The 72,089-nt window shown below is 33.6% G+C and overlaps 2 protein-coding genes and 2 non-coding genes across 6 annotated transcripts; 2 read left to right on the forward strand and 2 right to left on the reverse strand.

Annotated features, from left to right (window-relative positions):
* The first annotated feature begins 8,691 nt into the window (after positions 1 to 8,691).
* LOC105785383 (protein S-acyltransferase 8) lies at positions 8,692 to 13,969 on the forward strand. 3 transcript variants are annotated; one of them, XM_012611458.2, is made up of 5 exons: positions 8,692 to 8,902; positions 11,089 to 11,274; positions 11,845 to 12,147; positions 12,455 to 12,685; positions 13,412 to 13,969. In XM_012611458.2, exons 1-5 carry the CDS (start codon positions 8,864 to 8,866, stop codon positions 13,694 to 13,696), a joined length of 1,044 nt encoding a protein of 347 aa, XP_012466912.1. In that variant the 5' UTR covers positions 8,692 to 8,863; the 3' UTR covers positions 13,697 to 13,969. The 3 variants fall into 3 exon arrangements, with proteins under 3 accessions (XP_012466912.1, XP_052479300.1, XP_052479301.1); XM_052623340.1 differs by having other exon boundaries at positions 11,089 to 11,250; XM_052623341.1 differs by lacking the exon at positions 8,692 to 8,902 and adding an exon at positions 8,987 to 9,064.
* A 2,259-nt stretch (positions 13,970 to 16,228) lies between these two features.
* LOC105785382 (exosome complex component RRP4 homolog) lies at positions 16,229 to 18,740 on the forward strand. Its single transcript, XM_012611456.2, has 7 exons — positions 16,229 to 16,726; positions 16,815 to 16,916; positions 17,007 to 17,052; positions 17,190 to 17,279; positions 17,794 to 17,859; positions 17,988 to 18,056; positions 18,152 to 18,740. Exons 1-7 carry the CDS (start codon positions 16,572 to 16,574, stop codon positions 18,587 to 18,589), a joined length of 966 nt encoding a protein of 321 aa, XP_012466910.1. The 5' UTR covers positions 16,229 to 16,571; the 3' UTR covers positions 18,590 to 18,740.
* Positions 18,741 to 25,301: 6,561 nt separating this feature from the next.
* On the reverse strand, positions 25,302 to 25,407 carry LOC128035062 (small nucleolar RNA R71). Its single transcript, XR_008191466.1, has one exon. It is a non-coding gene; the product is annotated as a small nucleolar RNA R71 (small nucleolar RNA).
* Positions 25,408 to 35,641: 10,234 nt separating this feature from the next.
* LOC128035052 (small nucleolar RNA R71) lies at positions 35,642 to 35,748 on the reverse strand. Its single transcript, XR_008191456.1, has one exon. It is a non-coding gene; the product is annotated as a small nucleolar RNA R71 (small nucleolar RNA).
* Positions 35,749 to 72,089: the final 36,341 nt, after the last annotated feature.

Raw genomic sequence — 72,089 nt, forward strand, 5'->3', positions numbered from 1 at the left:
TTTAGCTGTTGGAACAATCCTGCTCCATTATCCTTAGCAAAAGGGCAATCCCGAATGGCATGCAAAATGTCCTCATTGTCATTACCACAAATAGTACAAGAACCATCTAGCCCGATCCCTCTTCTTGCACGCTTCGAATTAGTGAGAAGACGTTTGAGAATAAGCCAAATAAAATATCTAACCCTCTAGGGGCCTTGATACTTCCGAAGGAGGTGCCAAATGTCATTTTTTGGATTTCATGACCCTTCCTTGATTTTCCAATAAGCACTCTTGATTAAAAAGATTCCATTAGAGGATCCAACCCAAATAATCCTATCTGGATCGGCTTTCAGCTAAGGTTGAAGAATGCCCATAATAAGCCTAAACACCTCTTCCATCATCCATAAGCAAAATAAATCAATATTCCAAACCTCATCTTTCGTAACCATTTCGCTAAGTTTAGTCCCTATCTCCATATTTGAAAGCATAGGAATATGATTAATCAAAGGTCTAAAATTTGGGATCCAAAGGTCCCGCCAACAGTTGACAAAATTGCCATCCCCTACAGACCATAAAAGAATTTCTCTAACAAGTGGCCAAGCTTTAGATTTGTCCCTTTTGTATGGGTTTAGGTAATCCAGTGGATACTTTTTATTTTTATTTGAGAACTTGAACCCATAAAGCCTCTGAATTGGATACTAAATTGAACCCAAGTTTTATCAAGAAAGACGTATTTTGGACTTCCAAGCATTTAAAACCAAAACCCCCGCGATGTCTCAGTTGACAAATGGTCTCTCAACTGACAAGAGCCATCTTTATTTCCCTTCCTGATACCCCCAAATGAACTGTTACCACTTCATACCTCCTTCAAGGAAGTTTCAGTAAGAACTAGCACTAGACTTCTTCCCCCCTTTCTACTTTTCTTCTCTCTTTTTGTTTGTGTTTTCACCCGGGTTTTTCATTCTGTTTTATAGAGACCTGAGGAAAGGAAATATTAATAATAATTAATGTAGAAAGGTGAGGCACTTTCCCCGGCATACGAAAAAAAAGAAATCCAGGATGACGGCTTTCAAAAGACGAGTAAGAGACGGGGAGGGGGAGGCTCTCGAAACCAAGCGAGACTAAAAAGAACATGGGAATTCGCACCATTCCTATGAGTGCTTTTTTTCGAAAAGCCAACAAAGGGACAGCCCTCTTTCTCTATCTCGGTCTCGGTTTAGCATCATCATATATCGATCCGGAGATAATTTGGATTGGTTGTAGTGCGGATTAAGGAGCTGCTCCTCCATGCTGTGGCTGTGGAGGTGGGGGCTGCCGCCGCCTGATAGAGGCAGAAGCCGGGGCCACCGGAGCTATCTGCGTCGAGTGTGTCGATTGAAAGAGGAGGGGAGACAAAATGAATTCCAGCGAAAAAATAGAAAGAGTCGTGCCGTTCAAAGTGGAATTCTTCTAAGATCCATCCATTGCTCGATCGATTTTGCATGCTCTGCTCCCAAAATGCAGAGAGACTTGCGAGGGCAGATCTGGGTTGGTTGGTCCGGAAAGTCATGGGGGAGGCAGGCTAAGTGAAATAAAATTAAGTGAAATAAAATAATATACTGGTGCTACTATAGAATCTTTTGAATCACGCACGGCACACTTTCTATATCTCCTCCGTCTACAAGGTGAACAGCTTGGCTTACAGCACAGCGTGTTCGCCACCACACCGGCTGGCTGGTGCATTGGCCCTTTGAATGAATAAGAGAAGGGCTTTGTATAGACACCCTTGAGCCATATTCGTCGCCCTAGGCTCACCATTATTTCATTCTATTTATGGGTTCTAGCTCCAAAGAACATATACATGGAGCTATGTCGACTTACGTACGTCTCGTTGACCAAACGATTAGGTATACCACGCCACGTATCATCCCCTCTTTCCATAAAAAAAAAAAAAAAAAGAAAAGATATAGTGATCGATCGTGCCGTAAGACCTTGTTCGTTTCTACTTGACGTTATTTTCCTCGGTTTTTTTTACATTACATAAGGTAGCTTGCTTACTTAGCGCTTGCGCTAAGGATCTAATCAGAGTCAAACTTCAATTTAAAATGAAAAAATACCTTTCCTTTATTAGCCGGAGTACAAGTATACTCCTTGATCTTTAGTAAAGGCGGATTAAGAAAACATTTTTTTTTTAAGTCTTAATGTCCTCGTTGAGAGTCGCTCTGCGAAAGGTCCAGTAATCTCTGACTTGGTCTTCGAATCGTAAGTTTCAGCCCGTTCCCAGCTCGCCTCGCTCTCAGGTTGGCCCTTCTACTTGACTAAGTAGTATTTCACTCGTGCAGTGGGTGTATGGGCTAGCCCATGGTGCGGTCAGCTATGATATACTCAACCTTCTTCTTTAGTAGGTTCATCTACAACATCTGGTGGTGCCCTCGCGGGCACGTTCCTCTCTGGGTCGGTCTGGTCTAATCGAAGTCAACTGACTCACATGGAATACGGGGTGAGTTTTCATCGAGCTGATCGCTTGAGTCTATAGGTAACCTCTCCTATCCGCTTCTCTACAAACAAGGTCTACTTTCTTCTTCCTTCAAACCCGGCCAAGCCTTTAGTTTAAGTAGGTTTGGGCTAGGTCGTTGCGATCCTGTCACCTCTTGGCAAAGTAGGCTGATGGGCAAGCCCCCTCTTTTCACAATGGTGTGGGGCGTCAGAGGCTGTTGCCCCGGGGCCAACTCGAAGGGGCTGAAGTTCGACGCAGAGCTTTTTGGTTGTTAAGTTATAGCAGCACTGAGCAACATCCAACAGCTCCAGTCCTTCTGGTTTGCACTAAAGTGCCTTAAGTAGCCCTCGAGGAGTCCGTTTATTCTCTCCGTCTGAGCTTTCAAAGATATACCGACCGTAGGTATCTTACCATCGCCTTAAAGCAATTAGCAATAACCTTCACAACCAATTTATACAAAAATGAACATAAGCTAATGGGTCTAGACTGAGAAAAAATTTCTAGAGCATGGACTTTTGGCTATAGAACCACTAAAGTATTATTTAAGCTTGGGTCAATATAATCCCCATAAAAAATCTTTTTAACCTAGCCACAAACAGAGCTTCCAACTTGTTCTCATTGGTTCTAGAAAAATAAAGCGTGAAAATCGTCACTTTCAAGAGCTTTTAAAAGGGCGATATAAAAAAAGAGTTGCATTTATCTCCTCATCAGTAACTACCTTACCCAGAAACTGAACGTCTTCTGGAGATAGCTTAGGAAAAGAAGTAGAAGGTAAACTCATCAGAGGTTCCGGATAATCACCATAAAGCTGCTGAAAAAAATTAATCACCTCTGACTGTAGGACATCATCATCATAAACCCACTCACCTTTGCCATTCTTCAGGGTAGAGATCCTATTATGTTTTCTTCGCTGGAGGGTATGCCTATGAAAGAATTTAGTATTACGGCCTCCCAAGTAAAGCCAATTGCACGTAGCCTTATTCTTTCATAATAGTTCCTCGTGACGAAGTACACTTTCTAATTCCTCCCTAATCTTCATCTCAGTGTTGTACAAATCTTCTGAATCCAATCTTTACATCGCTTTCTAAATACCAGTTAATCTTTGTAAGAAGGCTTTTTTAATGAGTACCGATATGCCAATATATATTCCTATTCCAATGCTTCAGGTTATTCAAAAATTGCTTAATAGAGGCCCCTATATTAGCATTGAAATTCCAAGAATCCAGCACAAAATCAAAGAAACCCGAATGCTCGACCCAACCAGTAATGAATCCGAAAGGCCTATTTCTAGTAAAATTTGGCTCAACCCCTTGAGACAAGAAAAGAAGTCAATGCTCCAATTTGAGCCTCGGAATATGGGATATTGAACAGCCCTAGAAATCTGAAAACGACGCATCATTACAAATGGCCCTGTTTAACCTTTCAAAGACTTCACCTCTCTGTTAAGTAAAAGTTGGACCTTTAAAACCAAGATCATGGAGCTTAATGGAGTCGATAAAATTGCCGAAGGTGGAACACACTTTCCCTTCTTTCTGCCCTCCCGTCTTCTCACTAGTAGAAAGAATAGCATTGAAATCCCCTATTGTCATCCAATGTATGTTTGAATCAGGCACCACCGAGTGTAAACCCTCCCATAAAAGCCTCCTATTTTTGTTATCCGGACTACCGTAAACAAAAAAAACCAGAATTGACCTCTATAGAGAATTGTCGAGAATCTGAATTAGCATAAACTGGGGTGATTGAAGACCACTTCAACTTTAATAGAATCCTTCCATCCGAACCAAATGCCACTTGAAAAACCTACAACCTCAACCCGATGAGAATATTGAAAGCCAAGGTTAACAATAATTGTATCAGCCTTACTTCCACCAACTCTTGTCCCACAATGTCTGGTTTAAATTCTCGGTTGTATTCTTGAAAAATTTGAGGAAACTTACTACTAGCACATTCCTAAAAATTCCAATAATATTTATAAATTCATAAAATAAAATAAAAAAGGAAAACTAACCTCTGCTGATTAAAATCAGTCCCTGCACTTTGTTGCTTGTTATCTGGAACCACTATAGCCTTGTTCGACTTGGGTTTAATCTGAGAAGATATAAGATCCACCATAGAGTTCATCGAATCTTAAAAAAAAATTTGGTAAGAACGAGCGAAACTCCTTAACGTGACCGTACTACCCGCAAGAATAACAGATAGAAGGTAGATTCATATTCAATTTTTTTAGTTTGTCATTGATTAGAATCTGGGCGATTAAAAGTTTGTCTAAATTCACAAAAATTTCCATCCTTGTAAAATGTCTCCTTAGTCTATTGTTTGTGTTAAAATCAAGTTTTTCAACCTTATCTATTAAACCGTTGATCTCTTCAAGGATCTTTTTGTTGTACAGATAACTGAAAAGGCTTGACAATCAAATCCATGCCATGACTATCGACGAGAAAGGTTGAAAATAATTAAATTCTAGTGTCTATGGTTGAACCGTAAGATACTAACCTAAGACAATCTAGAGACCTTGGGTAAGAACTTTTTCATAATCTTCCTTACACTGTAGTATTACAAGAAAATACCCATTCTCCACATTCATAACTTGAAACAATTTTCTGAGTTGCCACAGACTCGAAATCATGTTATGCAGAGTAACAAAACCAATGTTTCACCCCAAAAGCTTAACCACTATAGTGGTTTCCAAATCCTTTAGTAGATTATTTTAAACCGGATTTGAGAAAGGAATTACAGGTATTCCATTTATTGATGATTTAGTAAAATCACCTTCAAAAAAATCAAAAGTTTCCCTACCGCCTTCTCCTTATTCCCCCTTGAAATTAACAAAGTTACCTAGGAGCATATATTTCCAAGAAACAATAGTGGTTGGAACCGAATCAATTGACATTTCAACGCTATCCATTCCTTTATCCTTAAATCGAACTTTTTTGGTGATGTTGCTATCTGTTGGCAACCATCGTTGTTTTCAACGTTACCATCGTTCACAAGGTTACTGCCGTGTTCTATCGGTAGAGAGAATCTTGGAGATTTCAAGTATTCATTTGAAACACTAAAAGAGTGTCCACTTCAATTGAGATCTTGCTAAGTATTTTGGGCCCATAATATACTGATTCAAAAGGAACTAAAAGATCTAGCTAAGATTTTTTCATGGATCAAGCCCAAAAACGTCAAGAAGACATCCAAAAATGGCTAGTAAGTTTGACATGAAAATTATCGAGAAGCCTAGAAAAAAATTATGCATTATTTAATTAAAGAAACTTTTGTATTTTCTCCATTATATTATTTTTAACCCAATAAATAGACGTTATTAGGTTAAGATTAAAAGAGAAACGGATACATAAGCGTTCTTAGTTTTATTTTGTTTTCTTTATTTTATGGGTTTCTAAACTCACTTTTTCCAATAAAAGGTTTTATCAAAGTTTGATTTAATAAATTTTTGAGATTTATTCGTGCTTTATTTCTTATTTGTTATTTAGTATCCATGCATTTTTTGTTTTAGTTACAACTGCTCAGGTTTACTGAATCTCCGACTGGTATTCTATAGCTTAGATTGGTTGCCGAGTCAATTAGGATAATTAAATCTATAATTTTTAATTCATTCTGATACTAGTGAGAAGTTACATAACTCGTTTTTTGTAGTTTACTATTATGTGGTCTGGATGTGTAATCTATCTTAAGTGAACCCATTAAAATGAGTTTGTTGTTTAGAATAGATCTCTCTAGTTCTTAATGCTACTGGTAAGTTAAATCTTGGGCATTGAATTGCGAGGTTATTTATCGGTCAGGGAAGTAATTTTAAATGAGTTGGCTTTATTGGATCTAATGCCCTAAGTGTAATAATTTCGTCTATTTACATTTGTATTTTTTTGAACAAATTATTTTAATAAAATTATCCATGAATTACATTAATACTCTTTGTATATTGTCCTCGATGGTTTTTGCATGCAAAGAAAAATTGAAACAAATATTAGCTTACTGGTTATCTAATGTTTAACTAATACTAATGTAACACCCCTCTCTCGACCCGATCGACGGGTCTGAGCTACATGATGCTACATTCGTTGCCGGAGAAACTACCTTTAATTATACATTAAAAATTCATTCAAGCATGTAATTAAGTGTTAAGCACATTTACATTAAGTTACACAATCAAATCCGATCCTTAATCGAGCTTACAAAAGCTCTTTTATTGACCCAAGTTTGAAAGAGGACCAAATTGTAAAGTTTTAAAATCTCAGGACCGACGTCATGGCATCATTTCTTCCAGGTCGTGACGTTGTCAAATAGCTTACCACGTCGTGACCTCAAGCCACTCGACATCACGACCTCAATCTTCTAATGTTGCGACTTTGAAATACCACGTTACGACATCGGATCTATCACGTCGCGATGTCACCTGTTGCAATTCATGTTTTAATGCTTCTATCTCTTCACTCCACCTTATTAACTTAATTAAAAGTAAATAAACCCGATTTATTATTGTAAAAGGCTCAAGACAGTTGAAAATAATATATATACATACAGTAATAAGATTTGAAAAATAATTGTAAAAGTTTTCCAAAAAAATAATTGTAAAAGATCATTTTAATCTAAAAGGTTAAATTTTTAAAATTAATATTGGATATAAGTAAAAATTAAGCTTAGAATTAAAATAAAATCCATAAAATAAAATTTATTTAATTAAATACATAATAATAGAATATATATATATATATATATAAAAGGTAAAAATACTTAGTTATATTAAGGAAAAGTAAAAGGTGAATTTTTTTATTTAGTTCCTTTAGTATGGGTGTAGCATTACGATTTCTAGTTTTTGTTTTTAATACAAGGCTTAGAATTAGTTATAATCCCTCCTCAACTCTTAAAAATTAATTCTAATGTCTTCTTAGAAGTTGGAAATATATATACACTTTAAATAAAATAATTAAATATAATAATAATTAATGTTTATAAATAAATTAATTATTTTTATAAAACACTTAAATTGCTTTTGTTAACTTTTAATGTCTAAATTATCCCTAGTAATTTTTATCCTTACAATACATTTATTGATTTTGTATACAATTTAAAATATCCTTTTAACTCCTGGTTTTATATAATATATAGATTTATATCTATTTGTATATTAAAATATATACTATGGACTATAATATTTTTGCAGTATTAAATTTAAAATAATAAAAAGTTAAGTAGAGCTGAATGTAATATTTGTGAGGAAAAAAAGGTGAAAGTGAAAAAAAAAATTGTCATCTTGCCCTGCTCTATTGCCATATTGTGAGAGGGCGTGCCCTAACCTTTTTCTTAGAAAATAATTTTTGAGTCAAAGAAAATATTTAGGAAAAAATTATTTAGTCTTAGCCATGAAAGTAAGAAAACTTAGACCAACCTTTTTGGTACCAATGAAATTCAATTTGTCCCTTTGCCGATCCAACAAGAAACAACAGCCCCTTTTGCTTTACCTTCCATTATTTTACTGACAAATCCTACCCTTACTTTGGTGTCTCATTTCCCACAACTACCCTTACAAACCTTATAAAATTAACCTCAAGGCTAGGTTATTTCAGTCATTCAAACAAAACCCCATGAACATTTTCTTGAAATAATAAATATTCCTTGCTCTAAATCTTCATAGCATTTGATTCCAACTTACCCCATTTATCATTATCAAGGGAGATCCTTTTTCCCTATGCATAACCAATCAACCATTACTTTTTGATTCCAGGGATAGATTTGTATAACTATAATTAAAATTAAATGGTACGTTGTATAAATAAAATTATATTTACAATTAATATACTTGTATAACTATTATCATATCCAATCATACCATGCAAATACATTGACAAGTAATCAAAATATATGTAAATTTAAACCACCTGTAACAATCCATACATGATACTTACTAAGGTTTCGACTTGAGATTGCTAGATGTACACACGCAAAAAGGTTGCGATTGAGAGCATAATATTTCGGTATGCTGAAACTTCCAACTTAAAATGACAAAGATTCTGAAACACCCAACTTGCCACAAAACCAAAAGCCTTTATCTTTAATAATATGCCATAAATAAAACATAAATTATTAAATATATGAAACTAATCAATCAAATAATAAACACATATTGTTGAAAATGACTGAAAATTGTATTAAAAACTGAAAAAGAAATAAAGGGGTTAAGTATAAAAAGAAAAGTGGACAACCAAAAGCAAATCTTAAAAATCCCACAAAACCCATCATTCTTTCCAGCTCATTTTGAACCCCCGAACCGCCTGTTTTTCTTTTTTCTTTTCTTTTCTTCCTCTCATTTATACAAAAGAAATGGCCGGAACCAAGTTTCAAATATTCTTCTCTTTTGTCATCTCAACTTGGTGACGACTGTTCATCTCAACACATTATTCCTTAATGGCTAAGCGTCTGTATGAAGTTTGGAAGGGCAAAAATGTATGCTTTCTCTCTATGCTTCCTAATGCTTAATTCTTAATTTTGCATTTCATTTTGATGTATGGTTTGGTTTATTTTCTCACTACATGTTAGTTTCTACCATCTTTATTTTCATGTCAGCTTCTTGCCATGGTTCGGCTCTTTAAAAGAAACCCAGGATAGGTAGGTTGTTCATTGGCATGTAATCAATGCATATGTATATACTACCATTATGAATTCATTGGCATTTGAATCTTATGATGAAATGCATCAACCAACTACCTCCACCAGTACTCTTGGTAAATATTATGAAATAGAGCCTAAATAAATGAAAACAGTCATGCTTAATGTGAAATAGTTACTACTTTCATGAAAGTTCAACCAATTCCTATGTTTGTTTAGCTTCATAAGAGCAACTTGCAATATGAAACACAGTACAAAACATCCCAAGTCGAGTTTTTGGCCTTCTAAATGGATTAGGCCGGCTTACCACCTTACTATTATTCTTGAGACATGATTTTGTGACCGTGCATTAGGGGATTAGTTGTTGCACCCTACCCACTTCACTGCCGCTTTGAAAGAGGGTAAACAATTAGGTGGACCATAAAATTTTTTCTACTAGACAACTTTTGGTTGTTGATTAGCACTCTTAGAAGTCAGTAAAGTTGATGGTACTCACAAACTTGGGGAGAACCTACTTTCATGCTACCAAATTGTATAGGCTTTTTCTTTGGGGTTGGAAACATATTAAGTAGTATAGGACTTTGGAGTTCCCAGGTTCAGGACTTACGGCACTTGCGAAGCTCAGAAATTTTATGTTAGAGGGAACAAGATTAAATTATAAATTTTCGGGGCCTCAAAGATAGAAGTTTAAGTTATGAGGGTCTAAATAAATTATTAGTTTTTGGGGAGTCAAAATACATTTTCACCATATGAACCAAAGAGGGTCGGAAAGGTCTCCCTTGGGATCCATACCTGACTTCCTTTGCTGGTAAAACTAAACCCTACCTCAAAAAGTTAGCTTGTAAGGTGGAGACTCTAATAGGGGACTTAGGTACAAGAGGTATATATGCAATGTGAAACTTTTTTATTCCTCTTTTGACAACTAAAGAGGTAGGCAATGTATTAACAAGGGTTGGGTGTAGTGGTAAAGTACATTACACTCTCATGGGAGAACTCAGATGCTAATCTTAGAAAGGATATTGTTGGGAGGGGCAATCACAAATCCTAATAGGTTTATTCTCTATGGACCGTAAACGGACATGGAAGATACCTTGATTTAAATGAAAGAAGAAAAAAAGTTTTAGGGAATGTGAAACCTTTTTTATTGCTCTTTTGACAACTACTGGTGAAATCGGTGTAGAACAGGCAACCCAATGAAATAAGCTAGGAATGTAGCTCTTCCACCAGGCTAAGGAAACTAAAATTTGACATCTAAAGTTGCTTGTAATGTGGAGAGTTTGAGAAGGTATACAAGTCAAACTCAAATACAAGAAGTGATGTGAGACTTTTGATATAAGCAACTAAGTGCTTCAAACAAGGAAAAACTCACATTTAGTTTGTGTGAGATTATATTCTACAATACTACAACAAACTAATGATATCGAAGTTTGCAGAGGTAGGAGCTATATATGTAAGATTCTACTACCGTAGCTTGTGGAACTTTTATTATCCTATTAAAAGGGCACACTTTGCTTTTCAAAAAGAGATCATATTTGCACGAGTGAGGAAAAATCATTGGCATTTGGAGCAATCTGAAGTATCAAAGTTGAATTTACATCAAGATGGGCTTCAAAATATCTACAGAATATCTCTACTATGATGGAAAATTTCAAAAGAAAACTTGAATGACTCGATCTTGAAAGGAAACTTTCCCTTTGGAGAGAGGTGAACATGGAAATGCAGCTCTTAGCTGTCCTATACTGGAATACTGAGCTTTATGCTGACCATTATATTTTGAACTTATGATTACTAATGATATTTCTCTAGTTTGTTCAGATACATTAGTGTTATCCTCATTCAGCAAAATGACCATATATGAATGCATATTTCTCTATGTGGCATATTTAGATACATATACATAGGTGCTTATGCATACATGTTTATAAGTTCGTATGTTCTAATATCTAGAAACCTTTCATTATATTTATTAGTCTAATTTGTGGACTTTTTCTGCATATATATCTTATATTGGCTTCATCTTGCAGAAATTTATTTTCAGGGGGAGGTTGATATTTGGTCCAGATGCAAAGTCGCTGATTATTACCTTACTACTTATCATTGTTCCCGTTATTATCTTCTGTACAAATGTTGCACGGAACCTTTTTGATGAAACTTCAGGAAATATCGCTGGCTATGCAATTCTAATGGTGACAGTAGTTTTCACAATCTATGTTAGTTCCTTTGATAAAACCCTCTTCTCTGTAAACATCACCTTGTAATTCAATTCTTTTCTAGATTCCTGCCTGAAAAAACATCACCTTGTAATATAGGGTAAATTCCACTAACAGTCACCCCTCAACTTTGGGGTAGCTAACAAAACAGTCACTTAAGTTTTATTTCAGTCACTCAATTTTTGAAAAATAACAAAACAGTCGCTAACATTATAAAAAAGTTACAAACAGACACTAATTAACAGTTTCCGTTAGTGTCTTAATGGGACAGCTGATGTGGTCGGTTAACTTGCCACATTGGATCTCCACAGTAGAAAACCACCCAATTTAAGAAGAAATTGAAAAAAAAAAAACCTTAATAAAATAGAAGAAGAAGAAGCAAAATTATTAATGATAACTCTTGAATCACATTTTTGTTGAATAATAATAATTTAATATTTATTTATTATTTTACTTAAAATAATAAATCTTCTTCATATTATTCATATGATCATGTAGGATTATTATCATTATTTATTTTTTACTGAAACCACAAATTTTCAAATGTAATTCCTTAATTGATTATGACAGGTATTACTACTGCTTCTTCTTACCTCTGCCAGAGACCCTGGAATTGTTCCTCGCAATTTACATCCACCAACAGAAGAGATATGTTATGATTCCTCAGCTTCAATTGATGTTGGGAGACAAACACCAACCCCACGACTACCACCCACAAAAGAAGTTATTGTCAATGGTGTGCCTGTTAGGGTGAAGTATTGTATCACATGCCAGTTGTATCGTCCACCTCGTTGCTCACATTGCTCTGTATGTGATAATTGTGTGGAGCGATTTGATCACCATTGTCCTTGGGTAGGCCAGTGCATCGGAATGGTAAGTGTATCAGGCTTTCTCTAGTTTTTTAAATAGTTGTCTATTTACTTGCTGAAATCTGTATGTTTTTAAAATTGCCAAAAAAAATGAGAAACCAAATCTAAATTATGCACTACAAACAATCGAAAGATTCACATGTGCAAAAATATATTTCTAGACTTTATTATCTTCAGATCCTTTGCCAACAAAACAGGAAACTGAAGTACCATCTTTAGTGTAATTGATGTTTTGATGTTGATAAACGTCATCATTGTAAGAAAGATTTGCTCAATGACAAAAGAGTAACTTACCTTCTATGTATATGCAGCGCAACTACCGGTCATTCTTTTTGTTCATTTCGTCTTCAACCATCCTCTGCATCTTTATCTTTGGAATGTCTGCCTTGAACATAAAATTCCTTACGAATGACTATGGAACGGTCTGGAAGGCAATAAAAGAGTCACCACTTTCGGTGGTACTAATGGTTTATTGCTTCATTTTCCTTTGGTTTGTTGGAGGACTTACCTGCTTCCACTTATATCTTATTGGCACAAACCAGGTGAGTATCCTTCTAAATTTTTGGGAGGTTTGGGGAGGAAGTATTACCTGTATTTTGTTCTTCATGTAAGTGGTTGCAGCCTAGTACTCTGATATGCTGCTTTTAGCTTCCTGTTATCTGTATATGATACCAGCCAAGCATGTCTAGAAAGCCAAACTACAAATTTCTTTTGAAGAAAAATATAGACCTTGGGAATGGGAACATACACAAAATGGACTAGGATCTTTCTACTATTTACTTTCTCTATTTTCGTTCTTCTCTCTTTCAAAAGCTGAAACCTGAAGTGCAGGTTGTGAATTATTTATGGAAGAATGTTCAGGTGCTAAAAGTAATGGATGTAAGATGGGATGGGATATGTGAATAATGATAGCTTTGATGTATTTGGAGAATGTAGGTTTGGCATGATGCCAAAACAGTTTCAACAAGGAGAACGGACAATAAAAAGGTGAGGGGATGGGGGAGGGGGAGGGAGATGAGAGTATGTTGACTTTTATGTTATTTAGACTTAACTTGGGAGTGAATGTCAAATATGGATATATGTCTAATTCGAATTTTCTCATATATTTAAAGGACCATATTTTATACCTGTGTCTAAAATATTCAACATAAGTATCAAATAAGAATATAATAAGAAAAATAAAGAGTTGGTATAACATAGATGTGAGCTACTTACTATACATCTCTTTCTGTTATCAAGAGTTTCTTATACTGTATTTATTTCTTTAGACCACATATGAGACATTTCGTTACCGAGGAGTAGAAAGGCCTCAAGTATATGACCGTGGCTGCTTGAACAACTTTCGAGAAGTATTCTGCTCCAAGATAAAGCCTTCAAGAAACAATTTTCACGCTTATGTACAAGAAAATGAAAGAGGGTTTACCCGGGGCATGAATTCAGAAGGTTACATAGGTAATTTAGATGGAAACCGAAGAGAAAAAGTAGAAGACGACCGAGAAATCGGTGGCGACCTTCTCAAGATATCCCAACGCCGTGAAGCTGAAGATGCTTAAGAGCAACCTCAACAAGCAGCAGCAGGCCTTTACCAAATCTCTTCTAAGGCTAGCTGAGTTCCTTTGGGATGAAAAATACCTTAAATGGGTAACTTTATCTTTGCCTAGAAATCTTGAGGGCATGGATAGCTAAAGAATTTTGAAAGAAAGAAAGAAAGAAAGAAAGAAACAGCAGCATAGACTAGCACTGATTGTTTTATCAGAGTCCATATTTGTTTATAGACAGTGCAAATCCAATTTAGTTTTATAAATATCCATCACTGAGTTATTCAATTCTCCCTTCTCAACATTGCATTATTATTATTTTTCCTATATTATGGTAGCATAATTTCCATCATAGATACATTTGTGAAGAGATTTTTGATTCGTTTAAGAGAAAGTTGTATAATGCTCACTCAGAACTCTGTAAAGAAAAAAAACAATTTTGAGCAAACTGAGTATGTGGATTGACAACTAGATATTCTAATTCTCATAAAATGATATATTTTCATCAACCATCAATATTATCTCTTCAATCAATATAAGATATTTAGAGAGAGCTAATTAGAAGTCTAATTATTTAGAATTGTCAATAAATAAAGAGTCTTCAAGGCATAATAAATCTTATGGACGGCAAATCAAGCCCAATAAATACTCTTAATGCCACCTCCTTGCTTGCTTGGGTGGCAAGGTTTCTCCATACATGTGTTTGTCACCTTTTAATATTAAGGCTTACATATATTTTGGATTGTTAATTAATTTCAAGTAAAAAAATTAAAATTAATTATCTAATTAAATATCGTACGCAAACCCTATTTTAATCTCGTTGGAAGTCACCACGTTTTTATTGTATTAAAATGCATACACAATTTTATTTACTTAATTTTATTTCAAGCAATTAAATATTATAATCACTTAATTTAAATCCACTTGAATCCATCATTTGATCTAATTAAATAAATATCCAAAGTGACTAAATTAATCCCAGATCAATCTAATCATTAAACAAAAAAACTTATTATTTCAATGAGTAAATCTAGTGAACTAATTCTACTTGTTCAATGTGTACGGTCCCATGCAAGTGTTCATGTTAAACGTAATCTGTTAAAAAGTTTTTTTGAGTTAATAGATGGACCGATTGGACATATATAATTATGACTTAAATAAATTGCAATTAAGTTTTGGCTCTTTGTCTATTAATTATAAAGTTATTTTGTCACACAGTCATTCCACTAAAGTATTATAATTGATCTCCTATTATATACTATTCTTTATAACGCCCAAATTTTCTATACAACATCTGGTAGTGTTCGAGATCATGTTTAGTGAACTTTGAGAAAATATAGAAATGAGTTAGAAAAAGAGATCATAAGGAATTAATTTGATATTGGTGATGGAAATCAATGAAGAGTTGTGAATGTGAAAATGTGATAAAATGATCAAATCATAAAATTTAAAAAGTATGAACACTAAAATGTAATTTTACTAATTTGAGAAAATGTTAGTTAATAATGATTATTTGGAAAAAAATGACATGAAATGTATATTGCTAGGATGAAGATCACATTTAGTCTAAATTGGATAAGATTAAAAAGCATAGGATTAATTTATGAATTTTCACTTTCACCATAAAAGATAATTTATGACATAAGTAAACTAATATTGGAGTATAATTGTGAACTATACTATTTAGATATGTTAATGTGTCATCTTTATGAGAAGGGAAAATGGACTTGAGATGGCTAGTAACAAGTTACAAGCACAAAGAAAACTAGGGGAGAATCGAAGTTTATGTTCTTAAATACTATCTGATGTTTAAATCAGCAGGTATCTAAAAGAGATAAAGGGTTTGAAATATATTAAAGAATAATGATAGTGAAAGATATTCCTTAATAATTGCTAGATCTTCCTTTTTTATCAAAACTTGCGGTCATTCCTTTTGTTACTCATGAGTTGCTTTCTTGCATAAGAGTGTGTGGTCGTATTGATTGGTTGGGATATTCTTAGTTGCTAAGATCATGTTCTAAAATCATGTGCTTACTCATTAAGGTATCCTTATTTGGCAAGATTGTGACCATGAACTTTGTGGTGTTACCCTATTCTTTTATTTAGGTGTTTATTGGATAGTAATGTTTATCTTAAAGCGCAAAGTGTAACATTGAAGTTGTAATTGAGTTAATATCGATTCTGTTCGCTCTAATACATATTTCTTGGATTGGGGTAACAACTTTATATTAAATTTTCTAGAGTTGAATTATTTGTTTAATTTAAATTTCTCAATTATTACAAGTATTTTAAATTTAGATTAATTTAATTAGATATGAATAACTATTTAATCAAAAAAATGTTTACATTAATTATAAAAATAGCCTTCTAAAATGTTTTAAATGTTTTAATATATTTTAAATAATAAAAACAGCTTTTGACTTCTAACAATTGAGTTAAGCCTTCGCTTCTGAACAAATTTATTTAAGTTAGGTTTTTTTTAATTATAAGATATTTAGGCAAAAGAAATATCATTGTGCAGAAAATCTAACTTCTTCAACCCACGTAACTTTTCCCCTGTTTCTTATGCATCTCTCTCTCTCTCTCTCTCTCTCTCTCTCTCTCTCTCTTTTCTTTAAGCTTGAGCTGCGAGATATTTTTTTTGGGTACTTTGGTCACGTAAACAAAATTACAGAAACCTTACAAAAGTACGAACAAATCAACCGGGTGGCCCAATTAAATAGCCCGTTAACAGCCCAATTAGTAATCAAAGAATGGGGGGAAATTCAATCGAGGCATTAGGGTTTAGGGTTTCTTCTTCTCCTTCTTCTCTCCCCTTTTTTTGTTTTGCAGGAAGAGTTTGAGTACCCCGAAATCAAGCTTATGCCGAGTAGCCGATAACAAAGATAAAATGAGAGGATTGAAGTTACCGTTGAGCCAAACCCAAAGGGTAAGACTTCAAAGGGCATTCGAAAAGCTTCAGTCTCTATCTGCTATGGCCAATTCCGACGCTTCCGTTACCGTCGCCGATACTATTCCTGTCAACTACGAAGACGCTTTTCTCAAGTGCTCCCCAAACACTACAATTAAATTAATTATATAGCATGGCTAAACACTTGTTTTATGTTCTTCACTTTTTTTTTTTTTTCTGAAGGGGACATGGAACAACGGACCTCAACGGCGAATTGGTGGCAACTGTGTGCGGCGTTGTGGAGCGCGTCAACAAACTGGTCTACGTACGCTCCTTACGCGCTAGGTATTCTCAAACAAAAATCTCTCTTCAATCCTATTACTCTTCTTTTGTTGTTTTGGAATTTAATTATTTTCGAATTATTAAATCTTTTAGGTACAAGCCAGAGGTTGGGGATGTCGTAGTGGGACGTGTAGTCGAGGTAAGGCCTAAAGTGGCTGAATAACACTTACCTTCAAAATGTGGCATTGACCCAGTATTTCCCTTTGTACCAAAAATAATTATTCTTCTTTTCTGGAACACATAAGGGACTTTGCATTTTCATTTATTCATATTCAGGTTGCTCAAAAGCGGTGGAGATTAGAAATTAATTTTAGCCAAGATGCGGTTTTAATGCTTTCTTCAATGAACATGCCTGATGGTATTCAGGTAACTTGTATATTCCTTGCAGAAATTATGTAGAATTTATAATGAAATTCGATTGAGGTTGGATGCTTGATGTGAGAGTGCAGTTCTCCTTGTATATTTTTAGACTAGCAAAGTCTTTTTAGTTGAACTTCCACCATTGGTCTGATACTGCATAGTATCCCTTGAAGCTATCCATTGAATTTTATATGAGCAACATTTATAAGTTCCTCATTCCTTGTTTGTCTTGCTTCAAAACTGCCTCATATTTATGCTAGCTGCGTTTTGATGCCATATGGGGAAAATATTTATGTTTTTTCCCTATGTTATACTGACTCATTTTTCTTGAAGAACCTGTTTTTGACATATATTTGGTCATTGATATGTAGATATGATCCTCCTAATAGATGGAAAATTTAGAAAATTGAATATACCCATGTTGGACATTTAAGTCCGATACTCATCCCTAAGTAACATACAATTTTGCTTTTGCTCCCTTATAAATTTTCCTAATTTAAATTTCACTTTGTATTATTAGAGACGGCGAACTGCTTTGGATGAACTCAACATGCGAAGTATATTTGAAGAGAATGATATTGTCTGTGTAAGTCCAGTGACGCACTTGTTTGTGTTCTCTTTTGTAGTATTTTTATATGAACATGAACATGCTATATGACAAATAGAAGAAAACGATGAACACTTGTGTTGGAAATGACATTCTTTTTTCTTCAGGCTGAGGTTCGTAATTTCCAGCATGATGGCAGCTTACAACTCCAAGCAAGAAGCCAAAAGTATGGAAAGGTATCTATCTCGAAAGAATTTGTATATCCCTTCTGATTTGGCATAGTTTGTCGATCTTAATAATGCTATTGCTGATTGAATCGACATGTACACAGCTTGAGAAAGGCCAGTTGCTCATAATTGATCCTTACCTGGTGAAGAAAAGCAAACAGCATTTCCATCACCTTGAAGAGTTTGGAATTGGCTTGATACTTGGACGTAACGGATATATATGGATTGGCGAACATGTTGAAGCTAGAGACAGTATGGTAATCGATCAAGCTAAAAGTATTGAACAATCTACAGTTGTTGAAGGAATAAACCAAGCTTATACCCCGCTAGAGATGAGGCAAAACATATGCAGAATTGGAAATGCTATCCGAGTATTGACGAGTTTAGGTTTCAATGTAGATTTAAATTTGATCATGGAGACAGTTGAGTTGAGTAGCTCACTTAAGATTGACATACATGACATGCTTGGTTCAGAGTTTCATGTTCTGGTTGCAGAAATGGAGGCTGAACGAAGAAGCTTGACTACAAAGCGGAAAAGATGATCCGACATTCATCTAGAAATCGTTTGTGAGTTCTCTTCCAAGAAAAGATTGCTAATTTGTTGCAATGGAATGGAGAATGTTGTACCTTAATGCAAAATTCTTCCTGTTCAGAAATCATTATTATTTTTAATAGAATGTTATTGGGTTTTCATATGCTTTATTTATTAAGCATAATTCTCTAATAAGATTGAGTTTTGAACTTTACTAAAAATAAAAGTAAATCTTTGATGTTTTATTGCACGAAAATAAGATTAAGAACTTTTATTTCATTGTAGTTTTACTCAATTAATTTTGGTAATTGATAAATAGAGCTTAATTATCAAAATCATTGGAGTACCGTTTCTCTTTATCAATTATTGGAGCACTGTTAAATTATTATTTAGTTTATTTAAATAAACATTTTTATAGATTACATCAGTCAATGAAGAATATTTTAACAAAATATGATTATAACAAAATAAATGTTCTCGGCTCCTATTTCATACAATATATATTTTATTATATCCCTTTATCATTTGGGCACGTGTCAGCGCTAGAAGTAGTGTTGACCTCCTTGTTGACTCCATCTGAAATTTTCTTGCTTGACCACCCGCTCTCAGCACCTTTTAGTAAGATTGACCGTTCTCTTCACAAAAGATCTAACCACTCAACTTTTTAAGTGTGAATGCTCTTCAAGTGTAAACATGCCTTCAAGGCTATGAGGGGTGCAGCTGAGCGTAACAGCGTTGTACTGGTTGAATAAATAAATGAATGGGCCCTACTATGCATAGTTTTTTACACATTGGCTTTTTCATGGCAATCTACCACATCACACTAATGGACAAGGGGACCTCTCCTATAAATAGATTGACTAGCGATGAAGAAGGGATTAATTTCCAACACCCTAAAGTTACTTTGAGCAATTATCTTCTCAATCAGTTTGTCCTCTTGTCCTTGTTCCAGCTCTTGGCTTCTTTAGGTGAACTAGCCTCCACAACACCACCTTGATCTCCTCTTTATTCCTCTTTGTCCTCTTCCCTTATTGTACATTGTATCAACAATTGGTACGGCGAGCATGGACTGAGCAATGTCTTAGAATCAGAATGATATTATTCCCAATCCCTTCAACAAAAGCAATATCACCAACCCTACCAACTAATGACGACGTCAACACTAAACTCCCCTCACCCCAAACCTAGAATCCTAGCACTAAAATGACAACTCGCCCAACATTACCCCCATGGAGGCCCTTTCCTAGCTCATGAACATCCTCAATATTCTCGTTTCTACTCCCTTGGCTAACCCTGCCACTATGGTATCACCTTCAGTCCCCTAACACCCCATCTTCCTCTGCTAATCCACAAGCCCTTAGAGATGACCTTCTAAAGAAACTACTCTCTTGTTTTCCTTGCCAACCTCAACCCATTACTATGACTATTCCACCAAATCAAGCCTCCTAGTAGCAACAACTCCCTAGTTCCCAATGCCATGTTACTAAGATGCAAGAGAAAATGCGTCTAATGAAGGAGTAGTTTCTAGCTCAACACCGTCAGTTCCAAGAACAGGAGGAGCGCCAACACCTATTGGAACTGGAGAATACTTGTGATGAGCGTCTGATTGCAGAGTTGCGCGCAGCCAAGGATGTTGCCAAAGATCATGAATTACCCCTTCCGCTTGAACGGAAAGGTATGACCCAATCCACTATTCATAAAAATTGGAGAGAGCACGATGATGATGACGAAGTTATGCAAGATCCTTAACCCCCTAACCATCCAAATTGAAAGGTCCAAAAGAAAGTTGCTTCTGTGGAGGAGCAAATTGCAACTTTCATGCTAGAGTAGAGTTGGCAAAACAAGCTCAAGCCTGAAAGCCCACCCATGCCGATTTGAGATCAAAAAAGCCCGAGCCCGAGAAAATCAAAGCTCGACAAAACTTGAGCCTAAGAAACCCTAAGACTGATCTGACCCGAGCCCAAGATAAATCCGACTTAAAGCCTGATTTTATAACTAAACAACCATAATAAAGATTAATAATTAATATAATTTTATGATATTACTTAAAATATAAATAAATGATAATCTTTTTTTTTTTGAAAATGTATTCATAAGCATTGAATATTTATATTAAAATTTTATTAATAGGAAAATTAATTAATAATATTTTTATGTTAAATTATAAAGTGAAATACATTTTAAAAACTTTAAATTTAATATAAAATATTTTAATACTATAATTATATATGTATAATAATTATTAAAATCTATAAAATTAAACTTTATTGATCGTATAATAATATATTATACAACTATTACGAAACTAATTACCTAATCTAACATTAAACATATATACTAAATTAGTATATTACTAATACATAAAATAATAATATAATATATAACTATTACTAAAAATATTAATACATATATAAATATTATTATAATATAGATTATAATAAAAGATAAAATATTACATGTGATATTATAATGTTTAATCATCGATGCATATATATAAACTATTAATATATGATATGATATGATATGATATGATATGATATGATATAATCAAGAAGAGAGCTAACTTTTAAATGTAAGAAAATATAGACTTAGAGCATATTTCAACTAGTATAATAATAAACGGTAATATATATAATAAGTAATATATAATGTATTGCTATTATATATAACTATTATTATAATATAGATTACAATAAAAGATATAGTATTACATGATATTATAATGCTTAATCATTGATGCATATATATATATATAAACTATTAACATATTATATACTATATGATATGATAAAACATTATAGTAGGAGGGCTAACTTTCAAATGTAAGAAAAATATAGGGACTTAGAGCATATTTTAACCAGTATAATAATAAACAATAATATATTATAATAATTAACATATAGAGGTGCTCATGCATGCAAGGTATCTAGACCAATTTTTCAAGCTCGAGCACAGCCTGGCCTAAAAAATGGACTACTTTTTTGCCAAAGCTTAGCCCAATTTAAGAAAGGTAAACCTGAGCCTGACCTTACCTGCCCATATTTGATTTTTTAGATTAGTTTTTTATTTAAAAATAATTTTTTTTAAAATATAATACACTAAATGCACTAAAAAATACTAAAATAAAAATTTTCTTGTAACGACCTGGTTTCTAATGGTGTCAAAAATGCGATTTTGGAATCTTATTTCCGTAAAACGATTCCATAAATATTAAATAGGAAAATTTACAGAGTTAGTATAAAATATATTGGAATTGAATTGAGTAATTTAGCTAGAAATGTGATTAATTATGGTGTAGGGACTAAATTGTAAAATTCAATCGCTATAGATTTTAATTAAGAAAATACTTGAGAACTTAGATAGCAATCATTCAAGAGACTAAAATGGTTAATAAACCAATTTAGAATAAATTTTAGTGGATGATATGGTGGATGCCATTAGAATTAACAAATTGAGGATTAACGAATAATTAACAAAGATTAAACTAATTAATTAAACTTAATTACAAATTAACCTAAGTATATAAGCTAAATTTTAGTGGAGAAAGATTAAAAAGTTTTCATCTTCATCCTTTAGCATCGTCCACCATTAAAACCAAAAGAAGAAAAACCTTCAAGCTTTATTCATCATTCAATCACCATTATAAGTAAGTCTCTAAGTCATTTTGTTTGATTTTTATAGATTTGTTACCATGAGAGCTTGATAGCTATCTCATGTATTAATTTCTCCAACTATTAAAATTTTGATAAGTTTCCATTGTTGAGAAATTGTAAAACTTAATAAGATTGGTTGTTAGCTTTGCTACATTAGGGACAAAATTGAATAAAATAAAAATTGTTATGAAATAATGTTAGGAATAGAAAGTATAGGGTCCCTAATGAATAAGTGCGAAACCATATTTTAATTCGAAGCTATATATTGGAAGTTATGCAAATCCCGGGTTTAGGGACTAAATTGAATAAAATGCAAAATATTCTTGACTTTGTATTTGAATGTGAATTGGATGAAATTTTATATTGTTTAGTTTTTGAATTATCATTCATAGCCAAAGAAGACGTCGAGCCATCGAGAGGGAAAGGAAAAACCAAAGTTGACGACGAGTGACACGAGATTTTGGTTTATATTTCTATGATTTGAGATCAATCTAATTATTACATATTCATGATATTTTGCATAATGTGGTATTGAGGTGAGTTGATAATGGTCGTTTGAATTGAATTGCTATGATTAAGATCGAATGTTGAGATAATGGACCGAATTCAATAGAATAGAAAGTAGCATGATTTAATTGATATATAATACTTGGTATGGAATTGAATTGAAACATGTTATATGATATGATGAAATGGTGATGGATTTAGAATGATGGAACATGAATAAAACTATTTAATGAAATTGGGAAATTGGTTACCTTATTAATTGTTCAAGCAAAGCTAGATATAGTTGGCATGCCATAGGATAGATTGGGTACGAGTTACTTCGACTATATGTCGATGACTACTAAATGCATTTTCCTTCAGACGTTCCAATGAGTGTTGAACACAACTTTTACTTCGGTTATACCAATGTGTGTTGGCCATAATCTATATACTTTAAACATTCCAATGAGGCAATGGGTGTCAAATTGGTGTGTTGGTTGGAATCCATGTATCCATTTGAGTATGAGTCATGCTAATAGGGACTATAAATGTAAATTGGTGACCTACCGCCAAACGTGGTGGCAGTTTTAGTACATTTTGACACTTAGGAGGCTTGTTTTCTAGTTGTTTTATAATTAATCATCGCATTTTCAGCTTTTGTTGTTTAGGTTTAATTATTGACAAAATAAACATTTTTACACAATACTTGATGTTAGTTGATCTATTAGGCCAATTCAGGCCTTAGGTAGTTTTAATCTGTTTAATTGAGTGTGAAGGATGTGTATTTAGTAGCTCGATAGCCTTAAGGATCACACTCAAGTGTAGCAAGAGCTTTTCAAGACGCTACACGAGAAGCCGAAACTGCTAGTTTGGGAAATTGATGTTGTGTCATGACACAATCAAGGTGTGTTGGGACATAGGGTTGAACGTGGGACACAAGTACTGCAAAGGCTAAAATCGTCTGTGCAATCAATTATTTTCGATATTAGAGTTTGTAATAGACCTAATTAGGGTTTCTAAACATTAGTATAAATAGAAAGGTTATGGCCAACATGTGGGCAAGCCTTTAGAAGCTGTAGTTAGTAGACTTAGGTTTTAAGTTTATTTTCTTTTCCGTTTCAAGATACTTTGTTGTTTTTTACTAGGTTCGTTAATGATTACGAGATTATGTCATTACGATCACATGCGATTCAATTGATTGAGAAATTTTTTACCTTTCTCTTATTTAATTTATTTGTGTTCTTTTGTATGTTTAAATTAAATCTAAGAGTTATGACATCTAGATCCATGAGAGGCTAAGTCTCTAGGAAGATTAACGAGTGGATGTGGGATTAGTTAACGGAAGAATATGCGTTTCCTGAAGGAATTAATTGGTTTTAAACCATGTATGCTTAAACCCTAGGATTGACAGCCCTAGGAAGTCAACTAGGTTAAACGAGGTCGAGAGATAAGTTTGCTAAGTAAATCATGATTTGTCTCGGTAGGGAAAGTGGGGTCGGGAGATAAGCGAGTACTTGTTGATTAGTTAATTAGTAGAGGTCGGGAGGTAATATTGGTTAATTAATAGTTAATTCCATTTAAACCCAAATTATGATGTTAATTGCAACCACTGAAACGAGTTAATCTTCTACATGTTAATTTGATTTAGTTGTTTGTTTATTTTCTGTTATTTAATTTAGTTGAATTTAGTTTATGATTTTTTTTATTTCTTTTGTTGAGTGTCGTAATATAAATTTTAATTATTACTATTTAGACTTATTATTGTAGAAGTAGATTTAGGATTTAATTCGTCCTCCCTTGGGTACGATCCTTGGAATACTTCTCTATGTTTCGTTGTAACATTTACTATATTATAATTTAACCTGTGTACTTGCGAACATCACTGTATTATTTTCATATATTTTATTGCAATATTTCTGTCCAAACGTTCGCACGTTTGGCAACAGTCAAGTTACCGTGGAGGTTTCAACATTTAATCTAAATTTTATTTTTTGCAATTAATAAGATAAATAGGAAAAAATAAAATTTATAAATACGATTTCTTTTATTTTTTAATTTAATTGCTAATTTTTATTTTTCTGTATTAAATTTTGGTGTATGACTTAAAGCGAAAACATCCCTATCGAGTCGTACCTTGATTCAAAACAACTCCTAAGGTGTCACCGACAAGTAAAAAACGATGATCCAGCCGCGATAATTGATTTACCCTAAGAGAACCCGTGGAGAGCTACTAATGGCTCAACGAATGTTGCGTGAGTTTGCACTACCTACGCTAGATGCCATGGAAGGCAGTATTGAAAGGCCGACTATGAATGGAAATAAATTCTAGATAAATATGGCCACAATCTAGATGATCCAGAACACATTATAGTTCAAAGGAAATATAGAGGATCCTTCAACTGTGCGACACTTTCAAATATAACAGAGTAACCGATGATGATGTTCGTCTTCAATTATTTCCATTTTTATTATGTGACAACACCGTCGAATTATTAGATCCCCTCGAACTAGGATCCATCACAGCATGGGATGAATTAGTAAAAAAAATTCTTCATAAATTTTTCCCGATTAGTCGCACCATTCAGCTCAGACGTGACATCGTAAATTTTAAACAATTTAAAGGAGAAACATTGTACGAAGCAAAGGAGCGATTCAAATCAATGATACATAAGTGCCCCCATCATGGATTGCAAGAATGGCTCCAGATTCAAATATTTTATAATGGGGTACACGGTGATATCAAAGCTAGTATAGACGGAGCGGCCAAAGGATCTCTTATGCACCACATTCATGAGAGAGCTTATCAAATTATAAATGGTATGACAATGAATTCATTCATGTGGCCAAGTGAGAGATTTGCGTACAAGCCAAAACCTCCAACCATGAAAATAATCAGTGAGGAATATAAATATCAACAAATTTTGGAGAAGCTGAATCGGTTGGAGACAACTATCAAACCTGTAACAGGTCATTTTTTAGTGGTGTCGAAAATAGTGGTTTTAGTACCACAATTCTGAAGAGGGAGCCTGTAAATATTATTATTTATATTTATGAGTTAACTATTATGATATAGTGAATTTTGATTTGATAATTTTATTTAACTGGATAATTAGTTAAGTACAAGTGGTTCGATCATAAAGTCAAGTGGTTTTGGAAAATGAGATAGACCTCATTTTCATAAATTGATTCCATAATATTTTTATTAAATATTTACGGAGTTTCTATATAGGTGTATTTAATTTTGGTACGAAAATTTTAATGATTGGATGATTAATTAGGGTATAAGGACTAAATCATAAAAATTGTAAAAGTTAATTGCTATAGAATTTTAATTAATTGAAGGATCGATTAGATAACTAGACCATTATTAAATGGTCAAACGCCGGTGATAGCCAACTATCACCCACCAAAAGTTGTTACGTAGAGTTATTGTTTATTAATTAAGTGTTAATTAGGATTAATCATAATAATTATATATTAATCTTAATATAAATAATAAAATGAAAATTTAAATAGACGCTTCTTCATTCTATTGTCTTCTCCACCGAACCTAGGGGGGAGAAAATGAGTTTCAAGTTTATTTACATTCAACCATTGCATGATATGAAATTCTAAGCTTGTTTTTGTAATTTTTATGTTTTTGATGTTATTGTAATTAAGTCTAGCAAACTCATATCTCCGTTTCCAAAACTGTTAAAGATTTTAAAACTTACCATTGATTAATTTTTAGATGTTTTTGATAGAAAAAGGTAGATTTGGAAGCTATGAAATGTTTAAGGATTATTTGATAAAGTAAAATATGGATTTAAGGACTAAATTATGACTATGTCAAAAGTGACATTAGATTTATGTAAATTTATATTTTTGAGGGCTGTAGAAGGACATAATTGAAATTTGAATGAAAAAAGAAGCTCAATTGTGAAAGTTATACTTGTTTCGTTTTAGGGACTAAATTGAATAAAATGTAAAAGTTAAAGAAATATCATATAAAATGAAATTACAAGATTATAAGAATGAATTTTAGTGTTATTATAAGATTGGTATTGATATTTTGAATCTTAACTATTATATAGATTAAGTTGTTGACTTAGGCGAAAAAGGGAAAACTGTCGAAGTCTCTGGTATCTAAAGTGTTACCCTTTTGTCAGGTAAGTTCATACAATATAAATATGTGTTTACTCTGCTATTGATTTTCATTTGTATTTTAACACCCTATACCCATTTCAGTCACCTGACCTGAGTTATAAGGTATTACAATAGTAAAACATCAACATTATTCACTATCTTAACATAAATGATCAAACTATTCATAACATTATAAGTTACAATCATTCAATGATAATCAATCATTAGCAATCCTTAATCGAGCATAAGAAGCTATTAAAACAACCCAGGAACAAATCTGAACAAATTTGAAACTTTTTACAAAAATTTAGGTAAAAAGTGTAAATAAGGGTTATAGGGTTGTGTGGCCAGACTGTGTTAAAGGCTAAGGTCGTGTGCCTATCCATGTAAAAAAATCAGCTATGTACTCTTGGGACACACAGTCATGTCCCTAGACGATGTAATTAATTGTTGTCATGTGGACAAACCTACACCAAAATTAAATAAGCCACATGTTCATGTCATGCAACCGTGTGAGACACGCAACCATGTGGCAGGCTGTGTCATAGATCGTGTATACGTGAAAGTACCTTTTAAAACAAGAAATTTCAACTTAAATTACTTAGACCACAACTCATGCAATTTCAACCTAAGTGCCTAACCAATATGCCCTCAATGGCACCACAATTCAAACATTAAAACATAAACCATTCAAGCTCAAACTACTTAACATTTCAAGCTCATTCAACCATAAAATATACTTCATTTTCCCATAACTATATTCATCAACCAAAGATCATCAACTAACCAAAAACATAAGAAACATTTCATAGCCAAGATAACATGTTTTACCAAATAGGTTTATACCATCACAAGCCATCAAAACAACCATTATAGCTTACAAACTTATACATTAATTCATATATCAAATGACACTAAACATAACCAAATGATCATAAACATACATATACCAAAACCCTATTTACATGCCACTTATAACCGAGGCAAAATGAACAAATAACTATCGAAAGAGTTGATCGATAGTGTGATCTCCACAGATGATCCAATCGATAGCTCGAATCCGGCAATCTATAAGGAATAAAATGAAACAGGGTAAGCTTACAAGAAGCTTAGTAAGTCCGTAGACCATAACATTACAAACCTATCATTTTAAGTATACAAATCATACATAACATAGAATTAACATTCTTTGCCATGTTTCATAATTCCTACAATATCAAATGGTTAGTTATGAACATATAATATGATTAAGATCACAAGATATCAAAGTTCACATACTAGATCATAACCAACATAAACATAGCTCTTAATGTCATATGATTTCATGTCCATTTCTTTTTACTAACTATTTTTCCCGGATAACTATAGTAAATTAACTTTGGATACACGGGAAATAATGCCCACACGAGCGGATCATTAGGATGTTAACCATTACACGATGTTGCTCTCACAAGCTAACGAGAATCTATAAAAAAATGGTAGATTCCAGCAATTAGTATGGTATCCACCATCGGTACGTAGTACCTTGAAATATATCACTGACACAAAGTGCCTGGAACTACAACACTGGTACTAGGGGTGAGCAAAATTCGATTTGATTCGAAAAACTCGATAAAAAATTCAAATTTTGAATTAAATAGTTCAAGTTATTTGAGTTAATCAAGTTATTCGGATCAACTCGAATAAAAAATTAAGTTTTTTGGTTTAACTCGAATATGAATTACACAATTCGAGTTATCCAAAAATTTGAATAAGAAAAGGCAAAACTACGTCGTTTTGATAAATGTTTACCTTTTCTAAAGTTAAAAGTCAAAAACCATTAAATTAAAAGGCAAAACTACGTCATTTTGATAAATGTTTACTCATTAAGTTAAAAGGAAAAACCATTATATTTGTTTATATAGTTAAATAATCTTGTAATTCGTCTACTAGTTAAACAATCGGTCCATGTAAATGCAACATTGAGTATAAATAATAGGATTCGTTAACTTGACTCGACTTAACTCAAAATTTTTTGACTCGATTCGATTCAATAAAAAAAATTCAAATTGAGTTCGATTGCTAAAGTAGGATTCGTCAACTCGACTAACTTATGATTTTTCACTCGATTCGACTCGACTCGATCGAATACTCACCCCTAATTGGTACGTAGTACCTGGAAACTGTAATCACCGGTATCTTAATATGTCGTAATTCGGTGTAGCAGATTAAACTAGTTTTCACATTTAAGGATCTTAGATACAAGTATTTTCGTTTGATTTTAGTTAAGTTTTCATAGCTTAATTTACATTCAATAAAATATGCAAATTGAGTCTTTTATTGACCTTAGGGTCCGAATGAGGCCTAAAGGTGAGCTAACACACTTTGTGAGTGTGCAAACGGCTTTCAGAAGGTGTTTAAACCGATATTAGTCGTTATGTTGCAACACTGGATGCTTAATGTCACAACATTGGGAGCAGAATGAAGAAAGCTCAAGTCTGCCTTCGATGTCGCGACACAGGTCCTGGGTGTCATGACATCGACTCTGTGACAGAAACAAAACGTGAAGCAGGGGCATTTTGGTCTGTACAATCAAATTTTAAAGCTCGAGAATGTCAGCTAACGTAGAGTTAAGGACGACGGCCACCTAAAGGCTATAAATAGACTTATTTGTCACTTGCTATAGACATTATTCCTTTAGTCTAAATTCTTTTTGTAAATTTTAGTTTAATTTTCTTTCATTCTTAGGTTTTAGATTTCTTTCAGTTGTTCTTGTTTCAAAAGATCTGAATTGTGGAAGCATTCAAACTTTGGGGATTTGCGTTTACATCAATATAATCAGGCTCTTTCTTTTACTTTATCTTTTTGATTTAATTAGCATGCTTTCTCTTTATATTGATTTCATATTGTTTATGAAAGCCTTGAGGAACTAATCCCTCTATGGGGAATTAGCAAGTGGAGGTATGATCTATTAAATTTTTATAGGTTTACTCAGCGGATCAACTTCTTGGGAAAGGAAGAACATGAAACAAACCCTAGGCCTGACAACCCCCGGAAGTCATCAAGGTGGGAATTAACCCAAAATTAGTCTTGCTCATCCGTGAACACCTTTACCCTAAGCCAATCTAGACTATAAGGTCAAAAGATAAGTAGTTCTTGTTGACTTGTTATATTAGTGGAAGATCGAAAGATCCTACTAGGGTAGGGACTAGTTGATTGACGAGGAACCCGGAGTGACAGTTGATGAGGATTACTGAAGCGAGCTAATCACCCAAAATAAAATATTTGATTTACTCCACTATTTCATCTCCTAAATTTTATTTCTTTTATGTTATTTGATTTTATTATCAAAAAAACCTTTAAAAACCCTTTTTATACTTTCTTACTATAATTTATCTAAAGTACTAATTAGATCTTTTAGTGTTTAGGTTAGAATTAGTCTAGCACTCGCCTCCCTTGGGTGCAATCATCAGAGTACTCACCTACTTCATTGTAAAAAAAAAACTATATTACAACTCGACTCGTATACTTCCAGATACCGTATTGTAATTCTCTATTTTATTGTAGTATTCACACTCTGATCGTTAGTACGTCCAGAGGCGATCACACCCAGTGCCTGGAACATAATGAAACAAAAAAATAATGAAACGTCAAATCGTATCTATGGTCTATGAAAGTTTCTACTTAGTTTATTATGTGTAAAAATAAAAATTAGTCTAATGTCGAAACCTCCCCAACAACGATGCTAGCATCTTGACCACCTCCCAACGTGTAACGTCGAGAGTGTGTATACTACTACAGAAGATAGGAAATTAGGCGATGTCCACAAGTGTACTGGTCAAATTGTAATATAGTTTGTCAGTACAACAAAGTACTGCGAGTACTCCGAGGTTCGTACCCAAAAGAGGTTTGCTCAAACTAATAATAAATTCTACAGAAATAAATATAAATAGTACTGGATCAAAACCATTTATGAGAGATCATAATTGAAAGAATAAATAGACAATAAAATAAGTAAAAGAATTAAATAGCCTAAATTCACAGGATTGGATTATCTATCAAGAATAAAATGATAGACTAAGTTGCTTCAATCTTTATTAACTCCTATTTCGGGTTCTATTCAAACAACTAGTCATTATCCTAGCAGGGCCTCTCAGCCTTCCACTAACCTAATGAGTCAGCAAGCACTATGAAACTCCCACACCCGGCCTAGACGTTATGACCAAATTTGGAGATGTTACTGCAAGTTCATTTGAAAACCTAGAATTTCTTTGTTTCGAATATGCATCGTTAACTTTTGATACATGAAAATCTGGTTTATTTGAAAACATATCTCTCTTGTCTGATTTGTGAAACGGTTGTTTGTTTATACTCTCAAAAACGTATAATTTTCATAACGGAAATCTTTAGCACATCAATTTTTGGAAAACACAATTTTTGTTTGGAAATCCATTGTTTTGCATGAAAAATGAGCGTCGTCAATAAAAACGTTTAATCAACTTTGAGCAAAAAAAAACGAAAAAAAAATCTAAAACCCATACAATCTCAAAATGTCCAAATAGTCCAAAAATAACAAACCCGTAAAACCAGGACAAATGCAATGATTAACTAATTAAGTTTTAATCGAGCTCTGTTGCTTCGACCCACCCTAAGTCTAAGGGTTACCTAAAAATAACAGACAATAGAAAGTGAGTTTTGGAAAGCTTGTGTGCAACACATTATATAGAAACCAATCAGGCGTGTTTATAACTGTATATCAAAAACAAAGCTTATCAGAACATAACAGATGCAGATACAAATAATCCTACTCCCATCCGCTACACACCATCTCCAACAATCCCAACACACCATATAGGGTATTATATACCCACCCAACCCTACATGTAGCTTAGTGTCAATATGACACTTTTCAAAGTATTCGCAATTACGCTGCCAGTTTATTGGGTGATTTATTACCGTTTACAGAAATATATGTGGATTAGCCATCGAACACGACAAGTTATTAAACTGCCCACACTTCTTCCATATAACAAATCCCATCCCAGATGCGAATGTAGAACTACAAATATCAAACATGCTATCGATGTACATGCTTAAACTGACAGATACATAACATATATAACATTTATTTCAGATTAACATAGCATATTAAATGCTTAAAATGTTGCACAGTCATCTATGTCTAGGGATTGCAAGCATACAATTTAGAAATAAAAACAATTGAATGAAACAGAAAATTAATTCAGATCTATGCTTCAACCATTAAAGAAAATAAATGTTTCCTCATGTAATCGCAACCATATGAGATTTAGCTCATGAGTTGGCAAGTAAAATTCAAAACCAAAATATCATGCAACATCATTTCCCAAATCAATTCATAGAGGAACAAAGTAAGAATTATGGAAAAACTTCGGGAAGATAACTTTCGTTTGTCCAGTTAACACTCCAACAGCACAGTGTCCTATGGTGGCTGAGAGGGACTGCCTTCATCTTCCTCTTTCCTTCTCTACTCAACTGCTACCCTCTATTTTTGCCTCCAGATCTCAACACTCTTTAGGGTTTCCTATTTGGCTTTTTATAAGTTTTTTCCCTAGGGTAAATCCAACAGCTCGTGATATCTTCTCCTATTTTTTAGGTAAATTTTTCTGGTACAAGTAGAGTTGGGCTGAGACTGGTATGCTTTAAGTGTTGACTCAGTCATTTTCTTAGAATTTCCACAGCATACAAGTTGGAAAATGTCCAATCTTTTCCCTCGGTAAACCTTCACTCCTTTATTTCTTTCTCCACCTCCTGCACCTGCCAAACCATCAAACACAACCCTTCTACATGTAATTAAAAGTATCTAACATTTAAACATAGTCCAAACTCCTAATGCAATGATAAAAATACTAATGAAATGTCCTAAAATGAAAAAAAATTAAATGTACCGAAGTACAAGCAATTAGCTAGTACTAAAGGCATGAATTATAACTCTTTTCAATAATTATTAGCCTTAGGGAAAAATTTAGAATTTCGGGGCCACACGGTCTGTCACATAGTTTCACACACACTCGTGTGGCCCACACGGCCTAAATAGCCCAGACTATGTGTTTCATATGGTCGAGCGCACGGTCATGTGTCACACACAACCTGGAACACAACCGTGTGGCATCAATAGATTCAGTTTTTTGTTTTCACCGTTTGCTGTTTTCTCATATTTTTGTTACTCACCTGGTCAAAAATTGACGTAGAATCAACAATCACACAATTCAATACCTAAATTGATAAATTACACAAATTATTAAGACCTAATCAACCCAAATTGATCAATTCAAGAATTCGACACTAACCGACTATTTTGATAATTTACAACCTAAAAACAACATTAATCACTTACCCTCAATTGGCCACAACACCCTAACAAGCCTCAACTTGTTGGTGGATCACCTGGTTCGCAACCTTCACCTAAAGAACCCCACACGATTAACAACGAAAATCGTAGCAAACAGAACAACCAAAACCCCAACTTAGCCAAAGATAACTATAGAAAAATTCAATCATAGAAAGAATGAAATTTATGGCACTTACTCAAGATTCGAGTTGCAAATAATTTAATTGAGCACGCACTACAGAAATTTGGTAACCCAAGAGACCAAGATCAAGAAACAAAAGAAGTTTAAAAAGGAAAAAGAAAACGAAACAAGAAAAAAAATTTAGAAAAAGTTTCCTGTACAATATGAAAACCATGTTTGAAAGGAACTAGGAATAAGAGTGGAAACGTGAAATAGTAGAGTGATAATTGGGATTTTTATTTTGTATTTTCTTTTAAATTCAAAAATTAATGAAAAATGGGTTAAAAAGAATATAGTAAAATATTATAAAGAGAAAAAGAAAAAAAAGTATTCCCATCATCCCAACAAACCCAATTCTTATCCAACAAAGTTCTCAGTCTTCCACTTTTACCCAAATTCTACTTATTGAACAACCCAAAAGAACATTTAGAAAAAAAAATAACTCTCAATACTCATGGAGAGACTCAAACCCAAGACCTCAAACACATACTCAAGCCCTTAACTACTGAGACAAACACTAAATTATGACATAATTTAACAAATCAGGAGTTCATATTTCCAAGGCATTACACACTACTTATTTCTCGATGTCACAAGTCAAACTAGGTCGAGTTAAGGTTTTCATAGTAGACTATACTAATTTTGTGTTGTTGTTATGATGAACATGTCTATGAATATTTGTGATTTTTATATGTTTAATTTAATTTAATATGGCTTAAATTTAATTCGTATTAGGTTGATTGCATTTCATTTACTTAATTTATTAAAGTTGTGTTTGTGTTGTTATAGGCCTCGGTAAGATTTTTGATGAAGTAAAACCATGATTAAGTTATTCTTGCATTACAATTGTAAGGTAACTAATGAATTAATTATTTAAACGGATTGAAATTGTAATTAATTGACACGATACTTAATCAATGCATGTTTAATCATCTAAGGTAGCTGAGGGTTAAATTAGCAACGGTATCTAACGATAAATTAGCCTTGCATAACTTGCAAGATTATTGTGATTAAACTGTTTCAAGGTAGAAATACATTGTTACCTCACGTAATCTTTTATGTGCTTATGAGATTGAATTAATTGGTTGAATTGGCATAGAGATATGTACAAGATATTATTTTAATTTCATAAGTATGTATGTGCATTAACTTATTTGCTTATTAAAATCTATTTAATCGGTTGAATTGACATAGAGATATAGTCAAGAGATAAATGGATTTTGGTAGGTAAGTATGTTCATAAGTTAGCAAATTACCGAGTTTACGTGAATTTATTCGTAACAACATAAACATGAATTTAATAATTCTAAGTTGAGAAATGTAATTAATCTAACACAATTATGTCATCTTGATTAAAATCATCTTTTGAAATCGTGCATTGGAACTTTTATTTTATTTTTATTTATTTTACTTTGTTAAATCCTAGTTTTTAATCATTTCTTCAAATCAAAATATTTTTCTTCACCAAAGTGTTTTTAAAATTGCATTCATAAATAATTCTTTTCACAGTCCCTCTGGGTATGATAACTCGACATTTACTTGCCACTTTATTACTTGTTGCGATTGTGTACACTTGTACATTTTCGTCGTTCCAAGTTTTTGGCGCCGTTGCTGGGGATTATTTTAAAAAGTCATTATTTTTGAATTTGTTAATTTTGCATTTTAGTTTATTTTCCTTTTCAATTTTAACTTAATTAATTTGTTTATGTTTATTTCAGGTGTTTATGAGTATTGATCGAATTATCAATTTACTCCCTGTAGACCTTGAGATTGAAAAAACTTTTCAACAGCGAAGAAGACAAGCAAGTCAGAGAAGGACCGAAGAGATGAACTTTGAAAATCCGAATCAAGGAAACGGAGCAAACCCTGCTCAAAATCCTATCCTTATCGCTAATGATAGGGATAGAGCTCTAAGATAGTATACCATACCAGTGTTTCATGATCTTAATCCGGGTATTAGGAGACCCAAAATCAAGGCACAACTGTTTAAGCTGAAGCCAGTCATGTTCCAAATGCTTCAGACAGTGGGCCAATTTAGTGGAATGCCTACCGAAGATCTGCACCTGCACTTAAGATTGTTCATGGAGGTGAGCGATTCTTTCAAGTTAGCCGGAGTACCCGAAGATGCATTATGATTGAAGCTATTCCCATACTCACTAAGTGACAGAGCTTGAGCCTGGTTGAACTCATTGCCACCAAATTCAATTTCCATATGACAAAATTTAGTAGAAAGATTCCTCGTGAAGTATTTTCCCTAGAAAGAATGTTAAGTTGAGGAACGAGATCACTACTTTCCAACAAATGGATGATGAGTCCTTGTATGAGGCATGGGAAAGGTAAACAGAATTATTACGAAATTTCCCTCATCACGGAATCCCACATTGCATCCAACTTGAGACGTTTTATAATGGTTTCAATGCCCACACGAGGATGTTAGTGGACGCTTCTGTTAATGGTGCTCTCATTTTAATGTCTTATAATGAGGCTTATGAAATCATTGAGAGGATTGCCAATAACAATTATCAATGGCCAACCAATCGAGCAGTGTTAGGAAGACGAGTAGCTAGAATACATGAAGTTGATGCTCTTACTTCACTCAAATCTCAGGTATCCTCAATATTCTCAGTGCTTAAAAATCTTACCACTAATGGGTCTAATAGTTTTGCAACACAACTACCGAATCAATTTGAAAATGTAGCCTCTATCTATTGTGGGGAAGGACATTTGTTTGAAGAATGTCCATCGAACCTAGAATCCGTGTATTACATAGGTAACCAGAACCAAAATCGAGGAAGGCTAGGACTGCAGTCCAATTTTTATAACCACCCGAATTTTTCCTGAAGTAACTAAGGGGTGGAACCAGTAACACTTATGCCCAACCTAGACCGACTAAACCACCTGGTTTCCCCTAACAAGTTCAGAAACCAACCCAGGCTGAACCGTCCAATAGCTTAGAGAACCTACTGAAGGCATACATGACAAAAAATGACGTCACTCTAAGGAATTTAGAGAATCAAATGGGTTAGCTTGCAACTGAACTCAGAAACCGACCACAAGGTGTTTTACCTAGTGATACAAAGAATCTGAGAAATCCAGGGAAGGAGCATTGTAAAGTGTTGACATTAAGGAGTGAAAAGACATTAGAGCCCAACACTGTCAAAGTTGAAAAGGAGCCAACTGATGCTCAAGGCTCAGAGGAAGTTCAACAGAGTGTTGAAATTCCAGTTTCACTGGAACCTGAATCTACAAAACTTGATAAGGTAACTTCTGAACCAGCTAATTTTGATAAACTAACAACTTCGTTAGATACAGAATTGCCATAGAAGACGAATCAACCGGTTCTAGTAAAGAAGCTATCACCACCCTACCCTCAAAGGCTGCAGAAGCAGAAGCAGGAAATTCAATTCAAGAAGTTCCTAGACGTACTCAAGCAACTCATATCAACATCCCATTGGTTGAAGCACTTGAACAAATGCCGAACTTTGTCAAATTCATGAAGGATATCCTGTCTAAAAAAATGAAGACTTGGAGAATTTGAGACGGTAGCCCTAACAAAGGAATGCAGTGCATATCTTCAAGTCAAACTACCCCCAAAGTTGAAGGATCCTGGATGTTTTACCATACCTTGCAACATTGAAACAACATATTGTGGTAAGGCACTATGTGACTTGGGTGCGAGTATCAACTTGATGCCCATGTCAATATTTAGAAAGTTAGGGATAGGTGAAGTTAGACCTACTACGGTTACAATTCAATTAACAGATCGATCCTTAGCACATCAAGAAGGAAAAATCGAGGACATATTGGTACTTGTAGACAAATTTATTTTTCCTGTCGAGTTTGTGGTTCTAGACTTTGAAGCAAATAAAGAAGTGCCAATCATCCTAGGAAGACCTTTCCTAGAAACCAAAAATGACCCTTATTGATGTGCAGAAGGGCAAGCTTACTATGCGTGTTCAAGACGATCAGGTAACATTTAATGTTTTTAAGTCTATGCGGTTTCCTGACACAATTGATGATTGTTCTGCCGTTTTCGAATTAGAGGAATTAATCATAGATAAGGAAATCAACTATGTTGAGGACCTATTGGAACAAATTATGATATCAAACCCTCCAAATGATGAAGAGGGGGATGAATACTTAGCTTTGCTAGAAGCTAATCAAACGAGATTTAATCCGCAATCCCGTTTTGAATCTTTTTAGTTAAAGAATAGGGATTATGCCCAACCAAAAGCGTCAATTAAAGAGCCACCGAAATTAGAACTCAAGGTACTTCCTTCATATTTAAAATATGTTTATTTAGGTAACACTTCTACTTTGCCTATAATTATTTCAGCGAAATTAACCATTGAGCAAGAACAAACACTCATCTTAGTATTGAAACAATTCAAGAAGGCTATCGGATGGATCATAGTCGATATTCGCAGAATTAGTCCATTTTTATGCATGCACAAGATCATCCTAGAAGATGGCGAGAAAGGGACGATTGATGGACAACGAAGACTGAACCCCATCATGAAAGACATGGTAAAGAAAGAAATCATCAAGTGGTTAGATGCGGGTACAATTTACCCCATCTCAGACAGTTCATGGGTAAGTTCAGTTCAGTGCATGCTAAAGAAAGGAGGTATTACGATCATTGAGAATGAGAATAACGAGTTGATACCGACTAGAACATTTACGAGATGGAGAATTTGCATCGATTACCGGAAGCTGAACAAGGCACTAGGAAAGATCACTTTCCTTTTCCGTTTTTGGACCAGATGCTGGATAGACTCATGGGGTGAGACTATTACTATTTTCTCAATGGATACTCGGGGTATAATCAGATTACAGTAGCACCGGAAGATCAACACAAGACAACATTCACCTGCCCGTACGGTACGTGCGCATTTATGTATGTCATTTGGTATATGTAATGCACCTGCTACATTTCAAAGATGTGTGATGTCTATTTTTACAGACATGGTTGAGAAATACTTGGAAGTCTTTATGGATGATTTTTCAGCATTTAGAGATACAAATAATGATTGTCTAGCCAATCTAGCCAATATACTAAGGTGATGTGAAGGAACAAACCTCGTACTCAACTGGAAAGAGTGACATTTCATGGTACAAGAGGGTATTGTTCTAGGGCATTGAATAACGAGACATGGAATTTAGGTAGATAAAGCAAAGGTAGAAGTTATTGAGAAACTCCCACCTCCAACATCTATAAAAGGTGTTAGGATCTTTTTGGGCCACGCCTGTTTCTATCGAAGATTTATCGATGACTTCTACAAAGTTTCTAAACCTTTATGAAAATTATTAGAGAAGGACACGACATTCAAATTTGATGAGTAGTGCTTAAGAGCTTTCAAAGATTTGAAGAGTCGATTAGTTTCGGCACCCATAATCATCACACTAGACTAGGATTTGCCATTTGAATTGATGTGTGATGCAAGTGACTTCGTGACAGGAGCTGTCATGGGCCAGCGAAGGAACAAATTTTTTCAACCCATCTACTACGCAACTCGAACTCTAACAGGAGCTCAACTGAATTATATGGTAATAGAGAAAGAGTTACTTGCTATTGTGTTTGCTTTTGACAAGTTTCAGTCTTATCTTGTAGGTACCAAAGTGACTGTTTATACGAGCCATTTGGCAATTAAGTATTTACTTGCCAAGAAAGACGCTAAGCTGAGACTGATCCGATGTGTACTTCTACTTCAAGAGTTTGATCTAGAAATTCAAGATCTAGAATTGGAGATGCAAGAAGGGAATTCTCCATTTATACCCATTTAGGAGACATTTCCAGATAAATGCATACTGAAGGTAAATCATGTCCATAATACCCCTTAGTTTGTTGATATTTCTAACTATTTAGTTTGTAGTTTGATGCCGATTGATAAGACGTATCATCAAAAGAAAAAGTTTCTTCATGATGTGAAGTATTATTTCTGGGAAGAACCATACTTGTTCAAAAAGTGTGCAGATCAAATAATCAGGAGATGCATGGCAGAAGATGAAGTACATAAGATTCTATATCATTTCCATTCAGCTCCGAGTAGGGGACACTTCGGAAGTACACGTATTGCGACCAAAGTATTGGAAACCGGATTCTTTTGACTGACACTATTTAAAGACACGTTTGCTTACATAAGGAGTTGCAATCATTGCCAAAGGGTTGGAAACGTCACCAACAGAAATGAGATGTCTCGAACAGACATCATTGAGGTGGAATTATTTAATGTTAGGGGTATTGACTTTCTCGGTCTTGTCCCTCCGTCTTTTGGTCTCAAGTACATATTGGTAGTAGTAGACTACGTGTCTAAGTGGGTTGAGGATGACGCATATCCGATGAACAATGCTAAGGTTGTAATGATTTTTTTGCAGAAGCATGTGTTAACAAGGTTTGGAACCCCAAGAGCCATCATCAGTGATGAAGGGTCTCATTTTGTGAACAAGTGGTTGAAATGGTTACTCGAAAAACTAGGAGTGAAGCACAAGGTTGCCACAACTTACCACCTGCAGACGAATGGGCAAACTGAACTGGCAAACAAGGAGATCAAAGCCATATTTCAAAACGTAGTTTGCCCGAACCGATGAGTTTGGTCCAAAAGACTGGATGATGCTTTATGGGCCTACAAGATAGCATAGAAGACACCTTTAGGGATGTCACCCTATAGGTTGGTCTTTGGGAAAGCCTGTCATCTGCCCTTGGAGTTAGAACACAAAGCTTCCTGGGCTCTCCAACAACTCAACTTGGATCTGAAGCTTGCTAAGGAGAAACGAATGCTCCAAATCAATGAGTTAGAAGAGTTTTGCATGTTCTCATACGAGAATGTTAAATTACTGAAGGAAAAACTTAAAAAATGGCATGACAAACACATTCGGGTTCGAGAATTTGAAGCAGGTCATCAAGTCTTGTTAATCAAGTCTAGATTAAGGTTCTTTCTAGGTAAGTTCAAATAACGTTGGTCTGGTCCATTTACGATTCACCAAGTTTATCCATATGGAGTTGTCGAACTTCAAAACAAGGGAGGTAATTTTCGAGTTTATGCTCAGCGCTTAAAATATTACTGGGGAGATAAAATTCAGTAGGATCAAATCTCGTTTATTTTATCAAATGATTAAATTTTCTTGTTTTCCATTTTAAATAAATGATTTAGGGTATATTTTCGGGATTAGTACGTTTAAATAAATTCTGTCTAGGAGATTAAAACTTAAGCGGGACCACTTGTGACCCCTTCAATCTTTCTTAAGAATTGATTTTAACATAATTTTTCGAGAGATTATTTCCTAATTGGAAAAATAAATTTTTAGGTTTTCAAATAAAAGGGTCAATTTTGATCCAAGTTTTAAATTGCAACTCAATTTCAAAGTTTTTTTAAGTCTAGGTACTTAATTGAACTATTTTCAAAATTTTGTTACTATTTTTGTAAATATTAAAAATGAGATGTCTCTTTTGTAAATATTTTCAAAAGGCATCAAGAATAAATGTTTTAATTTAATAAATAAGATGATAATCATTAATATATAATTATATCTATTATAATATGTATTAATTATTATCAATTTTACATAAATTAGGATTAGTTTAAATTTGATCATATTTAAATTAATAAGTATTTATTTTAATAAATTAAGAGCAAATAATAATTTAATTTGCATTATATTAATTATTAATTGTTGTTAACTCTATGTACAATTAGAACTTGGAATATCTTAATTATTAATTTGTTCTAAGAATTCTAATTAAACTCATTTTTCTCTCACTATAAATTTCAACCACCTTTTCCATTTTTTTCACTCATCCCTCAATCAAATCTAGCATCCAAAAACCCACCAAATCACCTAGTGCCGCAACTCCAAACTCCCTAGCCACAACCCCAACCGGCAGCCCCATTCGATCAGCAGCTTACGTGCGCACCAACAGCTCACGCTGCTACTCCAGCTCGCGCCACACTGACCCTTACGCACTTGCTCACGCGTGCCTCCAGCACTAGCAGCTCATCAGGCCTGGTCGACGCACCTGCTTTCTACCCACTTCCCCGTATCCTCACACCACACATATGCCCTGTTGCTCGTGCAAGGATCTCCCGACAGTGTCGCATGTTGCCCACGTATCTGCTCACACCGCCGCGCCTAGCTACTCGCACCAACACCCTTGCCTGTCATACCACACCATCAATACACCCTACAAACATTCCTAAACCGACCTCTTTTGCTTTAGATTTATTTTCTTTGAGTTCTTAACTTTTATAAAAAGATGGTGAGACAGATTTTTCTCCTAAATTTTAATTTTATTTTAATAATTTTATTTTTTTAATTTATTGAATTATTAATATTTTATACTAATTAAATTTTTGAGAAAATATTTATTTTCATCTTATGTTTAGGTTAATCATGCCTCGCAAGAGAACTCGTGCTTCAGCTCAAATTGATGAATGACAAAATAAATTCCACTGTGAGGAAGCCAAACCGAGATACGAAAGTATTTCCAAGAATCAACAAATGCATCCAGAAAAGGTCTTTACACTGAAAGAAAGCAACTATATTGATTTTATGGCGCGCATTCGACAAGTTGTTGAAGCTCTCAATTGAGAGTTGTTTTGTGAGAAAAGACCTAGTGTAGATGAGGAGTTAGTTCGTGAATTTTATGTGAATTTGATCATAAGCGAATTGACGGAAGTTTCTGTTCGTAGAATCAATAGAATATTTGACACCACTAGCGAAGAACTCAATCACCTCGCCCAGATCTTCGAGATGAGCTGTCAAAATTGATGGATATCATGCAACATATGCAGTGGCAGCAACAAGCTGACTGGAGATATTCAAAAATATGGAATGACTCAATAAGAAGCGCTCTTACGAAAATATAAAATGACCCGTTTATATTTGTGCCTGAGTTTCCAAATTTCATATTTGAACCATGGAGTCCACAATCGACGAGGGAGCAAAGCGATGCATGCAAAAACAAAGACAATGGAGCAAAGGATGAGTCTAATTCGGAGGGATTTACAAATAAATAAAAAGGGGGGATCTTGACTTTATTTTATTTATTTTCTTAGGTTATTTAATATTTTAGGATTAGGTTTTACTAGGAATTTTTATTTTCGCATAATAAAACAAGATGTGGAATTCATAAATAAAAAAAATGAAAAAGTCGCAAATACAAAGTATGGCAATAGATATATACATGTCTAGGATTGGATCTAGAGAGAGCTTGGTACTTAAGCAGTCAAATTGACTCACCTCGTCTTTTCTAGAATCCTACCTGGTGTATAGTATTTATTCACTTTTAAACAATGAGGACATTGTTCATCTTAAGTAGGGGGGACTAAAAAATTGAAAAAATGAAATTACTTCCACTCGAAATAAATTTTTCTTTTAGTTATGATTAGGTTATATTTTGTTCAAAAATTTGAAACTTTGTTAAGTACGCTAAACTTAGTATGAATAAAGTTTGATTATTTTAATAATAGTTATGTTAACTGAAATATGACATAAATGTATTTTTAATAAAGCAAGCAAATCGTACCATAAAATTTTTAGTTCCTTAGTAGGCATGCATGAAAGTTTAAGTCTCTAGAATTGACTTAGTAGTTTCTTGAGACAAATTCCTAGGAAGCATGAGAAGTTGGAAATGATTTAGGCAACTTTTGTTTGGACCATTTGAGCCTTTCAAGCCAACCATGATGAATTTTTATCCCTTGAAACCCAACTTTGAGACTATATGGCCTAATTTTATTTTGACCCTTGCAATATTTAGCCATCACTTTTCTCTTAATTATCTTTAAGTTTTCTCAAACACTAGATTCAGTAACATTCAGAATGTTCTTTGAAAATAATTTTAGGGGAGTTGAAAAGAAGTATGAAATGCTCAAAAAAAAGAGCATATGTACTTGAAAGAAAATAGAGTACAAAAAAGCATGTGAAAGCAAAATAAGTTGGTGTATTGAAGGTAATTATTCCGAAGGTCCGATTGAAGCTGAGTCTAGGGTTTTTAGCCTAAACTTATCTATCTTGTACTTACCCCTAACTTAGTCACGTTACAACCTTTATAAAGACCTATTGATTCAAGTTTCTATGCTACCTAAATTAGTGGAGAGAAATTGCTATGTTCAACATATAAAGGCATAAGTTAAACTTAATGATTGCAGCTTAATCTTGAATAAGGAAATAAAATCAAATTGGTAGGAATTTAGCATGTCTTTATTGAGTAAACATTTAGTTTATTTTTTCTATCATAATAGTTTTTAGATTAATTTGAATGATATGTATTCTTAAGTAGTAAAATTATCAAATTTCTTGTTTTTGAGCATAAGTATCCTAAAATCATAATTTTTGGGAAGAATGTTTTTTGAATAAATTTTTCAAATGTGTTTTTGAGAAATTCTTTTCAAATTTGTGCCTTACTTGGAAAGAGCAATGAATTAAGTTTGGGGGTGAGGAAACACGAAAATATACACACTCTTTCATGCCTTTTTTAACTCAAATTCAAGCAATTTCGATAAAATTCTTGTCGAAAAATATTTAATTATTATAAAATAATTAAAGTGTACTTAAATTATGAACATGTTGAATTTTACTTAATTTTATAATAAATTTTGATTAATTTTGATCATTTTCGACCGATTTGCACGAAGGGCAAAAAATAACTCGGTAGACACTGCTAGAAGTGCAAAACCGAGAAGCGATTTGAAGCATCAAGGCGAATTAATTTTTCAACCTAAGACACTCCAAATTATGTGTATTAATTCATAATATAATTAATTTTAATTTTAATCTAATTTAATTGGGGTTAAATAATTTATTATTAATTAATTATTAAAAATGGCCCAGTTGAGCTGAACCGAGAAAACCGATCCAACCGAGCACTAGGCAGCCCAAAAACGTCCCACATGCTGACCCAATCAGCTTGCTTGGCTGGTTATTTGGCTTTCAAAATGGCCCTTGAGGACTCCTTCAAATTTCATTCAAACCCCTCCACTATTAACGCCTTTCTAGATTTGCCCCTACCTTAAATAACATGTTTGAAATCATCAAACATGCCACATGTGTGGCCTGCCATGGGGGGAGTCTTTGGCTGCTGATTTTGGCTATTTTTAGCAACGTTGATAGAGGGTTGTGCGCGGACCAAGATCGAGTTGCCAAGACACCGGAAACTCCTATGAAAACGCTAGACGCTTGGATCTGAAACGAAATAGAAAATTAAACTTAGAATCAACAGATCTGAAACGAAATTGAACTTATTAATAGGGATTCTTGGAAGCTAAGAACATGAAATTGAACTTCAAGAAAAGTCTCCAATCACCGAATTTGACAAGTAAACACAAAACAGAAAAATTAGACTCAACAGATCACGAAACCCCAAATTGAAGTAAAACTAGGTTTTGTGCGGCAAGAAAAAGAAGAATTATGAATCAAGAAAGATTCATGATGCCCAAGACAGATGCCGAATAGATTCTTGAAGATTAAAAAGGGCTGGAAATGCAACAAGAGAGATTAAAACATTTTAGTCAATGAATCGGCACAAGCAGAAAAATTAAAGAGGAATAAACAGCAAGAAAATAAAGAAAAGTCCTAAGAAGCCTTGAAATTGAGAAAGATTTCACAACTCCCTTCAAACGGCTCTAATCTCCCCTCCAATGTAGGGCAATGGCAAGAAGAAGGCTGAAGATGGCTTCCACAATCAAAAAGATTGTTAAAACTACTTCCAAAGAAAACTCAAGAGAAAATTGTTGGAGAAACTCAAAGAGAATTTTCACTCAACAAAAATCTGATTTCAATATGTAATTCAATGTAATTGTGTATAAGGTGGCCGGCCAAGCCTTATTATAGGCCTTCTATCTATTTTCCTAACCCTATTAGGAAAACTAAAAACAAACCTAATTATTAACTTCAAGGAAAATTCGGCCAAGGCTTTTAATGGGCTTCTTGGGCTGAATTTATTTACATAGGAATTTAATCATAAACTCTAAAAATTAAACTAAGTATTTAAAAAATTAAAATTTTACAAATTTGGCCACTTTAACAATTTTGCCTGATTTTCAACTAAGTCTAATTTAAATTTCTTGATTGGGCTTGGAACATCTTATTGGGTCGTTTCTTCAAGCATTTGGGCTTGTAATCCGTGCTCTCCCGAAATTGGTTCGTTGATGCTCGTAACTGAGATCCAATGCGCCTTAGCTGCAAGATTCTGTTTCTTGGGCCAAGATTTCCAAGATTTGAAATCTTGATTTTCTTTTTCCTTTGTATACGCATCTACGGCCTTGCTAATGAAGTTTTGAATGATTCCATTTAGTTTCATACGCATTTGCCTGGCCTTTGACCTTGTTATTGGGCCTTGTGGTAATTTGATCCCATCACGTTCTTGAGCTTGAGTTGGGCCTTTGTGACTCGTATCATTCCCCCCTTCCTCAAAAAGATTCGTCCTCAAATCTGAAAAATCAAATGGAGATAAGTCAGCCACATTAAAAGTAGAACTTACATTGTACTCACCGGGTAGGTCAATTTTGTATGCATTATCATTGATCCGCTCGAGTACTTGGAAAGGCCCATTGTCTCTGGGATCCAACTTGGTCTTTCTTTTTGTAGGAAATCGTTTTTTCCTCATATGGACCCAAACTCAATCTCCGGGTTCAAAGACAACCCGTTTGCGCCCCTTATTTGCTTTGTTGGTGTTGATGTCATTTGTTTTGGCTATTCGTTGTCTAGCCTTCTCGTGTCAGGATTTCACCAACTCAGCTTTCTGTTCGCCATCTAAATTAACAATATGTTCTAGTGGTAATGGCACAAGATCAAGTACTGCTAGTGGGTTAAAACCATAAACAAGTTGAAATGGTGAATAGCCAGTTGTAGAATGGATAGATCTATTATATGCAAATTCAAAAAATGGAAAACATTCTTCCCAATTTTTAATGTTCTTTCCCACATCAAATCGTCATAAGGCTCCTAAAATTCGATTGACTACCTCAGTTTGGCCATCGGTTTGGGGTGACATGTAGTTGAATACAATAATTTCGTACCAAGCTTACCCCACAATACCTTCCAAAAGTGGCTAAGGAATTTGACATCTCTATCGGAAACAATTGTTTTAGGGATGCCATGAAGTCTTACCACATCTTTAAAAAATAAGTCTACCACATGTGTAGCATCAACTGTTTTGTGACAAGGAATAAAATGTGCCATCTTGGAAAACCTGTCAACAACAACAAATACACTATCTCTTCTTTTCTTAGTTCGTGGCAAACCTAGAATAAAATCCATGGAGAAGTCTACCCATGGTGAAGTAGGAATCGGCAAAGCAGTGTAAAGGCCGTGAGGCATTACCTTAGATTTTGCTTGTTTACATATGATGCACTTAGAACATACCTTTTCGACATCCTTCTTCATATGTGGCCAATGGAAGTGTTCTATCCCACGTAAAGGTGGTAAACCTTTAGGGGACTCACTAAAAACATCCTCATAATCCTGCAAAAGACATTGAAACACACTAGGCAAATTTTCATTTATGTTAGATAGAGATAAATAGTTTTGCCTAAACCTCACAAGGATACAAGGCTGTTTATTGAGTAGGGCTCTCCGTACATCTTTTTTTGTTGCAATTAAATTTTTCACTCTAGTTTTACCACTTATGGATTCACTCACCTTTGGGCCATTTAAATTTTGACTTTTTTCACTACTAGCCTCTTTTCTCTCTGTCTTTGTTATTTGTCCTTTCTCTCCCACCCCTCACAAAATTTCATCATTTTTAATTGATCTTTATATACATCATTGGGATTTAAAGGAGCAAAAGTGAATTTTCTGCCTTTAAACACAAGAGAGTATCTATTGAGCTTGCCTTGGTGTGTAACATCACGATCAAATTGCCAAGACCGTCCAAGGAGCAAGTGTGTCGCATGCATTGGGACCACATCACACCATACCTCATCCTCGTAATTCCCGAGCTTAAAAGTGATCAAGGCCTATTTTGTAACTTTAACTTTCGAGCATTCATTAAGCCACTGAAGGTGATACGGCTTAGGGTGCTCAGTATAAGGTAACTTTAAGGAATCCACCAAATAACTGCTAACTACATTCGAACAACTCCCACTATCAATAATAAGTGAACATAAGTTACCTTTTATAAAACACCTAGAATGGAAAATATTTGTCCTTTGGTTATCAAAATCGTATCTCATTTGGATGTTAAGGGTGCGGCGGACTACAAGGCATTGAAAATCGGCAAAGTCCCTTTCTTTTGGCACCTTATTTTTTTCCTTTTGGAATACTTGCAAAACAAACACTCAACACTCACGTAAAAAAATTAAAAAATCTCACCATTAATCACTCAAAAAGGAAAATCAAATTCTCAAAGAGGTAGAATTCAGTCTTGTGAGCTCTTTAGTAGAGTCTATACCAATCAATTAGAAAGTGTATGAACCGTAACTACCAAATAATCCTAATTGCACTAGGAGTCCAAAAAAGTGACGAGACACCAATTGTTTTGTGTCGCACCGAGGAAGAATTGTGCACACTTTTAAATCCTACTAACACAAGAAACAAGAAGGTGTTAGATAGTGTAAAGGGAGAATAAAAGCAAAACAAATGAAAACCTACAGCTAAGAATCAATAAAAATTGCTGATATCCGAAAACCTGAAAAAACCGCGGAGTAACTTGACAACTTCGTTCGAGGTGTTTCTGATCTCCAAAAATCACGAAATTTAAACTAGAATGCCCTTAAATATTTTATATTTGATTTGGAAAGTTTTGGCACTAAACTCAACCCGCTGAATATTTTTTTAATTTTTATTTGATTTCATCTTTTTCTATTTTTTTAACTTTTTCTATTGATTTTTTTGCGGGAAATATTTTTTTATATTCTATCACAGTGCGACAAATATATATATATATATAATTTCAGACCAATCGGACAATGTTTACCAACTCAAATGAATTTTTTTCCAAAAATTTTCTCTGGGTAAAAAACTGCTATTTACTGTTTTTAAAAGAAGATCAGTTTAAAAATCAACCAAGAACACCCAAAACGCCCAAAATCTAATACCAAATTATAGAGGGTTACGCGCGGACCAAGATTGAGTTGCAAGTCATGAAAAACTCCTATGAAAACGCTAGACGCTTGGATCTGAAACAAAACAGAAAATTAAACTTAGAATCAACAGATCTGAAACGAAACACCCAAAACAATAAAGAATCAGCCAAGAATTGAAACACTTATTAATAGGGATTCTTGGAAGCCAAGAACAGAAATTGAACTTCAAGAAAAGTCTCCAATCAGCCGAATCTGACAAGTAAACACAAAACAGAAAAATTAGACTCAACAGATCACAAAACCCCAAATTGAAGTAGAACTTGGTTTTGTGCGGCAACAAAAAGAAGAATTATTAATCAAGAACGATTTTTGATGCCCAAGACTGATGCCGAACAGATTTTTGAAGATTGAAAAGGGCTGGAAACGCAACAAGAGAGATTAAAACAATTTAATCAATGAATCGGCACAAGCTGAAAAATTAAAGAGGAATAAACAGCAAGAAAATAAAGAAAACTAGAAGCCTTGAAATCAAGAAAGATTTCACAACTCCCTTCAAACGGCTCTAATCTTCCCTCCAATGTAGGACAATGGTAAGAAGAAGGCTGAAGATGGCTCCCACAATCAAAAAGATTGTTAAAACTACTTCCAAAGAAAACTTAAGAGAAAATTGTTGGAGAAACTCAAAGAGAATTTTCACTCAACAAAAATCTGATTTCAATGTGTAATTCAATGTAATTGTGTATAAGGTGGCTGGCCAAGCCTTATTATAGGCCTTCTATCTATTTTCCTAACCCTATTAGGAAAAATAAAAAAAAAACATAATTATTAACTTCAAGGAAAATTCGGCCAAGGCTTTTAACGGGCCACTTTGACAATTTGGCTTGATTTTCAACTAAGTCTAATTTAAATTTCTTCATTGGGCTTGGAACATCTTATTGGGTTGTTTCTTCAAGCATTTGGGCTTGTATTTCGTTCTCTCCCGAAATTGGTTCGTTGATGCTCGTAACTGAGATCAAATGCGCCTTAGCTGCAAGATTCGATTTCTTGGGCCAAGATTTCCAAGATTTGAAATCTTGATTTTCTTTTTCCTTTGTATACGCATCTAAGGCCTTGCTAATGAAGTCTTGAATGATTCCATTTAGTTTCGTACGCATTTGCCTGGCCTTTGACCTCGTTATTGGGCCTTGTGGTAATTTGAGCCCATCACATTCTTGAGCTTGAGTTGGGTCTTTGTGACTCGTATCAAGCGTTCTCAACCTATAAATACCCCCTTGGCTTCTCACTTCAACATCATCTCAAACCTATAAATCCCACCATTTGGAGCAGCATTTAAGTGTTCGTAGAAGCCTCGGTTCGACAAGAACAAGTGGAGAATGAGGAGTGGAGCAAACTAATCAGGCCACGGAGAAACACTGGATTTGATTCTTGTTCCCCATCCTTTTAATTTTTTTGTTGTTATGATGAACATGTCTATGAATATTTATGATGTTGATATGTTTTATTTAATTAATATGGCTTAAATTTAATTCGTGTTAGGTCGAATGCATTTCGTCTACTTAATTTATTAAAGTTGTGTTTGTGTTGTTATAGGCCTCGGTAAGATTTTTGATGAAGTAAAACCATGATTAAGTTATTCTTGCATTACAATTGTAAGGTAACTAATGAATTAATTATTTAAATGGATTGAAATTTTAATTAATTGACACAATACTTCATCAATGCATGTTTAATCATCTAAGGTAGCTGAGGGTTAAATTAGCAATGGTATCTAACAATACATTAGCCTTGCATAACTTGCAAGATTATTATGATTAAACTGTTTCAAGGTAGAAATACAATGTTACCTCACGTAATCTTTTATGTGCTTATGAGATTAAATTAATTGGTTGAATTGACATGGAGATATGTACAAGAGATTATTTTAATTTCATAAGTATGTATGTGCATTAACACATTTGCTTATTAAAATCTGTTTAATCGGTTGAATTGACATAGAGATATAGTCAAGAGATAAATGGATTTTGGTAGATAAGTATGTTAATAAGCTAGCAAATTACTGAGTTGTCGTGAATTTATTCGTAACAACATATGTAATGACCCAAAATTCACAAGCACTGGAAAAGTGAGTTATAGGGCCTCCGTCTTAGTAAACTGAGTTCGTAAATAATTATTAGGAGTAATCATCAGTCTAGTTGAGTGTTTAATTAGGTTCAAATTGGGTGAATTTAGCTTAGTTAATAGATATTAGGAAAAAGGACTGAATTGAATGAGTTATGAAAGTCTAATTATAGATTAAAAGAAGATAAGGGGACTAAATAGGCAATTAAGCCTATTCTAATGAATGAGACAGCAAAGCATAAAAATCTTTGATTTTTATGATTGTTTAATTATAAAATATATTATTGTTGTTATTATTTTATTATATTATAAATTAAATTGATTATATTATTATATCATGAAATAAGTTAGGAAAAGACAAGTGTAAGGTAAAAATAAAATACAAGTGTATTAATTTAAATGAGTACATTTGTATTATTTATATATAATTAGTAAAAAGATATTTTATTATTTATTACTAATTAGTAAAAGATTTTATAGGATAAATAAATTGAAATTATGACAAGTGGATGGTGATGATAAAATACAAATGTAAAATATATATGTGTACATTTGTAATATTTATATTGTTATTAAATAGATATTTATTATTATAATAATTATTATTTTTTTATTATTATTTAATTGATATTATATTATTAGATTAATGAACAAATTAATAAGTTGACAATTGTATGGTGATAGTAAAGTACAAGTGTACTAAATCATATGCTTACAATTGTAAAATACATATTTATTTACTTAATATTTAAGAAATAATTATTATTATTAAATTAATATAATAATATACCATACTAAAGTAAAATAAAAGATAAAACAAATAAAATAAATCATAAAAAGAAGAACCATTTGAAAGCAGAGAAGGGAAAGAAGAAACGAAAGAATTAAAGCTTGGGGTTTAATTTGGTAAGCCAATTTAGTCTATTTTCTTATAATTTTGATGTTTTGGAGTCCTAGAGTTGAATATTATTGAATTTAAGTTGAAAATTTGAAAATTAGTAGATTTTTAGTATGGTTCATGTTGAATAAATGACTGAATTAGGAGTTTATTTGATAGAATTATTGATTAAAATTGATTAAAGGATTAAATTGTAAACTAGGCTATAAGTTTTGTGTTGTAGGGACTAAATTGAAAAATTTAAAATTATGAAATTATGATGAAAGTTTGATAGTTAAATTTAAGTTCGGATGGAATTTGGATAGGAATAAGATATAACTTGTAATGGGAAAATAGATGAATTTAGTTAGGACTAATATTGGAATTTAAGTGAAAGTTAAATAGAAATTTAGTATTTAATGTAAATTAGTGATATATTAATGATTGTAAATTATTTTAGTTTTCGTAGCTAACAAAAAACCCGAGACATCGGCATTGAAAGGAAAGAAAAGAGTTATCGAGGAGTAATCACGAAATTCGGGTTCGTATTACTATAATTCAAGTTATTCATTATTAAATATTAATTTTAAATTTATTTAATTTATGGTAACTAAATATTGAGGTAAGTAACTTTATTGAATTGAATTTAGAAAATTGAATTGAATTTTGATTAGTGAATGAAAAAGTGAATTTGATATTGAAAGTAAATTTTGAAATGAAAGTGAATTTGAATTGAGAATTGGAAACCCTATTAACTAGTCGGGCCGAGTCGGATATAGTTCGCATGCCATAGGATTGGAAGAGTTCAGGGATACTTCGACCTCGAGTCGATGAGACACTAGGTGTCACTATTTTACTTCAGATAGATTCGATGAGATACTGGGTATCACTTTACTTCGGCTAGGCCGATGAGACACTAGGTGTCAACTTTGCTTTGAACTATCCGATGAGGCACTGGGTGCCAATCTGGTGTCTTTGGTTGGATCCGTGTATCCGCCAAAGTCCGAGTCTGTTAATATGGGTAATTAATTGAAAAGTTAAATCGAACGAAATGAATCAGTTGAGCCATTGAAAAGAAACGTGATTGTGGATTATAATTTAAAATTGTGAATTAAATATGAAAATGTGAATAGAAAGCATGAACTCAATGTTCATCAGATTAATAATGACTCAATGTGATAGTATAAGATTGTAGATATTGAGAAATGAAAGTTAAAAATGAATTAGTTTGGTAAATTTTTTTAAAGTTAAATGATTAAATTTACTTGGTTATTATATTATAATTTGAATTATAGTAATACCACTGAGTATGATATACTCAGCGTATGGTTTTTTCCGTGCGCAGGTTAGTAGAAATTAATTTTCCGGCTCAGCATCCAGAGCGATCCCGACTCTAGTACAAAATTTGGTGATGTAATATTTCTTTTGGTAAAGTGGCATGTACTTAGGTGTTATATTGGTCACTTGAAAGTGTGTTATGCTTTTGGTTGAAAATTATACTAAAATGATATTTTGATACCTAGTGTAATGAAATGGAAATATAATTATCATAACATATTTGGTATATTTGGTAACAAGTTAAAATAGAATGCATGAAGTTTATTAATTTAAACAATATATGCGAATATTTATTTAGTAAATTATTAAGTTGATGTTTAAGATATGTTTAGGTGTTTTGAATACGAAATTGTATGGATTATGATATTGGTTTTGAATTGGTTGCGATTTGAAATTGCAAGGAAGGTTAAATCTTTATAAAGGGGTTATATTGAGTTTTTTTTAAGAAAAAATATAAAAAATGATGTCAATTAGTAATAAAAATATTTATATGAAATTATGATTATATTATAATAAGTTTGTTATTTGTTCAAGAATTATTTGTAGATTGTCTGATAAGTCCGGTAATGCCTCATAACACTATTTCGGTGACTGTTTAAGGTTAGGAGGCGTTACATTTTGTTGGTATCAGAGCTATTAGGTTTAGTCGATTCTCGGCCTAAATCTGGTTTCAAAATTTGGTCAAGAAGTACATACCACTGTTAGGTTAAAATTGAGTCGGGATTCCTAGATGCTGATCTATTTGTTTGTTTCTGTTTTATAGATTAAAGATGTCAGATTAAAGAATAGAAGATATTGATCAGGAAATGTATACTGGAGATGAAGAATCATTCGGGTTAGATGAAACCGAGTTGGTAACACCTAGCATAAACCTTATAAGGAATCAACCTCCTACAGTAGAAAGAAAAAATGATATAGATGATTCTGATATATTACGAGTAATTACCGATGCCTTACAAAGAGTAGCAGGAATTGCTCCAGCTACGACTTCAGTACCAATTCAAAGACGGGCCTCGATAAAATAATTAGGGAAATATGGTGCCACTGAATTTATGGGTTTAAAAGGAGTCGATCCATCAACAGCTGAAAATTGGATGGGGTCGACCAAAAGAATTCTATAGCAATTAGAATTGGTACAAGGGAAAGAATTCTATAGTCGTTTCTCTATTACAAGGGAAAGCCTATCTATGGTGGGAATCAGTGGTTCGACGTTTACCGGAAGATCAGATAATGTGGGATCTGTTTCAGAAGGAATTTCAAAAGAAATATGTTAGAAAGATGTATATTGAAGACAAGAAACAAGAGTTTTTAATGCTACAACAGGGTGACATGTCAGTAATAGATTATGAGAGGAATTCTCGAGACTCAGCAGATACGTCTAAGAATTTATACCAACTGAAGCAGACAGTTGTAAAAGATTCTTACAGGGATTGCGTGACGACATCAAGGTACAATTGGTATCTCACCGTATTACTGAGTTCGTAGATTTAATTGAATGAGCCAAAATGGTAGAGCAAGTGTTGGGCCTCGACAAAAAAACTGAAAATGTCAGACTAACCGGGAAACGTGCGGGAACTATCAGCTTAAATCTTCAGTCAAAAAGATCAAAGGAATCTCAAGGTAGATGGAGACACAATTATAGATCGGATAATGGTGGTAAAAGTAGAGGGAAACATATGACAATATCTACTAGTAACGTGTGAGGTCCATCTCGAGAAATAGAAATTCCAAATTGTCAACACTGTGGGAAGAAACATAGAAGGGAATGTTGGAAATTGACTAGGGGTTGCTTCTGATGAGGTTCTACAGATCATTTCATCAGAGATTGTTCGAAAATTGATAGTGCTACACCAGTAACATCACAAAGATCAATATCTATAGTTAGAGGCAGGGGTTCTAGTATAGGTGGTTCAGCTTCTAAAGGAGGTGGTCCTAGGAAAAGTAGTGACATTGTTACTTAGCAATCCGAGGCCAGAGTACCAGCCAGAGCTTATATGGTCAAAACTTGAGAAGAAGGTGATGCCCACAACGTAGTAACATGTATATTTTTATTGTATTCTGAGTCTGTTCATGCTTTGATTGATCCTGGATCTTCACATTCCTATATTAAAATAAAATTAGTTGAGTTGGGAAAATTAAAATCAGAAATGTCTAAAATGACCATAGAGGTGTCAAGTCCATTGGGGCAAATAGTATTAGTGAATCAGGTTTGTCCGAGATGCCCGCTAATTATACAAAATAAAACTTTTCCTGTTGACCTGTTGATTATGCCATTTGGGGATTTTGATATAATATGGGGATAGATTAATTATCTGAACATGGAGTGATATTGGACTGCTGTTCAGCATTTAGACAGAAGGTGGAGATCGGATTGAAGTAAATGGTATCCGTACTAGTGGGTCGGCACATATTATTTCATCAATAAAGGCTGAGAAATGTAATTCTATGTTGAGAAATGTAATTAATCTAACACAATTATGTAATCTTGATTAAAATCATCTTTTGAAATCGTGCATTGGAACTTTTATTTTATTTTTATATATTTTACTTTGTTAAATCCTAGTTTCTAATCACTTCTTCAAATCAAAATATTTTTCTTCACCACAGTGTTTTTAAAATTGCATTCATAAATAATTCTTTTCACAGTCCTTGTGGGTACGATAACTTGACACTTACTTGTCACTTTATTATTACTTCTTGCGATTGTGTACACTTGCATATTTCCATCATTCCAACATCCAGAGGCAGTCAAACAGCTTCGTGAAATAGTGGTAACCTTGCAATTAGCGGGCTGATCTTTGGTTCATCCTAAGGGAGTCTTTGTGTAACAGCTCGTTTTTCAGTGGTGTTAGAAATAGTGGTTTCAGGGCCACCAAATTCGACGAGTAAGTTCATAAATATTACTATTTAACATTTACAAGTCAAACATGGTTTTAATAAGGTTTTTGATATAGTGATTTTTGTTATATAAGTGATTTATTAAGTTCAAGTGGTAAGACCCTCAGGTCAAGTGGTTTTAAAAAATGAGGTATCGGGACCTCGTTTCTATAAACCAAGTCGTAAATATTTCTATAAATATTTATGAAGTGTCATTAAAGTGGTATTAAATTTTTATTGAAAAATTTTAATGTCTCAATGGTTAATTAATTAAAAAGGACTAAATCGTAAAAGATGCAAAATTTGATGACTACATCATTTGAGTGATTAAATCGATTATTGAATAAAGAAGAAAGGGAATTAAATGGTAATTATATCATTCAAAGTGTTAGTGGACAATAATGGACATGAACTTGATGTTTTATTTAATTATTAACTAAGGTTAATATGGTAATTTGATAATTATATTAAATTAAATAAAACAAAGTTTGCATAATCTTTTCTATTCTATTTCTTTCACCGAATTGTGGATAAGAAAGCCATTGTTAAAGACTTTGAAGCTTTGGTCAAACTTCATTGTGTGCATGTAACTCCGATTTAACCCCGTTTCTTGTAATTTTTATGTTTTTGATATCGTTGTAACTAAGTCCAGCTAGCTCGTATCTTCAATTTTGAAACTGTTAAAGAATTTTAATGTTTCCATTGATGAATCTTGCGATATTTGATGTTAAATGATTAATTTGAAATATTAGTTGGTATTTAAAAGTATTTTGTTAAGTGATTTTTGATGAATTTATCAATTATGGACTAAATTGTTAAATAAATAAAAATACAAGGATTTGATATGAAATTTTAATAAATATGGGCTGTATTGGGATCTATGAACATTCGGCTAAGCTCAATTTTGGGTAAAAATGGCTAATTTGCATATTTTTGGCTCAGGAACTAAATTGAATAAAAGTAAAACTTTAGGAGCCATTTTGTAAAAATGTAAAAAATGACCAAATTGCATAAAATGAATTATTTTATTTTCTAAATTAATATATTGTATGAAATTATTAATTTATATCAAGATCGGTTGAAAATCAAGGAAAATAAAAAAATATCAAAATGCCCCTAAACTTTGGTATTTCTACAATTTAGTCAGGTAAGTTCGTATGAATTGTATTCTGTATAATTTTGATTAAATTGAATGTTAATATGTGATTATATTGTAATTAAATCAATATATATGTGCAATTTATCGTGTAATGAAATGACGTAAATCCAACGACGTACGACGATTACCGAGTCTCATCCTGAGGAATTCGTAGGATACAAATGACATGTCATTAGGGTTATCAATTTGGTTGAGGTCCTGCATGTGTTGCGAACACACTACGACTCTTATGAGCATATCGATTCATAGCTTGTATGAGCTTACCGATTCACAACTCATGAGAGCATATCGATTCATAGCTCGTATGAGCATACATGTACAGGAATTGATGGATTACAGTTTAGCACACTATGTGTAAGCTATCCCCAGTATCCAACAAAATTCTAAATGGTTCAACGGGAAATATTCTGTTACGGAATTATATGAGTTCGATACGAACTATTACAAGTATTTACATGAAATACATGGAAATTATTTTACATGATGTATTGATAATATGGATGTTACATGTATATGGAAATTTGATTAATTGTTGATTTCATCCATGATTATTGATTCATATATGAACTTACATGACTAACATGGTTGGTGTATATGTGCTTAGCCTTTGGCCAAGATGTGGTTGGATTATACCACGTTAAACTTATAAGTTATGCATTGAAATAGTAAATGCCTAAATGGAAATATGCTTGTGATCATAAAAAGATGGTAAGGTTTAAATTATGTAATTCCTATTGAAATGGTTCACCATGTGATTAGTTCCAAAAAGAATTATGTTTAAATGCACTAGCTTGTAGCTATGATTGAATGATATGCTTATGTCTTGTGTGATATGCATATAAAATGGGTGTGGAAAGGTAATGAAATAGTAAGTTCATACCTGAAGTGTAGATTGATGAAAAAGGGAATGATGAATTGAATTGATGTTATTTGAGCTAATGAGAGTAAATGCAATGGGAAGTAATGAAATGCAAATGAAAATAAGAAAAATTTGAAAGGGTTTAAAGTTATTTAAAATCCTACTATGCTAGGGATGATATGTATAAGTGAAGCTGTGGATTTATTCACCTTGTGAGTTGTTGAATATAGCTTCATGAATCTTGCAATATTAGTATTGGATTATTCTTGATATATATAAATTTCATGTTGAAATAAATTGATATGATTAAAGTGTACACGAACTTACTAAACATTCATTGCTTACATAGTTATTTTCCTTTACTTTTCAGATTATCAGAAGCTCAATCAGATTGGAAGATAGTCAGAGATCCATTACACTATCCATCAGCTTACTCGGTACTTTCGGTTGGTTTAAGTTTGGTTATAATGACATGTATAGGTTATTTTGGCTAATGTTGGCCTATATGATTTGTTGTGATTATAGCCATTTGAGTTGGATTGTGTTTTGGTATATTTTGGTATGGTTATATGTGGCCTTAATTTGGTTGAGGTGTGGCTTGATTGGTGGTTGAATGATGAAAGTAAAATGATAGTTTTAAGTGGATTTTGTATAAGTGTTTTGTGAGTTGATGAATTGGTTCTGAATTGGTACCTTGTTGTGTAAGACATATATGTCTAATTATGTTAGAAATATAAGGGCATCTTTAACATAAATTGGTTTGTTTTGGTAAAGTGATCTACATGATATGTAATGATGCAATTATGCATATAACTTAGTTGAACATTTGGTTATATTGAATACATGGTTAAACATGTTTATAATTGTCATTTGAGGTGCCTAAGGGCATATTGGTTGTATGTGAATATACTACATGTTTAAGGCTTGAATTTCCTTGCTTTGGATGCCTTAATATGGCTTGTTTTATATGCACAACGTTAAGTGTAGGTGGATGCCAAATTGGGTGAGAAATATGGCTTGTAAAATGGCCTATTTTGGTCCAAACGGGCAAAGACACGGGCGTGTACTCAGCCGTGTGTGACACACGGCTAGGTGACATGGCCGTGTGTCCCTTATAGTTTTTAAAGGGCTGCAAGTCAAGCTATTAGACAGCCTAGCACACGGCCTGGCACACTGGCATTTGAGGTTACTTCGAAGGGTACATGGCCTAGCCCACGAGCGTGTGACTTGGACGTTTGACCAAGTCAGTGAGTTGCACTGGCATGGACATAGGCTAGGACACAACCGTGTGTCCCTATTTCGAATGCCCACATGGCCTAAGACACGGGCGTGTCTCTTGGTCGTGTGAGCCACACGACCGTGTGACCCCTGTAGTTTGTAAATTTTCATCTTTTTCTAAAAAATTCTCTGAGTTCCCAATTTAGTCTCGACTTGTTTCTAACGCAATTTTAGGGCCTCGAGGGCTCGTATAAGGGACAATATGAATGGTTTTGATTGGTTTTTTTATATGAATATTGTTAAGATAAGTAATGTTCGAAATTCTATTTGTTTGTACTATAAACTCTGGTAATACTCTGTAACCCTGTTTCAACGACCGATGTTGCACCTTGAGAAAGTGTTAGTGAAGGTTAGGCAATTTATTTTTCCCTTTAATTTAATCGAGTTGGATATTAAGGAGGATCTCAAAATTCCTATCATCTTAGGGAGACCTTTCTTGGCCACATCTAGAGCCACTATAGATGTAGGGAAGGGTGAGTTGACCCTGGACATTGAGGGGGAGACTGAATTTTTTAAATACTATAACACCCTGTCCAACGAATAAGATATGTTTTGATTGTGTACGCTATTAGAAGTTTACATAGAATTAGAATTTCTTAAGCAGGCCTATGACCCCTCGCGTTGTAGAACATACGGACTGGCACATAGATAAAAAGAAAATGTTTGATGATGTAGTCTTCACCCTAAAACCCTCTTGGTGTATAGAACGAGTGAACTCTAATATGGACATAAAACGATAAGGTTTCTATATTAGGTTTATAGGATAGAATGAGTAGGACTTATGGTTAAGTGAAATGATTTCTAAGGTATGAGCTTACGACATCGATACAGTGTACCCGATAAGTATGACTTCGTGTCGGTTAAGCTATAAGGTAAGCTGGTTAGGTATTAACTAGACGTAAACCAACTTAGTTATAAAGAAAGGAAAACACTCAATTAAGTTTCTCGAGAGTTGAAGACCTTGATAAGACAATTCAATAAAAAGGTGACACTTGTTAGGTGTCTATAAGGTTATAGGTTATATAAATAGATATGTTGAATAGGATAAGGAGGCCCTTCTTCACTCTTCTAACATTACTGTTTGGAGGGGCAGGAAGGGGGATTTTTTTATGCTAGGACTAAGATCCTAGACGTCACCAGCAATTTCTCCATGACAAGGTAAGGTTTATAAATCTCTCTATTAAGAAAGCATAGATCTGTAAGAGTACTTAGAGGAGATAAGATTCATACGAGTTTATAAGTTGAAGAATGCTTAGGGGTTCACAAATGAGTCTTAATGACATTCCTCCGTTCCATTAAGTAATGGTTATTGTGGGACTAGTTGACTGACGGAACTAGAGTTTAAGTTGCTACTCGTAACCACCAAATGAGTCTCTAAGCAAACTCCTGCAAATGTATTACACATGTAAGAACTTTCTATGAAAATGAGCTAAGAAATGCATGATGTACTGATTCAATTAGAAATGTATGTCTGATGAACTTGCATGAATGATTCGTATAGAATATGGATATGATCTCTTAGGATAATGTGTCTGAATGAGTAAAGTGTCCATGTGAGTTTTGATGATATGAACAAGTCATCTCGGAAAGAGTTTGTCATGAATAAGTCAAACGTGAATGAGTTCGTCAAGTATGAGCCTACATGAAGTGTCTATGTCTATCTCCAAAGTCGTTTAAAAAGGTGTGCCAAGACTAAAAACACGAATCCCTGAAAGGAAAAATATATGACACTCTAAAGACCATACTGATATGGCCATGCCCCGAGCACACCCCTGGACCAGCTCCCTAAGCGTTGCTTGCAAAATCATCCAATCTAACTTAGTTCGATTCCAGCTCAATTAAGCCCAATTCCGCTCGATTCTAGCTGATTGAGCTCAATTTTATCCTTTTTAATTAATTTCATTTTAGTTCATTTTAGCTTGCGTCTATCTTATTTTTGCTAGAACAATTTCATGCTGGAATAATTTCATGCGTCTAGCTAAGTAGTTAATTTATTTTAGTTCATAAATAAATTATAATCTAAATTTAATAATTGTAGTGTTTAATGTGTCTTAGTTTAATGCATGTTATTAATATGTCTTAGCTTAATACCAATTTTTATCGTGTCTTGGTTGCTGTTGAAATTAATTTGTGTCTTAGTCATTGTTTGATTTTAATGTGTCTTAGCTTAGACAAATTAATTACATGTTCCAAATTAATTAGTTTAGTTGCTGCTAAATTTAATTGTGTCTGAAACTAATTTAATTTGCTGGATTAAAATGGTGCAGCCACATGCATGGACAGCAATTAAAAAAGGTGTGCTCCTGATAGCCTTTCTTCAAACACCAGTTCGGTCATTGCAAAAGCCAAAACCAGCTGTTGATTCTTTTCCCCAAGCTGGCTATCAAGCTCTCCAAAGTAGCCTTAAAAGCTTTTATACAAGCTGGAAAATTCCATTCACACTTCAAGGCCATTCGATTTTAAGTTTTCACACTCAAGAGCTGTTCAATTTTGTTGGTTCACATTCAAAGGCTGTTGAGTACTCCAAGCTACTCATTAAAGTCCAAGACTGTACAAATATTCAAGGCAGCGCAATTAAAACAAGTACACCCCCTTGACCGAATTTTATCAAGCCAATTCAGCTCCTAATAACTCCAAATTAATTCCAACTGAATGAAGGCCTCCAGAAGTTGTCCATTGGTGTCTTTCATGCTAGGAAACATCAAGGAACCTTCAAAGAGGCTTCAAAGGACGTTCTAGAAAGTTTCCAAGAAGTTTAAGCTCATTAAAGCTGAATATTTGTTGCCCATACAGCTCCCTAAGTGTCTATTCGACTAGCTAGATGTTTAGCTATAAATAGTTTGTTTTGTAATCATTTTGGTGTTAGAGACAATTTAGACAAAAAGACTTTTTATCCTTTTATGGATGTTTAAAACATTGTGAGTTTAATTCAACTCTCTTTATTCTTGTAAAACTCAGCTTGACTTATATAGCCTAGCTAGTGGCATCACCCTATTTCTTTTGAACTTATCACTCCTAAACCGAGTGTGTCGTTCACCCTTATACCTTTGGTTCCTATCTCCTTATAGATAGTGGGTCAAGGTTCTATCATTTGCCATATCAAGTGTTTTTATAAGTATCGGGTCAATACTTTATATAGTATTGGTTCATTCTTCAACCTTGAGCCTATCTATTCCATCAACATTCATCGACTTAAATATAACCTTATTTCTTGTTAGTCAAAACCATATACTTATCATATCTAAAATACTTCAAAACCCTTTTGTTTAAAGCCTATACTTAACCAAATTCCATCAAACTCTGAATTGAACAGTATTTCTCCATTTTACGATCGGGCAATCTAAAAGACTTGAATCATCACTGAGGCGAATTCGTATCACATATAATGTAAGGCCATGGTTGGGCTATGGCATCATATAGAATATGTAAAGGATGGTTGGGTGAGTACTAGCAATAAGGGGCACTTTAGGTAAATCCTTATCATAAAAAACACCAATTTTCGTATACGTAAGCCTTTGTGGCTATCTCAGTTAAATGAATGCCTTTTTCGCTATCTCTTAATGGACACATTTACGGCTATCTCTGTTATAAGAAAGCATTTGTGGCGATCTTAGTTATAACGAAGCCTTTGTGGCAGTCTTAGTTAAATGAATGCCTTTGTGGCTATCTCAGTTAAATGAATGCCTTTATGGTGATCTCTGTTATAAGGAAGCCTTTGTGGCTATCTTAGTTAAATGAATGCCTTTTTGTCGATCTCTGTTGAAAGGATGCCTTTGTAGTGATCTAAATTAAATGAATGATTTTCTGGCGATCTTTGTTAAAAGGATGCCTTTGTGGCTATCTCAATTAAATGAATGTCTTTATGGCTATCTATGTTAAAAGGATGTCTTTGCGGCCGTCTCTATTAAAGGAATACCTTGTGGCAAACTCTGTTAAAAGGAACGCCTTCGTGGCAAAATCTTAAAAATGGATCTCAATATGACCATCTGAAGACAACGCCTATGGACGGGCTCTGAATGAATGAAGAACACGGTATTCTAAGAATTGGTAAGTAAGATTTAGCTTTGAAAGAAAATCCAGTGCGAAAGGTTATGATGAAGTCTATGCAACCGATAGGGTCAAAGTTATGACCGATAAATAAATGATGAAATCCCTGAATAAGGGCTCAGGTAAAAGAGATTTTTCTTATTAATTTCTATCAAACTTAACCCTTTGTGTTTTATGTATCAAGTAAAGGAGGCACCAAGAGGGATGATGCTAGGGATGTGCCAAAGGAGTGGCGAAGTGGACACTAATGCATACAGAGCTAGGAGCAGCACGGAGACAATGGTTTTGGGACCAAAATTTTGACGAGTAAATTATTATTTTATTATTTATTTAGTGTCTACAAGATTATAATAAGCTCATATTAAAATTTCATTAAGAAATTTTGAAGTTTACATACTTAATTAAGTAAAGAGGACCAAATCATAAAAAGTGTAAAAGTTGAGTTCTATTAGTTAAAGGGGTCACATGGCTATGGAAATGAAAGTAAATGGACTTGAATAGTAAATATATCATTTACGGTGATAGTGGAAGTGCATGGACATGGTTTAAATGAAATTATGATAGTTTCTAAATGTTAAATGGTAATAGATCAATTAAACTTAAATTAAATAAAACAAAATTGTTTCATCTTCTTCAATCCCATTCACCACCGAAAATTGAAGGGAGAATAGCCATTTTTAGTTTTTGAAGGTTCGGTTGGTATTCCCTTGTGCATGTAAGTGATTCTGAGTCCTATTTTTAATGATTTTTATGTTTTTGAGTTTGTTTTAGCTTAATCTAGCTAGCCCAATGGTTAATTTGCAAAATTGTTAGAGGTTGAGGGACTTGCCATGGATGTTTTTGGATGAATTTTGATGTTATTTGATAGATTATGAATTTTTGTTGAAAAATAAACATGTTTTTGTAAGTGATTTTTTTTTAATTTTGGAAATAGGGATTAAGTTGTTAAAAGTATAAATCTATGGATTTTATTGATATTTTTATAAATGTGAGTTTCTTTTAGGTCCTTTGCAACATGGGTTAAGTTGGATTTAGGTTAAAATGGTTAGATTTTAAGTTATGAGCTTAAGGACTAATTTGTGAAAAGTTAGAATGTTAGGGGCAGATTTATAATTTTTCATAAATATGAATTATGAATTAAATTGAATTATGTCAGTACTTAATTGAATGAAAATATTTATTTAGATCAAGATAAACCACATACAGACTTAGATCGAGGAAAAGCAAATGCTTCGGATTAGCTCAATTAAAGTACTACGCCTTTAATTATCGAGGTAAATTCGTATGAACGGTAATTATTTTAATGATAGCTAAATTGAATGTTTACTATGTTGTTTTAATATAAATGAATTGTTATATAAAAGTATCAATGCTATAAGGAATTAACGACTATCGAGTCTCGGTTGAACCTTAAGAATTCTTAGGATACAAATGACATGTCATTAGGGATTTCATGTTTTGGGTGTTGGTCTTGAACGTTCTACCAATGGCTAAGGTTTTCCATTTTTTGCGACTTCTCCACAGCTCGTGTGAGCAACATTGTGTAGCGTATATTCCGACCCACAACTCGTGTGAGCAAGCCCATTTCACAGCTCGTGTGAGCAAGCCCATTTCACAGCTCGTGTGAGCATTGATGTAAAGGAAAGTTCATAGTTATATGTAAACGCACACTTTGCAAGTTATGTACACGTTATGTGATATGTGATTATATTTGTACGTTATGTGATCATATTTGTAAGTTATGTACACGTTGCTCGCCAAGACGCAAATTTGTTGGGCAGTATTATTAATAAGATGTATTTCTTTGAAAATTTGTCTATTTTAAGCATGTAGAAGTCTATAATAGTAATGTAACACCCAAGATCTAGATCTGGTGAATTGAGTCATGTTGAGGGTGTCACAAGGTTTGGTATCAAAGTCTAGGTTTATGTAACAACCCATTTTTCGTGATATCAAAAGGAGTGGTTTCGGGACCAAAATTATTATTAATGAGTTAGTAAATATTGTTTATTTAATATCTACAAGTCTATATTAGTGTTGTGTTACAGTTTGGCTATGAAATTTTAATGTTTGAATAGTTAATTAAGTAAAAAGGACTAAATCGTAAAAGTTGAAAAAGTTTAACACTATTAGTTGAAGGTGTTAAATTATTAAAGAAGCATAACTAAATGGTCTTATTATTGAATTAAATCATTATTAAATATAATGGACGATCAAAGTCATTATTTGGTTAATTTTTAAGGTTAATTATAAGGGTAGTATAGTAAATAAATAAATAAACTAAACATAAACAAAACAACTAGGTGATCGTCTTCTTCATTTCACCTTATTTTGACCAAAAAACCATTGAGGTAAAGCTTAGAGTGTTCGGTTCATGTCCTAGCTTGCATGTAAGTGATTTTGACTCTCATTTTTAGTACTTTTTATGTTTTTGAGATCATTGTAGCTTAATCTAGCTAACTCGGGGATTAATTCGTAAAATTTTTAAATGTTTTGAGTTGTGTCATTGATGAATTTGTAGTGTTTCTAAATTTTGGTGATGGATTTGTAAGCTTGATAGTGAAATAGGATTATTTTGTAAAGTGGTTTTAGTGATTTTAATGTTTAAGGATTAAATTGTTTTAATAGTAGAAGTTCATGAAATTCATGTAAAAATGTGATAAATATCGGTTGTATAGGGATATGAAAAATTAGTTAACATAGTTTGGGGTTAAATATAATTAAATTGAAAGTTTCGGATGTAGAGACTAAATTGCATAAAGTGTGAAATGTTAAGGTAATTTTGTAAAACAAGAATAAAGGGCTTAAATGCATGAATTTAATTGTTTAAATTTTTTTAATTGGTTAATTGAATTAAAATTACTATCTAGATCAAGAAACAAATAAATCGGACACAAATCGTGGAAAAGTGAAGTTAGCGGAATAGTCATCAGCATCGTATTTGTAATCTTTTTTAGTAGGTAAGTTCGTATGTTGTTTAAACTTATAAAATTTTGTTTTTGATGATATGTTAATTATTATTCATGTTATGAATGAATTAAAAATATTAATATATGGCAATTAGTAAATTAGACTAACTTATAGTATTAGCTAAATTGATGTTTATGTCTGAAAAATAGGAACTATATGGATGTGTAATCATAATGGTACAATGTGAAGAAAGTTAAATGATTTGGATGTGGAATGTGGCCCGTATAAACCTTGTGAATACTTAGGATACAAATGACATGTCATTAGGGGTATTTACCATTTCAGGTGCTAGTCTTGGATGTCCTATCGATGGTTGACGTCTTGTATTTGTTACAGATTCTCCACAGCTTGTGTGAGCAGCATAGTGTAGCGTAACATCCCGACCCATAGCTCGTGTGAACAGGCCCATTTTACAACTTGTGTGACCATCGTTCCGCGTATCTGACGTTATTTCATTTGGTTCATCGAGTGATAAATTTGTAAATGGAAATGGATATATGAAATGGTTATCTGGAATTTAGTCATGTGAATGGATAACTTTAATATGAACAATTGAAGTAAAATATGTTAGGTTAAATGAACATGGGATGAATGAATTGAGTTCTATATACATTTTCTTATAAATGTATCATGTCATGGTTATGTTATATGTTTGTATTTATAAATTCACTGTGTAAGGTTTGTGGTTTGTATAAGGAATAAGTGAGCTTATGAGCTAATTAATGAAATTATGCATGAATTGTTTAAGTTGATTCCTATTCGATAAGTTTACATTTAATTTTAATGCGAACTTACTAAGCATTGAATTGCTTACGTCTGTTGCATTATTTCTTTGTAGATCATTGGAAGTCACGGTCGGTTGGAAGTTCAAGTTGGATCTCACACTATCCGTTCATCGACTCGGTAGTTAATTCAAACATTTTGGTTTGGTTATAAATGGCATGTACTAGGATTTTAAAATATAAACATGTATAACTTAGCTGCCTTATGTTTTGGATGTAAAGGTGAATATGTACTTATTTGGCACTTTTTGCATAACTATGTCTATATATATGTGCTTATGAGCAATTTGACTAATGCTTTGTGTGATTCATTTGAAATATGGTAAGCTACAATGGTATGAATGTAAAGTACATGAATGTGATTGATGAATGTGTAATGGTTTAATACTTGAATTGTGGTGCCAATGAAGGCATATTGGTTAGGCACTTAGGTTGGGAGTTTTTGGTCTGTTTTGGAATGTTTAAATCTATTTTGAATAGGTAAAAATGGATGGAAATGGTATAGCTTGGAACCAAAGAAATTGTAACTGAAATGGCTTGGTTTTGAAGTTATTTTAGTTGAACACAGTCTGCTACACAGCCTTGTGCCTCACACGATCACCCCACACGGCCATCTGGCCTATTTGATTTTTGATGCAAGATTGCCCACACACTCTCAGGGACTTACATGGCCTGGCGACACGACCGTGTGACCTAAGTTACACGGACTCAGGTTGTTACACGATTTGGCAAAACGGCCATGACTTTGAGTCACATGATCTAGGCTCTGTCACACGGCCGTATGACCACTGTTTTCAATTTTTTCCATATCTTTTTGATTTGTTTCAAATTAGTCCATACTCATTTCTTAATTGATTTTAAGGTTCTGAATGCTCAATTTAAGACTCGTTTTACTATTTATGTTATAAATAGTGAATGATTATTAATTTTTTATGCTTAAATAAATATTTTGGATTGGTTAATGTATTATTGTCTTGTTAACTATTGTAATATCCTGTAACTTTAATATGACAACGGAGACAGGTTAGGGTGTTACAGTTTTGGCGGTCCTCGGACTATAAAAGATAAAGGAGCCCTATATGCATAGTGTGTCAAGCCTGACTTAGTTCCTCAGGTATGTTAAAGGTTTTCCTTTATTATAATGCTAATACGGAACTAACAGATGATAAAATAGAGATAATAAGGAAAAAGAGAAATGAAAGATAGGTAAAAGATCGTTTCATTGATAAATAAGAAGTTATACAATATAATAATTAAAAGAAAAGATAGGACAAAATCTAATCGCCCCCTTCTAAACGATTCCCGGTAGATTCGACGGGGAGCTCTTATGTTGGCTCTATATCTCTTGCAGACCAATTTGGGTCTTTATGGTCCTCAAAATCCTCTCCGCCACCCCTTCGGGTGAGTCAAGGATGAGGAAATTGTTGGGACCACTGGTACACCCCGTGGCGCAGCAGAAAAATATTTTGGCGATCTACATCCAAGGATTCGTGTACGAGGAATGAATCAGGTTGAAATAGGGTTGAAAATATACTTTTTTACTGAAAACGTTGAAAGGATGCTATTAATTTGATGTCAATTTCAAGCCACAACGAAAACGTCCCGACCTCTACGTACTCCACCCCGTCAAAAACGAGCAACCACTTTCTCTTAAACTTTTCAGAGAGAATTAAAAATAGTTGCTAGACCTTTTAAATTATTAAGTCGGTAACCTTAACACACTAATGGATTATCATCCTTTTATCCTCTTTGATATCACATATTAAAAAGGAAAACCAGGATTATTCCCTTATTAATAGAAAAGGCAAATGGAAAGTTAGAAAAATGAATTATATTATTTCTAAAAGAATATTAATTTCTATGTCTTTTATATTTTGACTAAACTTCATTAATATAACTGTTTATATTAATAAATTTGGTAAAATATATACAATTAATATTTTGTTTGAATCAAATTCATATATTAATTATATTCTTTCCAAAAGAATATTAATTTCCATGTCTTTTATATTTTGACTGAAATTAATTAATATAATTGTTTATATTAATAAATTTGATAAAATATATATACAATTAATATTTTGTATGAATCAAATTAATATATTGATTATATTCTTTCCAAAATAATATTTATTTCCATGTCTTTTACATTTTGACATAAATAATTAATATAAATGTTTATATTAATAAATTTTGTAAAATATATACAATTAATATTTTGTATGAATCAAATTCATATATTCATTATATTTATGTTCTCTGTTTGTATACAACTAGTTTGTACGTAAAATGTGTTTAATATTTAACTATCAAATTAAATTAATTCAACAATTAATTTAATTCATGTGACAATTAAATCCAATACCAAATGTATTTGGATTCTGTTCGTTTCAACTATAGGGTGTGACCCTATAGGCTCTTGTAACGTTGATAGTAATACTAGAACATTTCTAACATTACAAGCAATGAGTGGCATCTAGCAATGCATTATTGCCACCCAAATTAGAAGAAGTTGTAATTCGACATAACATTTCTGTGATAATCTTGTCATATATTATATCTTTTTATCCTTAATATCTAGATTGGACATAAGCCATTGAATAGTCACACTTGTATAGTTCAATCTCATATTTCTTGATTTTCTAAGCCGGTTACAAAAAACAAATAAGTATGATATCTCATATCAACTTATTCGAGAATGACAATGCATTTCTAGTCTCACTCCATCAAGAGGCCTAAGATATTACTTCCATTATGTAGGAGGGATAAATCCTATCTTGATCAGCCATATCTCACTACATGGATTGTGGTATATCCAACACCAGTCTTTATAGTACAACCTGTTACGACCGGAATTTTGATTATATCAAAATATACAACGCATGATTTTGGCACAATGATGATTTCAAGTCTGAGGATAATTTACATAGTTATCACTATCAGTAATATTGTGACTATTACATAAAAATCTAAGAAACATACTCATAACGGGTCAATCCAATATGTTGTTCTCTAACACATACTCATATATTGATTTTGACATCCCTATGTCAATGACAATTCTTTGTCATCAATCAAGTACACATTAATCTCAATGCATTATTGTTGTCCAAGCCCACAATAATACTTGACTAAGGACCTTTTTAAGAATAATCATATTTTCTTAGGACTTTATTACAATTCAGTTTATTTTTATACACAGAAAAAGAAACTGAAATAATAATGGCAATACATTATATTAATAAAAGGTAAAACTAGTATGTGATTACAATCATCCATGATTGGTCTTTGGGCACACTGTAACAATCTCCCACTATCACTAATACCAATCAATCATAAATCTAATACCAAGTGACTTAGTATAACACCACTAGCCTGTATCCGTCGCTGGAATAGGGCTACGGAGTATTACCAGAAGTTTACATCTCACAACGAACAATTATTCAAAACATAACATAAATCATAGCAATATTACTCAAACTCATACTTATTGTCCCTTATACGAGCCCTCGAAGCCCTAAAAACCCATTAGAAACAAATTGGGACTAAATTGAAAACATATAGAATATTTGAGAAAAATTACAAAATTTCCATACAGCAGCGGTCACACGGCTGTGTGGCCAAGCCATGTGACTCACATGGCTGAGACACACGCCCATGTCTCAGGCCATGTGGGCACTCAAAGTAGGGACACGACCGTGTCTGTGCCCGTGTAACTCTTTGACTTGGGTCACATGGGCAAGCCACACGCCCCTCTGCCAAGCCGTGTACCCCTCGAAATGGCCTCACATGCCCGTGTGCCAGGTCTTGTGCTAGGCCGTGTAACTGCCTAACTTGCAACCCTTTAAAACATACAGGGGACATACGACCGTGTTGTATGGCCGTGTGTCACGCATGGCTGAGACACACGCCCGTGTCTTTAGTCGTGTGGACAAAAAATAGACCACTTTCAAGCCAATTTTTTCACCCAAAGCTTAGTCACTTACACAAACCAAATGCACCTATTTTCATGTCTTCAAATTGCACCTAACATATGCATATTGAAGCTAAAACAACATAGTATTTAATCATACAACCAATATGCCAAAAAGGCACCTCAATCACGACAATCAAACTTGATTAATCATTTTCTAAGTTTAACCATAAATCAATCAACCAGTTGAACTACTTCTATACCAACATTCAGCATAATGTTCACACACCATTTTTAAACTCACAATCACCAATATGACTATTCAACACCTATCATCACTCCTTAACAACATGACTATAAGTCAACCACACCCAAAGCTACCAAAACAAGCCATTTAACAACAAAGTTCCCTATCAAATTTCATACCTCAATAACCGTAATCAAGCATATCAAAACAACATTCCATAGCATGCATTTGATTTACCATTCCATCATTCACTATTTAAGCACTAAAATGCCAAAATGTCAACAATTATCACACCTACATGCCAACATAACAACCTAATCATCAACCAAAATACCATATTTACAAGCCAAACATAATGGTTATTTCATCAAACAAAAACACCTATACATGCCATCATTACAACCATGACTCAAAAACATCAAAATCTACCGATATAGCTGATGGATAGTATGATGGATAGTGTGATGGATCTCCGACAAGCTTTCAACCCGAACGAGCTTTTGAAATCTAAAGACAACACGAAAAATAAAACAGAGTAAGCATGTAATGCTTAGTAAGTTCGTAAATCAAAAATAATTCTTACCATTTCAATATATAAACTTAAAAGCAATTTATGGACAAATCCAACATAGCTTGGCACAAGCCTAAGCATCAACAACAATTCAAGTTAGTGATAAACACATAACTTAGCAAATTCATTACATAACATAATAGGTTTCATGTACATAGCATATAAGCATTCATACTTTCATGAACATGGCTATGCATACTTTAAGCATCAACAACTCATACCTTTTCATGCTTTCATGGCATTACTAATCGAAAAATCTATCGTTCCTTCCCTTTTGTATACCTTTTGAACCACTTAGAACATTATCGAATACACGGGAATCTCACACAGTATCTACTAACATATGGTCGAAACCATTTCTTTCTTTTTCTCATATAGTTGCCCTTTCTCGAGCCACAAGTGGGTCTGCTGACACAAGCTCTCGGTCGGAACATATCTACACAGTGTTGCTCACACAAGCTGTCAAGTATCTACAACACATGCTGGAACTCAGCCGTCGGTAGGACATTCAGGACCAGCACCCAAAACACGGCAACCCAAATTACATGTCATTTGTATCCTATATATTCCTAAGGTTCAAACGGGATTCTAAAGTCGACGAAACATCGTTAGATTTTTCCGTAGAGACATAATATAATAATATGACAAAATAGCATTAAA

Source organism: Gossypium raimondii, chromosome 11, assembly GCF_025698545.1.
Source record: "Gossypium raimondii isolate GPD5lz chromosome 11, ASM2569854v1, whole genome shotgun sequence".
NCBI classification, from domain to species: Eukaryota; Viridiplantae; Streptophyta; class Magnoliopsida; order Malvales; family Malvaceae; genus Gossypium; species Gossypium raimondii.

What these genes read in the sequence shown, in the direction of transcription:
- LOC105785382 (XM_012611456.2), top strand. Translation starts at nt 16,572, where the DNA reads ATGAGAGGATTGAAGTTACCGTTGAGCCAAACCCAAAGGGTAAGACTT. An exon ending in TAGTGGGACGTGTAGTCGAG is followed by an intron (nt 17,053 to 17,189) that starts GTAAGGCCTAAA and finishes ATTCATATTCAG; the next exon opens with GTTGCTCAAAAGCGGTGGAG. An exon ending in ACATGCCTGATGGTATTCAG is followed by an intron (nt 17,280 to 17,793) that starts GTAACTTGTATA and finishes TTGTATTATTAG; the next exon opens with AGACGGCGAACTGCTTTGGA.
- LOC105785383 (XM_012611458.2), top strand. Translation starts at nt 8,864, where the DNA reads ATGGCTAAGCGTCTGTATGAAGTTTGGAAGGGCAAAAAT. An exon ending in CAGTAGTTTTCACAATCTAT is followed by an intron (nt 11,275 to 11,844) that starts GTTAGTTCCTTT and finishes TGATTATGACAG; the next exon opens with GTATTACTACTGCTTCTTCT. An exon ending in TAGGCCAGTGCATCGGAATG is followed by an intron (nt 12,148 to 12,454) that starts GTAAGTGTATCA and finishes ATGTATATGCAG; the next exon opens with CGCAACTACCGGTCATTCTT.